At 32.8% G+C, this 60,475-nt stretch overlaps 1 protein-coding gene across 1 annotated transcript; it reads right to left on the bottom strand.

The window, feature by feature from the left end:
• Positions 1–14,076: 14,076 nt before the first annotated feature.
• Positions 14,077–40,125, bottom strand: LOC143045036 (uncharacterized). The gene is made up of 25 exons (XM_076217319.1): positions 40,044–40,125; positions 38,817–39,015; positions 38,086–38,244; positions 37,096–37,228; positions 36,293–36,414; positions 33,636–33,818; positions 33,040–33,222; positions 30,084–30,362; positions 29,117–29,326; positions 28,571–28,747; positions 26,631–27,119; positions 25,852–26,013; positions 25,219–25,380; positions 24,523–24,703; positions 24,064–24,257; positions 23,238–23,393; positions 20,838–21,071; positions 20,420–20,590; positions 19,727–19,918; positions 18,703–18,987; positions 17,978–18,169; positions 16,951–17,106; positions 15,588–16,406; positions 14,999–15,098; positions 14,077–14,526 (listed from the first exon to the last, which is right to left on the bottom strand). The coding sequence occupies exons 1-25, from the start codon at positions 40,119–40,121 to the stop codon at positions 14,409–14,411; spliced, it is 5,334 nt and encodes a 1,777-aa protein (XP_076073434.1). The 5' UTR covers positions 40,122–40,125; the 3' UTR covers positions 14,077–14,408.
• Positions 40,126–60,475: the final 20,350 nt, after the last annotated feature.

Raw genomic sequence — 60,475 nt, forward strand, 5'->3', positions numbered from 1 at the left:
TGGATATCTTCAACGAATTTTTATATATCCCTGGCAGTTTTCGGTATACATCAGACTCTGACATTGAGGAGAACAAATACCATGGATGTGTTGTCTTTTTTTTCTAATACATTTAAATATAAAACGTTTACTTCATATAAAGCCTCATCTATATAACATTATATATAATTTATTGTGTCAAGTAAATATTTGGATCAGAGAAATATTTGGCGAAGGAGAGAGAGAGACATATAGACTTATATCGCGGTGTTTGGTCTCTTGTTGTTCATGTCAAAATGTGATGGGAGGAAACGTTTCCCCTTCGTTTTATATATATTCCATAATGATATTAGTTAGATATTTAATCCAATCCAAACTAATAATAGTTTTTTTTTTATCTCGCATCTTTTTATATTAAATCATTTTAACTCAAAACTATAGTCATTGAAATAACTTTCTGAAATAAAACCCTAACATACTTGTATATCAGACGCTTAACAAAACGATATACCATACGATTGATGAAACGCTAAACGATATAACATACCATACGATAAACGAAACGCTAAACGCTAAACGATACCATAAACCATACGACAAATAAAACGATTAACAATACCATGAAGCATACGTCATAAAAAACCCTCAACGGTGACATTTATCATACGATGAACGAACGATGAACGAACGCTGACCGAACGTTGTACGGACGCTATACGAACGATGTACGGACGATGACCGATCGCTATACGAACGATTACCGAACGCTGTACGTACGATTCCCGAACGAAAAAAGTGTTAACTTTTACGTTATAGGGACTGTAGTATCTAGAAGTAAATTTTGTAAAATGACAAATCCATTTTTTCCATATTTTACTTTAAATGGACTTTTTTTTCTGCCAGGAAACAACACATTCACTCTGTGGTTAAATTTTTTAAAATTTTGATAACTTTCTTATACTATTTTTTATTTGTACCAAACTAAGACAGAAGCTTGTTTATGATCAAAGCTAGTATCTAGAAGGAAATTTTGTTAATATTTTGTACCGGTGTATCTGTATTTTACTTATAAATGGACTTAGTTTTTCTTCCAGTTAACATTACATCCAGTCTGCAGTTAAAGTTTTTAAAACATTTATTAGATTCATAAACTATCCAGGATTTTTTACCAAACTTAGACAGAAGCTTCCTTCAATCCAAACATGGTATCAAGCAGAATATTTTTATTGATTTTTTCGCTCATTTTTGTTGATCCTGCAATTTACAGCAAAAGTAGGCGAGACACTGGGTTCCGCAGAAACCTTACAAAGGACAAGGTACGATAAGCATCAGAGAACGGCCCCCTAATTTCGTTCAAATTAAAAGTGACTTGCTATTAAATATAATACATTATTTTTAAAGTTTAAAACCTATATTTTTGTAAACATTAATAGATTTTTCAACTTCCGTTGATATTATTCATGCCCTGTTGCTGTTGTAGCAGACAGAGTTATTAGTTAATTTTTAGCTCCCTTTGGTAAAACTCTAAATTTCATATTTGATGTATTTCATTGTTAATTAATTTACATGAAGCTTATTAAGGATACAGTTGTTAAATTACATAGCTTTTGCTATTTTAATTCATTGGTTAAAGATATTTATTTAAATTGTAAAGTTTAAGATTTGCATTGTTGCAAAACCTTTGATTACCTTCTTCGAAAGACTTATATATTTTAGACAATTGATTTGAAATTATTATGTTGAATCCTCTGAGGACTGACATTCAGTCCAACCAAGGAAAGCCAGGCTTTCCAACCAAGGATCCATAGTACGTAAGTGCATTTGCTACATGCCTCCTTAGTACGGGTTAATTTGAAGTGATTGAATGCTCCATTTCTATTCACCTTTGACTTTACATAATAAAAGTTGTACTTTGTTGAATAAATTATATATTGTTTTCAGTTTTTGGTTTTCATTTACTTAGATATATTATAGCGCATCACTTTTGGCATCAGTCGTTTTCCGCACACATCAGTTTACAAACTAGAATTAGCTGTGGTCCGCATCCCCGAATCTTAGGCAGAATTGTTCCTGCTACATTTGGTAGTGCGGGTGGGGTGTGGAATTCTAAAGCAGCTTTTCTGGTTTGTAACTGATCAAAATTATATAAGAAATGGAGCAGACATTTGAGTCAATGTTTGGTGCCATGCACTGGATATGACAGTCCTAATCAGAGCAGTTTTGAATAGTTGTTCCTTGGGTATTTTATTTTCATAGTTTGGTTTATTTTGTAAATGTTTATTCAGTTATGATTAGGTTTGAAGAAAAACCTTGTTTGTTTGATGGTATCAGTATTGATATTACAGATTATTTTGTTCATTTTGAGACAGTTTCTCTATGGAATCAGTGGAATGAATTTGAGAAGGCATGTCAGTTGGTAATGAACTTGAGAGGCGATGCTCAAACTATTTTACGTTTCTTAAAGAGGCCACAGTTGTATAATTATGACTGCTTGAAAAATGTTCTCATTCAGAGGTTTAATCCTAAGGAGAGGGTGGCATATTTTAAATTTCAACTGCGAGTTTGTAGTTTGAAGGAAAATGAAACAATTTCAGAATTTGGTCAGCGTTTCAAGATACTTGCTCACAAGGCTTATCCTGATAATTTTTCCGATTTGGATTCATATTTTACTGACTTATTTACATCATGTTTGAATATTGAGATGGCTAAATTTGTCACATTTAAGCACCCTCATAATTTAGATGAGGCTTTATCACTTGCCATTGAATATGAAGCTGTTCATTTTTCTGGTGATTCAGAGACTATTGATGAGTCAGAAAGTTCAGTTTGTTGTAATACTGTTCACACGAGTTTTGAAACTTTAATTAGTATATTGATGAGGCGATTGAGGTCACGAAGAAAGCGTAAACCTAAGAGATGTTTTAAATGTCACCAGTCAGGTCATGTCAGGTCTAAGTGTCCAAATATGTCTATCAAAGTTCATGCTAGAGATGAAAGGTCTGCAGATAGTCAAGTAAAGCTCTCAGAAATAGGTGGGATGTTAAGGAATGATCATTGTAGTTCAGATTGTGTTACCTTTGTTTAATGTTTGTTTTGACATTGTGTTGTAGATATATAGTTTTAATTTATATTTATTTCAATATGGCTGTTTGGATATTCTTTTTCCAAGAGAGGGATGTCCCACATCCCAATTTGTTCTATTTTCATTTTCAATACTGGCTTGAATTATGGCTGATCTTCTGTGTAGTTTGAAGTGTAGACTGTTAGCTAGTTGTAGTTGGAATTGGCTTGTTTTATGAGTTGATGCTCGTTTGTCCGGATTGTAATCTCTAGCTAAATATTTATTATTTAGAGAGTTTACGGGAGACCGACTTCTTGACTTTTGTCATGGCAGAAACCAATAGGGTGAACGTTAAGTTTGAAGTTAGGAACACTTCTAGCCTGTACAGATGGCTCTGATCCATTATTTAGAAACTTGCACAAAATTTGGGCATCGTCCATTTTATTTTGAGAACCTTGCATATAGATGGACCCGATCCATCTCCGGTGGCGCAACGTCTGTGTTACCGTTATCAACAACGTTGGAATGCAGTAAAAGAACCCGGTGGTACACGTCAAATGTGCCACTGTGAGATCAACATTGGTGGACATTGACTGGTACAACTTTTCATGGATTTCAACATTAGCTGTGCCATTACCCTGTATGTGCCGTACCACTGATTCTGAAGCCTACATACCAAGAAGACTTAAAGTCGCGTCCGTTAACAGATGGACCTGCTTCTGATGTGTGTTGGTGTATGCGTTAAACAGTGACATTTATCTAAAAGTGATAGTTTTACATTTGCTTGAAAGACATTTTATCTGATGAACGTTGATAGACTTTTGTTTAATCAAATTTTCAAATGTTATTGCATTTACATTTGTTTTCAAAGGGAGGAGGAGGGTATCAGACTGGTGTAGCGGTCTCTTTGAACATTCTCGTGATTCAACTTTATTAACTGATGTATTTTGGATTTAATGTTTGATCCTGACATTTCGATTTTGCGTGCGTATTGATGCAGATACATGAATTTGATAGACATTTCAGTTTGCAGACTTTAATTGATGAAATTTTTCGTTTGTCTTAGGGGGGAGGAATGTAGCAGACAGAGTTATTAGTTAATTTTTAGCTCCCTTTGGTAAAACTCTAAATTTCATATTTGATGTATTTCATTGTTAATTAATTTACATGAAGCTTATTAAGGATACAGTTGTTAAATTACATAGCTTTTGCTATTTTAATTCATTGGTTAAAGATATTTATTTAAATTGTAAAGTTTAAGATTTGCATTGTTGCAAAACCTTTGATTACCTTCTTCGAAAGACTTATATATTTTAGACAATTGATTTGAAATTATTATGTTGAATCCTCTGAGGACTGACATTCAGTCCAACCAAGGAAAGCCAGGCTTTCCAACCAAGGATCCATAGTACGTAAGTGCATTTGCTACATGCCTCCTTAGTACGGGTTAATTTGAAGTCATTGAATGCTCCATTTCTATTCACCTTTGACTTTACATAATAAAAGTTGTACTTTGTTGAATAAATTATATATTGTTTTCAGTTTTTGGTTTTCATTTACTTAGATATATTATAGCGCATCACTTTTGGCATCAGTCGTTTTCCGCACACATCAGTTTACAAACTAGAATTAGCTGTGGTCCGCATCCCCGAATCTTAGGCAGAATTGTTCCTGCTACACTGTAAAGACCTCAAGATTCTGGAAAAGGGCAGAAAAATGGCATTTTCCAAACCTTTTTCTGCATTTTAAGCTATGAGCGTACCTACGACCCACGATCATATTTATACCAGGCATTCCTTGAACATAAATGTTGATGCAGTTCAAATATTTTAGTGGGTCGTAAGTACGCTTATAGTTAAAAATTCAAAAAAGTGACAAAAAATCGTCGTTGTTTTCATTGAATCATCGAAATTTTTAACCGAACTGCGGACCGGAGATGATTTCCGGTATTTACTAGATCCGACGACGGAAATGTATTCTTGCTACGCTATAATAATGGCTAGTTTCTTTAGGAAGAAAAATAAACATATTTGAGACAGGAAAACAGGATATTCCTTTACTCATTATTCTTGAATTTAAAGTGACATTTTAGCAGACCGTCGAAATATGACCCAAAATTAGACGGAACTGTGATAAACTTCAGAGAAATACTGGGAACGTTATTGTGAATGAATATAATAACTGGTTCATACTCAAAAAGTGCATATATGTATTTTGTTTCATAATTGACAAAATCGTCGCCCTGGAATGGTTTAATCTCCGTTGACACTTTTGTGAAAAGTGCTTTCTTTCACGTCCGCATTTCTACCAAGTATGGCATGCCAAGTTAACATTTTAGACAATCGTTTAATAAAAATACAGATGGCGAAAATAAACTACAGAACTGTGAATAATAACATACATTGTTATTCATATCACATAAGTAGACACCATGTGACAATTTTAATTAGTTAATTGTGTAAGTGTAACAATAATCAAGATTAAACAAAACTATCCAACACTTTTATGATCTAAATTATGTATCTTGAGTTAATATTTTTTTGGTCATGGTGTTGAATTTATTGGACTTATTATTTGTAATTGTCTCTTGCCTTCTCGTTGTTCTATCTTGACGACAACGCGTGCTACTTCGTATTTCTTCTAAAATAACAGCACTACATGTATAATGAATTTAAACATATTCAAAAGAATAAAAGCTTCTTTTATTTTTTAATCAGATATTTACACGTCAAAGAAAATAAAATAAGACTATTGAATATGAAAGGAATAAAACGCATCATAATTAAAGATATCTAACTTGCTTGTAAGACGTGTGTTTCGCATACAAAAGACTCATCAGTGACGGTCGAATAAAAAATGTCAAATGACCATATTAAAAAGGCTCAAAATTCCGATTTTTTTTTTTTTTTAGTGAATAAAGGTTATTTATTCCTGAATATATTATCCGTAGTTTTTGCAAACAATATACAGTTTTGTTAACAGTTAATTCATAAAAGTTACTATTTCAATAATAATTCATGTTTACACATGCTAAGTGCTAACTTTTGGACATCATGTTGCTGCATGGGTTGTTTGTTTCATTAATTGTTATTGTGCTATACCTTAAAAGGTTACAGTCCGTTGGAAGACATATTACCCTAACTTGACACTCCGATCCAACTAGTTTTTGTTCTTACCCCTTAATGCAAATTGATTAACGGAAATCAGCAAATACCAATTTTTAAGTCTTAAGTTTGACCAGGCCGGTGTCAGAACCCACGATATCAGGCGTTTTAATTCATTTATTATATTTATTAAATTGTACAATGAATTAATAAAAGGGTGCATACTGTAAGAATCCATCTTATATGAATCCGCGCTTAAACATACACATCCACCCAAAAGAAATAACTTTTGCAACATAGAGTGGGAGGCCCATATTCGCCGGGGACACAATTTCGCCGTTTTATGATTTTGAGGTATAAACACTTCAAAGGATGTCTGAAATGGAAGAAAATATGCCGATAAATTATAATTTTATAACAAATATGATTATTTTTTAAACTTTAACAAAATTACGGCACTAACTGCAAAAGACCGAAAAACGGACAACAATTTTCGGTCAATTTCCTGAATGAAAAACAGGATTTTCAAAGATTTTTTTCTTAGTAATTTTTTGACTGATTGGCCTAAATTTCTGTTTTTTACACCTTTGAAATGTCTGCTGTTCATCTATAATGAAATTTATTTGATAAATATTATAAAAAGCTGCATTTATTTGGTTTTAAATAGATGTGTAAAAACGACGAATATGTGCCCCCCCCCCCCCCCCCATTGACAAAACTTCAGGAAATTTCAAGCACCCTTTAATCTAACTTTACAGATGATTATTTTCAAACAAACATGTTTTCAAGCTTAGGAATGTTTTGAATTTGAAGTTATCTTCATATAGAAATATCAGTATACTTCAAAAACATAACTATTCTTCTTCTTTTTTGGAATTTTATTCTCATACACACTTGTCCCGGTCTACACTTATTTAGTGTTTATACATTGACTTATGATATTTGGCATATACAGTGTATAGCCATGACTCAAATATCATAACAGTCTAATTTTGTTTATTTTCTTTGGTTACATCTTCTGACATCAGACTCGGACTTCTCTTGAATTGAATTTTAAATGTACGCATTGTTATGCGTTTACTTTTCTAAATTGGCTAGAGGTATAGGGGGAGGGTTGATATCTCATACACATGTTTAACCCCGCCGCATTTTCGCGCCTGTCCCAAGTCAGGAGCCTCTGGTCTTTGTTAGTCTTGTATTATTTTAATTTTAGTTTCTTGTGTACAATTTGGAAATTAGGTATGGCGTTCATCATCACTGAACTAGTATATATTTGTTTAGGGGCCAGCTGAAGGACGACTCCGGGTGCGGGAATTTCTCGTTACATTGAAGACCTGTTGGTGACCTTCTGCTGTTGTTTTTTCTATGGTCGGGTTGTTGTCTCTTTGATACATTCCCCATTTCCATTCTCAATTTTAATATCATTATGACATTTACCGTTGATCTCAAGGTCCAATTAATTGACCTTTAACTTTCATGGTTAAATGATTGTCCAACCCTTAAACCATATATGTTCTTACAGGCTATGCCAGTTTTTTTACTGCACAATAGGCTTAATTTCTTAGGTCAATTAATGCCTCGTTAATAACTCCAAAAATGATTTATACACCCCCCTTTTTTGCCTTGATAAGTCGTTTCTAATTCACCATAGGTTTTGTACCCATGCAGAGGACACATTCCAACCCCTACATCATATTAAATCGTAATTGCCTGGATTAGACATTTTATTCCACACAATGTCTGTAAGTGGTACAAGTCACGTCTCTTTCGTTCCATTAACTGTTAATTATCTTTAAAAGCTGTTCAAACTCATCTCAAATTATTAAATTCTATATATTCTTGTTTTCATGAAAAGACTTTCACATTGAAACAAAGATTTTGTAGTGGTCTACAATTTAAAAAAATGTTTGATGTTGCTTAGCAAGATGTGGGATTCTATACTCGATATAGGATTCGTCCAAAAAATAATGATAATCTAGATGTTTATATTACAGTGTAACACCGTATTAGGAAGTATATTCTTAAAAAATAACTAAGCTCATACTTATAAAAATATAAAGAACCTATTATTGCATGGTTGATATGCACTTTTTATGTAACTTAGTTGTTGATCAGCGTGTAGTGACCTACAATTGAACTAAGTTTTCATTTCTAACTAAACATGTTCACAAACAGACAATCTGCATTGCGGTCAATTTAATTTGTTCAATAAAATGACTAATTGATTTGTAGTTGGCTTTAATTCAAACATGTTTTGCTGTTGCTAAACAACACTTGTGTTGCTATGCTCAATACGGAATTTGTAAAGAATAAAAAAAGATGTATATGAAAAAACATTGGAATGAAACACCAAATGGAAAGAAAAATCTTCAAACAACAGCTTAATTCATACTGAAGAGGGGCAAGAACCAATTTTTTAACCGTTGCTAGGCAACATTTCTGTTGCCAAGGTTGTTTTTAAGCAAATAATAAACAAAATCAAAGGGTATTTTTATTTGTGACTTCAAGTTCTTCTTGTACAAACAATATCATGTGCAAATATTTAAATTTTTACTGATAAAGCAATTAATATGTGATAATTTTCATTCTTAATAAAAACCGTTGCTAGGCAACCTTCCTTTCACCGGAACACAATAAAATCATTATTTTTCAAGTGTCTACACTAAGACCATCATTGATATCAATTTAAACTTATTTGGAGAGGGGGCCAAAAATAGCCCTTATCATACCTTGTCCTTTTTAAGTAGCAACAAACAAAAGAACTATGTCAATTGGACACGCTTTGATACTATATCTACGCTTGAATTTTTACTTGATAAAATTTTTGTTCGCTTTGGAGATTCTGTATATCGTCAATTCCAATGGAGACTAACTGTGCACCACTTATTGTGGAATTGTTTTTGTATTGTTATGAATTACAATTTATGACTAAAATCAGCAAAGACCCATGGAAACAACATTTGATACAAAAATTTAACAATACTTTTAGATATTTGGATGATATATTGGCTCTCAATAACGACGACTTCAGTATGTAAACTAAAGAAATTTATCCTGTTAAACTTACTTTAAATAAAGCTAATACTAACAATGACCACTGCCCTTTCCTCGATCTTGATATCCATATCGTTAACGGGAAGCTTAATACAAAAATTTATGCTAAAAGAGATGATTTTTCATTTCCTATCATTAATTAACCATTTTTAGATAGTGACGTTCCCTTGTCACCATCTATCTTATGGTGTTTATATATCTCAACTTGTATGATTTGCTCGTGTATGTAACAATGTATTAGATTTTAGTGATAGAAATTTATGTATTACTGAAAAATTATTACACCAGGGTATTAGATATCACAAAATAGTCAAAACATTTACTAAATTTTATCATCTGTTTAAGGAAATAATTTGTAAATATAACCCAACATGCTTATACGTTCAGATATTTCACATCCAATCTATTATGGTAATATTCTTTACAAAGCACAAAAATGTCAGTATTTACCTCAAAAGTTAACAAAACCTTTAAACAGACTTATCAAGAAGGGATATATAGTTACAATACTGTTGTCAGGTCATTAAAGATTGTATAATTTGCTTTAATATTAATGCACTTATAGTGTCTTTGCATTGGAATTAAACACATTTATTATAAAACCAGTTGTTGGCATGACAAGGGTTATGTTCTTATATATTTCATGATGGTATGATACTAACAGGAGGGATTGTGCCTGATATTCATATTCATTTTAGTTTCTTGTGTATAATTCGGAGTTCAGTATGACGTCCATTATCACTGAACAAGTATACATATTTGTTTAGGGGCCAGCTGAAGGACGCCTCTGGGTGTGGGAGTTTCTCACTACATTGAAGACCCATTGGTGGGCTTCAGCTATTGTCTGCTCTATGGTTGGGTTGTTGTCTCTTTGACACATTCCCCATTTCCATTCTCAATTTTAAACATTCAGACAACCACTGTGGGACACATAAACATATCTGTTGAAATATGACAGGAAATAGTATATGACAAGGAAAAAACAGAGCTTTGAATTATCAGGCTATATAGGTATTTTCTTGGCTAAATACAGCTTTGCGAAAAATACATTACTGTGTGATATATTTTTATACTGCTAGTACATCAAATTCCTGTTAACTGAATTCTTATAGCTTGAGTATCATAAGTGAGGTGTAGCTCACAGTAACACTTGTTTTTTTTAGCTCACCTGGCCCAAAGAGCCAGGTGAGCTTTTCTCATCACTTGGCGTCTGTTGTCCGTTGTAGTTAACTTTTACAAAAATCTTCTCTGAAACTACTGGGCCAAATTTAACCAAACAATCATCATTTTGGGTATCTAGTTTAAAAAATGTGTCTAATGACCCGGTATACCAACCAAGATGGCCGTCATGGCTAAAAATAGTACACAGGGTAAAATGCAGTTCTTGGCTCATATCTCTGAACCAATGCATTTAGAGCAAATCTGACGGGTAAAATTGTACATAAAGATCTTTCTGCCCTGAAATTTCCAGACCAATCAGGCAACCTGTTGTTGGGTTGCTGTCCCTGAATTGGTAATGTTTAAAACATTTTGCAGCAGCTTTTGGTTATTATCTTGAATATTATGATAGATAGAGATAAACTAAAAGCAGCAATAATTTTCAGCAAAGATCTACAAATTAGTAGAGGCATTGCCCTTTAGAGTCAATTTTTACCAATTTTCAGAAATTTGGTAAATATTTGTAAATTTTTACAAAATATTTTCCACTGTTACTACTGGGCCAAGTTCATTACAAATAGAGATAATTGTAAGCAGCAAGAATGTTCAGTAAGGTAAGATCTACAAACACATCACCAAAACACAATTTTGTCATGAATCCATATGTGTCCTTTGTTTAAAAAGAGGGACGAAAGATACCAGAGGGACAGTCAAACTCATAAATCGAAAATAAACTGACAACGCCATGGCTAAAAATGAAAAGGACAAACAGACAAAAAATAGCACACACGACGCAACACAGAAAACTAAAGAATAAACACGAACTCCACCAAAAAATAGGGGTGATCTCAGGTGCTCCGGAAGGGTAAGCAGATCCTGCTTCACATGTGGCACCCGTCATGTTGATTATGAGATAACAAATCCGGTAAATACTCTAATTCGGTAGGTCACATTTATGAAAGGGAAGGGGATTGTAGTTACGACGTAAGGAACATATCCGATATCATTTGTGAAACGGTTATTCCATAACGGTCAACCAACTCGTGATGGCGTCCGTAAAACTAACGAAGAGATGATTTCAACTTCACCATTTGGAACTCTTGATTTTATAGCTTCCCTGTGAACAACAACCCTCTATCAAGAAAATCATGATAAGAAATGCAAGCACGGGAATATCGTATCAATTGGGAGATGTATACACCGTATGCAGGTGCTGCTGGAATGTTACTACTTAGAAATGGAAAGTTCCCAATTGGAAAGTTGAAATCATCTCTTTTGTCGTAAACTTTTGTTTTAAATCGACCTCCACTGTCAATTTCTAGATGTAAGTGAAGACATGAGGCCGACTTAACTGTATCTGTTGTATCCTTTATCTCTAGTTCAATGGGATAGATGCGTTCGACATAGTCACCAAATTTTGAATTATTTAGTGAAAAAGAATCATCAATATAGCGGAAAGTAGAGTTAAAGGATATTGCTAACTTCTTATCTTTCTTCCTAAGAAGGTCCTGTATGAAGTCAGCCTCATTATAATAAAGAAACAAGTCGGCAAGAAGAGGGGCACACTTCGTTCCCATTGGAATGCCGATAGTCTGTTGAAAAACACGTCCTCCGAACGTAACAAATATATTGTCAATCAAGAAATCAAGCATCTTGATAATGTCAGTTTCAGAGAATTTTTTGTTTGAATCGGAGTGATCCGTTACAAGTAGGATTTATTCCTTCCTAAGACAAGATCGATACTTGTATCTTCGTTGGCCATTCTTTTGTATGAAACTAAACAATACCAACTCTTTCAATTTGTCTTTTACTTTGGAATGTGGAATACTTATATAAAGTGTAGAAAAGTCAAATGTTTTAATACTATTTACAAGATGAAAGAGAGTTAGATTGTATGTACTCTTAAAGATCTTGTTAAGTATCCACATCTGATTCACGCCACCTCTAGAATAGGCAGTTTCACAATAACTTTGAAGCCCGTCATAGATTGCTGATAAAATAGATGTTAATAATTTAGAAAAAGGTTTCGTGGAGCACTTGGAAGACCCAACAATATACCGTTGTTTGTAAGGACACTTATGCAGTTAAGATACCAATAGAGGGATGGAAGATCCAGTTTATCATCTTTGGTTGAAATTCCAAAGGAACATAGAACAGACCTATGATTATCAAGGATTTCCTCTTTGGTAAGTGTCGTGAGGGTATATGTTGGGTTTCGAAGTGAATTGTCAGTACCAAATTCGCTTATCAAGCAGTTAATGTAATGAGTTTTACACACAAAAACGTTGTTGATTGGGTCTTTATCTGCGGGGAAGACAACATATTTGTCATGAAGGTAGGATAGGGAAGTGTTAATATGCACATGTACATAGACCAAGGTGAGCGATACAGGCTCTTTGAAGCCTCCAGGTTTTTTGTCTCTGTGGGTATAGTTAAATGGTAAAATGGCAATATAGAATCTGTCAACTGAGAACAATCTATAGGATAAATTGTTCTATATAACGATCTTTGACGAATTATTGTTGTTTAAAAAACCTATAAAGGACAGATTGAACATAAGATCTACAAACGAGTCCTTATCGTTGAAATTTTCTATCGACTGATGACGGAGTTTATTGCCTCTTAATCAAATTGTAACACATTATTTCATTTTTTTTTTACCTTGACCTTATTTTCTCGTTACATTGCTCAGTATTATTGTTTGGTTTTGGTCTGTTTTTCTTAAACTATAAACAATAGGTCAACTATATATGTTGTATGGAAGGATTGTAAGCTGTACATGTCTGCCTGGCATGATTCAACTGATTAGTTTTCTTGGTTAAGACTTTTTCTTAGAAACTACATGCAATAGGTCAACTATATTTAATGTACTGAATGATTGCAAGGTGTGCATGTATTTCTTGTTTGGTTTATATGACCTTGACGTCATTTTCTAGGATCATATTAGTTGTAGTTCAGCTTTATACTAGTATTTAGGACTATCAACATAATATCAATGATAAGTAGAGAAGGCGCGACATTTCAGCGTGTGCACTCTTGTTTTTTTAAGTTAAAAATAATTTGGCAACTGAAATACGGTTTAACTTCGGGTATATAATTATGATTTTCATGCTAATTTTTTTAAAGTTAACTGTTGATGCAATGTTGAAATAATCGATACTACAAGGGTTCTATTTCCCCCAGATGTTGGTTGCCTTTGCCGTATTTGCATATCATTCTGAATTTTCAGTTATCACATCTTCAACTTTGCAATACTCAATTTGAATTTGCAACAGTTTGATTCGAGCGACTCCGATGAGTTTTATGTAGAGGAAACGATGGACGTTTCCCCAGGTATAGATTTGTATCGTATTTGGCACGTTTTTAAAATTTTCTGTTATGATTATAAAAAGAGATATGGTATGATTACATATGAAACGAACTATCCACTAAGTTTGAAACAAACTTAATACAAGCTATTATAGGCAACCATACGGTCTTCAATAATGAGAAAACCGTAAAATAAGCTTCAAAAAGCCAATACATGAAAATATGAAACAATTCAATTGAAAAAAGATATAGTCTAAGTTATAATACACCAAAACAAAAATGACAGACATGAAGCAACGACAACCACTGCACTATATGCTCCTGACGTAGGACAGGCACATTCATAATGTGGCGGAAACTTATTTTCTGGCATCAACATCCCCATCTCCACCCGCCTGTAAACTTTGACTGGTTTAACTACAATAAAAATCAGTGGGAAAATGTTTAATTCATGATAATTGTATATTATTACACAATACAGCTAGACTGATTTGAGAATTAAATCTACAGCAATTTAAAAAAAAAAAGAAAATCCAAAAGTCTAGATCAAAATTTTGTATTTAATATGTTTTTCATTAATACCGATAAATTCTTCATATTGTTCAACAGGTTCTATATATGTAAAAAGTAAATTAGTCCTCAGGAATTAAACATTCAACTTCCTTTTTCATTTTTTGGTGGTAAACTAAATTACCAATGTCAATATTTTTTATTAAATCTGAATAGTTTCTGTTTGCAGAGAACTAGCTTGTACTGATAGGCGGCAGACCGTAGACATCCGGTTTTACTGACAGGGTTGGGTTAACCATATTCAAACTAGCAATGCTATGGCGTTTAGTAAGCTTTTGTCTATTTGTCCTCCTGAAACATGTGAAAAATATTACATTCAATGCAAGTCATTTCCACTATCTTTTTAATATTTATATTGCTTGCATTTATATTGCCTTATGATTTTCATTATGACAATAACTTTATCATTCATGTAAATATTACTTTTTTATGCATTGACGATTCTTTCTATTTCTGTGTCCCTTTGAAGTTTAAAAAAAAAGATCTGCTTTTTTGTATTTAATAATTCCCTTTTATTTTCAATTTAACCAGCAGTTTGCACTTCAAATTCCTTTAGATTTCTTTTAATTAGACTATAACAAATCTTAAATGACGGCAAAGATGAATTAACCTATTTTTGGTCGCAAGTATATTTAACTTCTACACTGGTACATGTCTTATGTTGAAAAACGGTTCGCTAATTTAAACATTTAGTTAAGAATGTGTTGTCGGAATAATTACAAAGATAATGATGCAGGCGTTAATATGGCAAGTTAACACAAACCTGACATATTTTCTATATTTAAGCAATGCAATTGACGTCAGTAGAGTTGTAACAACTAGTATAGTTACAACTATTACTGGAATGATGATTGTTGTGAAGTCTGAAACAAAACAAAAAATCAATCGTAAAAATTATTCTAACAAAATGTATTGAACTATTTACTTATACACTGCATTTGATTTTGGAATACCAAACTATTTGAATTTTGCAAATATTGAAAATCATCATTATGTTCTCTAAGATATACTTGTTGAACATGGTCTTCATGGTTCTATTTCATAAAGGCAACATTAGTATACCGCTGTTCAAAAGTCATAAATCGATTGAGAGAAAACAAAACCAGATTACAAACTAAAACCGAGGAAAACACCAATTCAAATATTCTTTGTGATTTTTTCCTTCTATCCTGAATAAGTTATCGCTATATAGCCCTCCCTAGCTAACTTGCAGATGTCTAATAGTAATTGTGACAAGACTTATTTAAATAACATGTTGTCATGTTCCAAAAGGGACTTCTTAAACTGTTACTTTTATGCACCAAACTAAACAGACTATTTGATTTTGCTCAAAATAAACTTGTAAAATTTACCAGAATTATCTTCCTCGTCTTTTTCTTTAACATCATGTGAATTCGACACATTTGACGAGCCATTTGCTGTTCCAGTAAACATAGTTGTGATAGAAGTTGTAGTAGAGGCAGAACTTGTAGTAGGGGCAGAACTTGTAGTAGAGGCAGAACTTGTAGTAGAGTCAGAACTTGTAGTAGAGTCAAAACTTGTAGTAGAGGCAGAACTTGTAGTAGAGTCAGAACTTGTAGTAGAGGCAGAACTTGTAGTAGGGGCAGAACTTGTAGTAGAGGCAAAACTTGTAGTAGAGGCAGAACTTGTAGTAGAGTCAGAACTTGTAGTAGAGGCAGAACTTGTAGTAGGGGCAGAACTTGTAGTAGAGGCAAAACTTGTAGTAGAGGCAGAACTTGTAGTAGGGGCAGAACTTGTAGTAGAGGCAGAACTTGTAGTAGAGTCAGAACTTGTAGTAGAGTCAAAACTTGTAGTAGAGGCAGAACTTGTAGTAGAGTCAGAACTTGTAGTAGAGGCAGAACTTGTAGTAGGGGCAGAACTTGTAGTAGAGGCAAAACTTGTAGTAGAGGCAGAACTTGTAGTAGAGTCAGAACTTGTAGTAGAGGCAGAACTTGTAGTAGGGGCAGAACTTGTAGTAGAGGCAAAACTTGTAGTAGAGGCAGAACTTGTAGTAGAGTCAGAACTTGTAGTAGAGGCAGAACTTGTAGTAGAGTCAGAACTTGTAGTAGAGGCATAACTTGTAGTAGAGGCATAACTTGTAGTAGAGGCAGAACTTGTAGTAGATGCACTCGCACTTGATGATGTAGATAAATTAATTGCGGTGCTGTTTTCTAAAATGATAGTTAAATGTAATCTTAAATAAACTTTAGAGAAATTGATAAAACCAAGAGTTCATATCAGAAAAAATTATTGTAAGAAAACACTATGAATGTTTGTCACTTTTTAGAGGTGATCATATACATATAAATCACATCGGGAATGAAACAAAACTTTTATAAACTATTTGTTTATTCGCTTATATATCATTATATAGCATCTTATTTGATCATAAAGTCCAATATTTTTTTTATCCATAATCTATCATAATCATATCATTCGCGTTTACTTTTACAGGTTATGTCAATCCAACATTGATAATCATGGTTTTGCTTGTGAACTCTCTCTTTGCAATGTACTATTTTGATATAACTGACTTTGACTCTAGATTATATTTTTTGCCTTCACAGCTTTAGGACATCTTAGTACTCGGTCAAGTAAGGGCAACTTACACGAGTAAAATTATGCATACAATCGAAACAATATGAGGGATTTATTTTCTAAATATGGAGTTATATGAAAAAAAGGACATTCCGCTAAGCCTTATTTGCAACTTACCGGAACAATCAGTTACATTTCTGGAAGCTGTATACAATGTGGTATACCCATTTGGACAATCTTCACATTTTTGCTGCCCAGTCTCATTCTGGTAGGTTCTGACAGGACACAATATACAAAATCCGTCACTCCAGTATGTGCCAGTTGGACATGCAACTTAATTAAAAATTTACATATTTCTATTCAGAACCGATAATTAGATAACTGCCTCATGAAAGTACCTTTTATTGTTGCCAATCCCGACGACTCATAAAGCGATAATTTTTGTTTTCAAAGAAATAATTTATTACTGTTGTTTACGGTTGTTTTACTTGTTTAACTTGTTTGATATACTTCACTGAGTTCCTTGTTAACAGAAAACCTACTGACCCAGTGGAAAATTAATCATAAACTTGTATTATCGCTATATATGTTTATGATATTCAGATATTGATTATTTATTTTATGGCACTTGGATTCTTATGATGAAGATATGTTTCCCTAAAATGCTACTGAACTTGATATAAAAATGTGTATGACATGTTATAAGCAGGTAGCATTTAGACATTACTATTTTTTGTCTTGTTCGAGAAAAATAAATACAATAGTTATTAACTTTTAGCAACTACTGGACCGATGATATCACGGGTGGAAGTTTTGTCCCCGGAGGTATTGCTATTACAGTAGTCAGCACTCATGTGTTTACATGAAATATAGCTATTATGTTATTTTTGAGTAAATCTATTGCCCAAAAAGTTTATAAACAAATCCAAATTCTAAAGTTTTACTTATTTTTTGTTTGACCATTAGATTTTCTATGCTCTTCTTTGTCTTTGTATTGATTCGGTCTTACATTTTTTTCAATTAAAGTGCCACTGACGTGTTTTCGCCAGACGAAATGCATGAATGACATTTAAGCATGATATCTGTGTATCTTTCAACATTTGAGTCTCACACAACTGCAGTATACGTTATTAAGTTAAATATGTTTTAAAGATTTGTTTTGTCACTTTGTCAGAATCCTGTATATACACGTAAGCGCTCTTACCACAAACTGCTTGATATTCTACTTTTCCTGGAGAACAGCTAACAGTAGACGTAAAGTTGATGTTCGAAAAATTTGTTGTATATATGTCACCATTGACATCTATAGTATAAAAGTCCGTGTTGTTGATCATTTGTTGTGCTGTTGTAACTTGGTTTGTGTATATATTGATTAGCTCAGCTAGCTCTTGTGAAACTGAAAATAGAAATTTAAATTGACGTTTATACCATTTAAGACTAATTAAGTTTCACATTAGATAAAAAAACCTCTTCTTATTGTAGTAAAAAAGTAAGAATTAAAAGTCGATTACAATAAAGGTCAAAGAACCCAAATTGCACTCTACAACGAAAAAAGAAGTTTTTTTTTATGATTTGACATTATATCCGAGGTATACATGTCTTTTGACGTAGGTAAATGTATCAAAATGTGCATAAAACGTTCACAATATGTATCAACAGATGAAGCATTCCCTGAAAAAAAATCTATGGAAACATCGCCATGAGACGTTCTAAAATTCTTATCTTTTGAAAATGATCAAATCAAATATTTTACAAAGATCCATTTCTTAAAACATGAATAGTAAGCTTGGACTAATGTCAAATTGTTGTAAATAATTGAAGAAATTAAACAAAACATATATTCTAAAACTAACTGCAGCAAATTGTATGAATTACTCATAAGAAATATTATCAAATTCTGTTTCCAATCCATCAATGTTGAATCAATACCTATTTTTGATGCATAAAAGGCGTCCATATCCAAATCATTACTATCAGAAAGCGTCGAAGTGAAAGTAACAATAACTTCAAGTTCTGATGTAGATCTTCGTCTTCTGCCAACACCGCTACCACAGCTATTTGTATCTACAGATACTTGACATGTTGCACTTTCAACGCACTCTAGACTTTGTACTCGAGATGTCATCTCATTCTTTATTTCATCTTCATTTGTGCATGCAGAGGAGTCATATTTGATTGCATACTTTGTTTGGAGATGTATTGGAAGACCAATTGCTGATCAGAATGTAATAAGAAATGCATTATCATTTATTTCTGAGAGAGTTCTATAATTTACAAAATAAACTAAAACATTATTCACGCTCAAACGATGAACACAATTGAAATAATTACACAGTAAATTTTGGAATAAGGTTTGTTTGAATAGTTAAACAAATATAAAAAGTATCTGAATGGAGGGGTTTGGTTGCATTTGATAGAGTTTCTGTAACCAAGTTATTTTCGTGGATTGTATTTAAAATAAATTGAAACATGTCGACGCGATTATGTTATACTTGGATCTTCTTTTAAAGAAACCCGAAGCTTATCGGTAAAAGTATCACTGTGAAATTGGCAAGAAACGGATAACTGACACAAATATTAGGTTTACAGTATTTATTTTATATCAAGCATCGTCTAAATAATCAAAATTTGGATATCGATTAAGTCAATATAAAATGTTTTCCAAAAGTATTTCCTGGCTTTATGTTCAACGTATACCTTCTATGTATTAAAAACAATTATATACTATTGAGTAAAATAGTTATACTAATTGTTGAAGGCATTACGGTGACCTATAGCTGTTAATGTCTGTGCCATTTGGTTTTTTGTCGAGAGTTATCTCATTGGCAATCATACCTCATCTTCTCTTTTATATTAAAGGGTTGTTCTACGGCAATTTAATTTTAATACTATATTCATTGATTTAAATCAATGTCATATTGCAAAAAGGTAGCACAACTCTCTCAATACTCACGAGCACAAGATGGTGGCGTATCTGTCCACATGTAGTTAGTATTATTTCCACATTCATATATATCATTTGGTGGTTGTTCAGGTAAAAAAACATATTCATCTTTACACGTCACAGTGCATGATATATTTTCATTAATTATTGTACAATTAAAATCGTTCTTGAACTGTTGTATTTGATAGTATGGTTTACAAACTGCAAAAACGTAAACAAAAAAATCATTGTAAACAACAAACAAAAATGACAAAAGGCGAAAATCGGTATCAGTTATTGAATTACACGAAAAAGGCAAATGAGCGAAACGAGTGTTTAAATGCCAAACACATTAACGATAAGAAACTCGGTTTAGATACCAAGATGATATTTTGCATACGCCAAACACGCGTTCCGTCTGCATAAGACCCAACAGTTGCGCTAAATTAAAAAAATAGTTATAAGAGGCAAAAAAAAGAACGAAGTTAAAGAGGACTGTCAAATACTGTCAACTACTATAGATCCATAATTCAAAGTTCAAATACTGTTGCTTGTGTAACTACAATTTTATTGTAAATAAAGGCAACAGTAGTTTACCGCTGTTCAGAAGTCAAAATATAAAGCCTAACATCAGGTTCTCACAATCATCATGCCCGTTCTATGCTAATTAAAACACAGAATATTTATCAATATATTACCATGTTAAATATTAAAAAGTAATACCTGGACATGGATCAGTATTACAATTTCCAACTTCAGTGTCACTTCCAATGCAAAATTGTCCCTCTGGTTCAGGAGCTGGACTGTCACAAAATCTAACACGTGATCTAGTACCACCTTCACAGGACTTTGAACACTCAGACCATCCTGAATAGGTACTCCATCCACCATTGACTAAATTATGTTAATGTTATTAAATAATGTCAATTTGTATAATTAGGAAACATTGCTGCGTAGAATATATCAAAATCAAGTTCAATAAAAAAAAGGTTTACTGTTTATTTCTAAATTAAAATTCAACTTTATAAATGAAAACAACACATTAATTTTATGCAACAGTCGAAGATCTTTAAAAAAAACTTTTACAATATTCATACTGCTTTACTTTTACCTAGAAATCAATTTTCTTTAAAGCTATTACCTATTTCTTTTTGACAGAAAGGACCTTTATATCCAAATGCACATAAACAAGTATAATTTGTTTGCTGGCTCTCACACGTAGCTCCATTAGAACAGTTATTTCCTAAACAGAAGTCTGGTGGTGTCTGACAGTTACTACCTCTGTATCCACTTAAACAGGTACAATTATAACCATTTTTCTTGTTGTAGCAAATGTTGCCGTCTCCACACGGATTTGAAGTGCACTCGTTTATTTCTGAAATGCGATAATGATCTTGATTAAAATTTGAAAGAATCGTTTGCAGTAAGATGTAACAAAAAGCTTGATAGACGTTTTAGATATCTGCAGTAATTTTTCCCAACAATATTTAGTTTAATTCACTTCACATGATCACTAATTTATACAATAGACTTGTCATATAATTCATTATGTCTATAGTGTTTAATTACATGGGTAACATATGCGTCGAAACTTATCTAAATCAGGACATTTTACTTCCCCCCCCTCATAACAGTTATTTTAATTGTACTTTGTTAAGATTATTTGAAAAAATATAGATTAAAGAAGATGCGTTTTGTACTTCCTCGACAGCTAAATAACAAAATGACAGCAACATGACAATATACCATTGACGTGAACCATGTGTCTTTACAAAATGTTATACTGTAAATTGTAACAAGTCTTCAAAACTAGAGGCTCTAAAGAGCCTGTGTCGCTCACCTTGGTCTATGTGCATTTTAAACCAAGGACACAGGTGGATTCATAATCATTCATGACAAAATTGTGTTTTGGTGATGGTGATGTGTTTGTAGATCTTACTTTAATGAACATTCTTGCTGCCTACAATTACCTCTATCTATAATGAACTGGGCCCAGTAGTGACAGTGGAAAAAGTTAGTAAAAAATTACAAATTTTATTAAAATTGTTACAAATTTACTATAAAGGGCAATAACTCCTTAGGAGGTCAACTGACCATTATGGTCATGTTGACTTATTTGTAAATCTTACTTTGCTGAACATTATTGCTTCTTACAGTTTATCTCTATCTATAATGATATATAAAATAATAACCAAAAACAGCAAAATTTCCTTTAAATTACTAATTTAGGGGCAGCAACCTAACAACGGGTTGTCCGATTCAACTGAAAATTTCAGGGCAGTTAGATCTTGACCTGATAAACAATTGTACGTCAGATTTGCTCTAAATGCTTTGAGATAGAAGCCAAAAACTGCATTTTACCCCTATGTTCTATTTTTATCCATCTTGGTTGGTTGGCCGGGTCACCGGACCCATTTTTTAAACTAGATATTCCAATGGTGATTGTGGTCAATTTTAGGGTTATTTGGTCCAGTAGTTTCAGAGGAGAAGATTTTTGTAAAAGATTACACAGGTTTACAAGAAATGGTTAAAAATTGCCTATAAAAGCAATAACTCCTTAAGGGGTCAACTAACCATTTTGGTCATGTTGACTTATTTGTAAATCCTATTTTGATGAACATTATTGCTGTTAAAGTTTATCTCTATTTATAATAATATTCAAGATAATAACCAAAAACGGCAAAATTTCCTTAAAATTACCAATGCAGGGACAGCAACCCAGCAACGGGATGTCCGATTCATCTGAAAGTTTCAGGGTAGATAGACCTTGACCTGATAAACAATTCTACCCCAAGTCAGATTTGCATAAATGCTTTGGTGTTAGAGATATAAGCCAAAATCTACATTTTACCCCTATGTTCTATTTTAGCCATGGTGGTCATCTTGGTAAGTCGGCTTGGTCACCGGACACAATTTTTAAACAAGATACCCAAATGATGATTGTGGCCAAGTTTGGTTAAATTTGGCCCGGTGGTTTCAGAGGAGAAGATTTTTGTAAAAGTTAACGACGACGGAGGACGACGGACGCCGGACACAAAGTGATGAGAAAAGCTCAATTGGCCCTTTGAGCCAGGTGAGCTAAATAATAAGGAAATGTGGCCAATTTTATTTTCAGTACAACTTACTATCACTGAATGTTTCAATTTTTTTAATTTCGTTTAAAACATCATTTAGATAAACATGATAAATAATCCTACCAAAAATACTTATTAAAACTACCTGTCTGAAAAGTGTGTATGCCGGATGCACATTTTGTCTAAAAAAAAAACACCCATCAGTCAACCTCGAAATAAAAACGAAAGTAGGGCAAATAAAGTAAAAAGCTGATGAGCATGGATGAACCAATATCCAGATGATTCAAAGTTTTGTAAACAGTTAATTTATTATTATGATCTTGGCAATGCTAATTCATTTCAACAAAAAAAGGGCTTACAACTGGGCTGGCGATACCCTCGTCTCGTGGAAGATACCTTAACAAGAAGTGGCAGTTGAAATGTTTTTGCAATATTATTTGCAATATATGTTTTTATAATATTATTACCATCACATTGAGATTCCACTTGTTCAATGTCACTGTTTTCAATGGTCAGAAAATCTGCCATCGTGTATACTGCATCTGTTGTCACTGGTGTGCAAGTTCTAGTATAGATAGCTGATGTGATATGCGTGTGCAGTACTAACCCTGACAAGTAAATTTCTAAAAAAGAAACCAAAATTACGTCGACATTTGAAACTCGTTAAAGTTCGGTTGAATTTTAAATAATTATAAAATCTAAGATTTACATTCAATGCGTATCACAATCTTATTTCTGTATATTTGGCTATTTTCATTTGTAAATTAGTGAGTTCGTTTTTTTTTTATTAGAATTTTATGACTTTCAAAATTATTACTTGAAAGGGATTTAAACTTTGAACATTGTAAACGCACTCTGCAGTAAGGAGAATCGGAAGAATCCAAAGGGGTGGTCTAACTAACTAACAATGCCATTGAAAAAAGACCAAACACGACAAAGGTATACAAAACAACACATCGGAAATTAAAGATATAACACGAAACTCACAGTGGTTGATTCGGATTAAGCAGATCCTGTATTGTTGTTTATGTAAGTACAAACCCGGTGATAAATCTTTTTCATATTTAAGAAGAAGAGGGTTATGTTTACGAAAAAATGGCAAATATTCGTTAATATAATCGGTCAAACGAAATCTGAAGAAAAACAAATTTCAGTCATCACTGAATATATATGCTATGTAATATTGAACATTGCAAATTGTGTTGTCTTACTACTCTCTGAATTGTAATACACTTGAAAAGCTTATTGTTCCAAGTGTGTTCGAAGTGTACGTACTACACTATGGATACTTACTATGCGCTGAGGAAAATATTTCTAATTTATCTCCAATAGCCAAACTACCGTCAATACCACCAGAAAACACTTTGGTCAATACCATTTCGTCATTCACATGCACTTTTAGCTCAGTCTTTGACTGTGTCCAAGCAAAAATAATTTTGATCCAGGTCTTAGATTTGAATTCGTCAAGCGATTTTATGTCATTTTCTCTAAAACAAAGATATATTGAAATATGCATAATACAGTTCTGTTATCATAAACTTGATTCATAAAGAGTATTTTTAGAAACGTTCTAATACTTAAAGGAATTCATTAATCAGGTATTTGTTAAGTACTTCAAATTTAAAGTGTTGGGAAATAACATAGGCAATAGTACCTTCACAAACCATTGTCATATATTTTTTTTTTAATTCTGAGGATATCCTGAGTTTCATTAGTCTATTTTCTCTAAACTTTTTAATGTTCATCACTTACCCAGAATGAGAAACAGTCAAAGTTTTTCCAACATCAAATGCGAATCCTTTTATTTTCATATTGATAAGTGAATCACAATTGTCAGGGCAAAATAACCAGAAGGTGAGGGCAAAATCATCCGAACTTGTTGTAACTGGACTAAAGCTGATTTGTGCATCTCCGGGAATCATGACATCAAAATCTGTAAGAGATGAATAACAAGAAAAAGAGGACAATGGTGAGCTATGTTGTTTTATTGGATAAAGACTTCAACGCGCAATTTTATTTAAACGTTCCTTTTACACCTTTTATAACTTTGCTCCTTTATTCATCAGATTTTGAATTTGATACATATTACTTACACAAATTCAAACTTTGAATATTCGAACATTGTTTCGTGATGTTTATATTGAATTCGAGCATTTCATATTTGGACACACTGTAAAATAATGGTTATATTGGTTAAATACTTGAAATGAATAAGTCATAGTATAAACACAGTAGTGTAATCATTATGCTAACATGTATTAAAGATAAACTATGAAAATTGTCATCCTTTCAAACACGCATACGTTAATAAAAAAACAATGATACAGGTATGAACAAAACACTGAAAGCATCTTAAATAAAAATAATTTAAACTTCTTGCTTCACATTTAATATCTTTTAAAGTTCTCCCTACAGTTTTTTCTTCATTAAAGCATTTAATATCAATACCTTTACAATCTGTAACATTAGTGGCACCTAGAGTTGTTGTAAATTTTCCCTTGGTACACTTCAAACAAGTGGATGATCCTTTTAATGGTTGATATTCCCCAATCCCACAAACTGAACAGGGAACCACACGAGTATTCGAGTACGTTCCTGGTTGACAAATGTCTACAATTAAAAAAAAGATAAGAAAAGTTGATATATTCGGGATTTAAAGAGCATTCTATCCATTCTAAGAAAATTAATAATACCAAAATCATCATTCAATAGCAATCGGTGTCTTTTTGGTGGTGATTGAGGTCAAAATATTTCAATATTTCAAAAGTCATAAAAGTCATTTATACGCATGCATGTCGGCTCTTTTGTATTTTATCATAAAAAGAGCTTTAAATTTATGTATGTATTTTCAGTTACTATATTTGATTTCTATTGAACATTCATTTAGGAACAGTCTGTCGTGTATTATGTTCATTGGTACAGAATTATCAAATCTAGTGGAGAAATAAACATGATAAAAAAAATAAACTTAACTTTAAAATACCAAGCGGTGAATAGAGTACATGTGACAATTCTCGGATTATTTGGAGATTACACCAAAAAGACATTGGCTTATCATTGATATTTATTTGATACACGCACCTCTGCAATCTGAAAGGCTGCTAGACCCAACCTCTTCAGTAGACATATCAGTAGGACATTGTTTACAAGATGCTTGATACTCTTCATCTTGATAGTAACCTATGGCACACTCGTTACACTCTTCGGCTGCCTTCAACAAATGGGTGCCCGGAGCACAACCAGCTGAATAAAAAAGCAAACCAAAGTCTCCTTAAATGTTTAAACAATAATTATCAATTACAAGTATAGTTGCAATGGATAGAAAAAGATATAGTAATATTTGATATGAGATTTAAATATCGGTCGTAATTGTTTTCCGTGGTATATGTTTTCCCTGGATTTGATAGTTATATGTTCCCTCGTCGTCATAAAACTCTAATATTGCAAGCTTGATCAGTATATAATAAACTGTGGTGTACTCATATATCCTGTATTTTTCTTCTTTTTCTATAATCAGAATTTATGTTTTAGTTTGTGTCTGCTTATAGACTGACAAAGTGACATTAACACTCAAACATAAATGTCGAAAATAAGCTGACAACGGCATAGCTGATCCCAAGCAACATAAATAAAAAAACTGGGGGTTATCTGGGGGTTATCTCACTTGCTCTAGAAGGGTAAGCAGATATCCTGCTCTGCATGCGGCACACGTCGTGTCGCTAATGTTATAACAAATCCGGTAATTAGTATAATTCGGTAGGTATCATTTGAAAAAAGGGTATGGAATTGTAGTTTAATCACAACTTAATGGTACCAAATGTTTTTAATAATTATAAAATCAAAACTAAAATTTCACTTACAACATGTTTCTGTGTAATAATCGGGAACAGAACCTTCTTCACATCCCATAGAGCTGAACGAAAACGCTACCGTTGCTGGTGAAAGTCCATTGTAAATAAAATCTCCGTTTGTCGACATTTCTTCGAGTATTTCACTAACAGCAACTATTTCATCATCATTTGCCCAGTAGTCACCTTCATCAACCCACGCCATTGTTAATGAAAATGTCAATGTAATTTCATTTGTTGATCGGATGAACAGTCGCTTTAAGTATCTGTCAACGCTATCGCGTCGTCTTCTTCCAGTTGTTGGGCCACATGTTACTGTTACATCGCTAATGTTGCAAAATGTCGGACAGATATTAGTCCAGTTTCTATTATAAGCAAGATCTTCCATAACATTTATAAAATGTTCTTTGATTCCTTGCTGAACGGTTGTATCACTGCAGTCTCCGGAATAAAAATATATCAGTTCTCCGGGCTTTACCATAATGTTGGGATTTCTTCTTTCTATTTATACAAATAGTCATGATAAAGCAGAGATTGACATTTTTATAATTGAGCTTAGATATATGACGCATGTTAATTATTAACTGGTGATTTTGAATAGAAAAAAAACAAACAAAAAGTCTTCTTAACCCAGAAATTCAATATCATGTTGAAATCTATGAAACTTAAAATTAATTAGAAAAACAGAAAAAACATGTAAAAGCAAACGATAAGCCGCCAAAAAAAACCCCAAACAAAACAAAATTAGGTCTTTCCACTTTTCGTGGAAAGACCTTTTGTTTTTCTTTTGATTAATTTTTTTTCTTCTGCCGTCTGAGATGCTGTTTTGTCTTACAACATATCGAATGGATTTTTTGGCCAATGATGTGGTACAGTAATGAAGATTTCAAAACTCACCCTGTATGACCGAACACTTATTCTTATAGGAGTTATCTCCCCGCGTCCCCTTTTTCTTGTGATCGCTATATCTCTAAAACCGTAAACGATTTTAGCAAACTGTTTTCACCAAATTGTTCGTCTACTCTCGAGAATGAATTGGTTTATTTTGACTTGAGTGATCGGAAGACATCTTATGGGAGTTATTTCCCTTTGAAAATTTAAGACAGGCGATTTGTTGGATAAATTCATACGTTTTAAGTCGTAGAGGCCTACAGTCTTTTGATATGAAGTCCTTGGTCCATTTGGAGGAAATTGAGGTCAAGTTCAAAGGTCAAGGTCATGTTTTAAATTTTGAATTTTGCTTGTTATCGTTATTCCACAGAAACTGTGACAGTAAATGATATGATGTGTTTGCCAAATAACTGTTTACAATAAGGCGCAGCTTCAACCTATTTCAGTCAAAGTGTTTTGGTTAACCCTTATAGCAGTTTTCTCCCCTTATGTATTTCAAATCAGTATTTCTCCACAACCATACAAGTGATTGACCTCCGGTCTTCCATTTTGAGTTCACTGACCTATGACCTTGAAATTGAGATCAAGATTGAAGGTCAAGGTCATGTTTTAAATTTTGCTTGTTATCGTTATTCAAAAGAAACTGTTACAGTTAATGATATGATTTTATTACATTTTTTTTCATTTCAAATAAATCGGTATCAATTATATCTCTCATGCTACTGTCATACAAGTGAGAGGGTCAGCTAGCTATAACACCAGGTTGAATGGATCATTTTCTACATAAGACAATTCATGTACAAAGTCATGAATATGATACTTGTTACTTATTCGTTTGATTTGATTGAGATTTATGATGCTGCATGTTTTCGATAAAGAAAAACAAAAATAGTTAGATTCGTTGATAACTAAATGAAATACATACTAAATAAATTCAACTGAATATGAATTACTTAGTTTAAAGCACTTTAAAGTTCTAACCTAATCTTTTTACATAGATAGACAGAATTGAGTGAAGTGTATCTCAAGATATAATACTTATAGAATTAAGATTGAAATACCTGTGCAGTTTGGAGGCATTCCATTAATCCATTCTTGTTCATCATTACACACGAACTCTGAAGGCGGTTTCAGAGGGGTCTGGAATCTTTCATTACAAGCCATTGTGCAAATTTGATTTCCTAAAACTGTCGAACAGGCAAGGGCACCATTGGACGGAGCAGGTAATTCTGGACACACTAATAAATATAGAACAGTTAATCTTTTTTATACGAATTTTGAAAACATAATTGAAAAGCAAGTTTGTCCAGTTAAATCTTATAAAATATGATTGAAAGAAGATACATGTATCAATATAAATATAAATGAAAATAAAAATAAAAAACATAGAAATGTAGATAAAGAATAATAGACAAGATAATGGTTGAAGCCCACAGTTTATGTGAATATATTTAAAAGAATTGTTTTTTCTTTATATATATCACATATATCATCGTACCCATATAGTCATGGAGTCCCGAGGGTAAATAATAAAAATTCTGATGACTATTAATTGTGATATGAAATAAATAATTGTACATATGTACATGAAAATAGGTTAAACTTACTCAATTTCTCGCAGAATGATTCTGTATCATTAGCCCAAGCCCATACTCCATGTTTACCACTGTTATCTAACTCACAAGAGACACTTTCACTGCCTTTAAGAATATAACTTAGGAAGCAATAAAACGAGCAGGATGATCCGTATGTGTATCCTGTTGGACATCGCGAGATTAAAAATTTGTCAGATGGCATCAATGGGTCGCACGAAATAGCTGTAAAATACAAATTATAGTATCCAATTATTTTTGATACTCCCGTTCTGGCATTTCCTATCATGATTTTCTTGATAGAGGGTTGCTGCTCACAAGGAAGCTATTAAACCAAGAGTTCCAAATGGTAAAGTTGACATCATCCCTTTGTAAATTTTACGGACGCCATCACGAGTTGGTTGACCGTTATGGAATAACCATTTCACAAGTGGTATCGGATATGTTCCTTACGTCGTAACTACAATCCCCTTCCCTTTCATGCATGTGACCTACCGTATTAGACTATTTACCGGATGTATTATCACATAAGCAACACGACGGGTGCTACATGTGGAGCAGGATCTGTTTACCCTTCTGAAGCACCTGAGATCAGCCCTTGTTTTTTGGTGGGGTTCTTGTTGTTTATTCTTTAGTTTTCTATGGTGTGTCATGTGTGCTGTTGTTTGTTTGTCTTTTTCATTTTTAGCCATGGCGTTGTCAGTTTGTTTTAGATTTATGAGTTTTACTGTCCCTTTGGTATCTTTCGTCCCTCTTTTTTAGCAATGTTAAAGGTAAAACAAGCTGCTGAAGAAGATATGTTTATAAAAAGCTCTACAAGAATAGCATCAATCTGTCTAATATTGAACAAAGGCAGTGCGAACATTTACTTTTTGTCAAAACGCATTTATCTTTAGTTAGTTTTCCTACGTTTTGACTGCGACAATGCATTATACCTCTTTTACGATATAAAGAAAATAAAGTATAATTATCTATAACATACTTTCAATTATAACATTAAAACTGCAAAAAGCTGTAAGTCCATTCCCATCCGTTGCTTCATATTTAATCAAATGAAATCCTTCAGAAAAAGCCGAGCCAGGTGTCAATCCCTCGACCTGTTTTAATACAGGTTTTGTTTTATCCCCACATGCTTGGCCTAGTTCAGAATTGTCGATTATGATTGGTTCATTCCAGGTCACATTAGTTGCCGCGTCACTTCCCCTATCAGCAAAACGAATTATGGAGGTAGGACAGTTAACAAACTCAGGTGGTTCCGCATCTAATTCAGAAAAAAAAATCATATTATAATTGTTAAAACAATCTGAACTAGTCTGCAGAGCGTAGTAAATGTCACTTTGGTACTTCTCATTTATTAATTTCTTTAATTATTGCTAAAAAAAGTGTGATTATACATACGCACAGAAACGGGAATTATATGGAGAAACTTTCTGCGAATGAGTTCAAATTTCATCCTGATCTTGTCGAAACTGTTCCGCGGAAGAGAGTCCTTATTTATATGAAACTGTTACCCATGTCAGAGTCCCAACAATTACAAAATATAATACGTCTGAGTCGTTTGTTTTGCAATACAGCGGATCGTGATAGGATAACTTCGCGACAGCACCTGGTCATCCCGAATATTCCGACAGGTTTCTAAAGCTGGGGTCACACATTCACGATTTTTTCTGCCGTCCTTGACAGGACCATTCCCGATTAAAAATTGTCAAAAGTCTGATCAAGATCCTGTGAATCGTGAATGGAAATTCAAACTTTAATTTAAATTTGTAAAACAAATAATTTAATCATGACAACAATCAGATATTTTTCAGGTAGCGTCGATATTCAACCGTTTCCAAGCAAATTTATCCCGATAATCCTGTTCTCAATCCGCTTCTAATCCAATTTGTATCTTTCGCCTGGTAAAATTCGACCGAGTCTGTCACGGCTGCGTCCCGATTCAACCGAATGTAATCCAACAGAGACCAGACAGTGACCAGACAGTGAACCAAAGCTGACGGAAGTTATCCGTTCGAAAACAGTCGGCATACTCGGGATGATCAGGTACTGTCAGAACGTAATCCTATCACGGTCCGCTCCGCTCTATCGCATTGCAAACGGCTTTGTCTGGTCTCAGTCGTATTGTATTCTGTAATTGTCGGGACTCTGACTTGGATATCATTGACAATTTCGTATTAATAACGGGACTGTTCCGGAACAGTTTCTGCAAAAACGGTTCGCAATCGACAAGATCTAGATGGAATCTGGACTCCATCGGAAGAAAATTTTTCTCCAAATCATTCCCGTTCCACAGGACACCGTTCAGAATACATAGAACATTGTTAGGATTTTGATCCGATACAGCAGAATCTGTCACGACATCATGGACATAGGCACGATTGTAATCCGACTAGACTAGAGAGTTTCCCCGAATGTTACGGGACGCACCTAACTATCGGTGTGCTACGTCGAACTATTCGGACCTTTCCCGACCCGAAGGAAACTGTTACGAACTTAAACGACTGTGTTCAGACAATGATAGGGCATTCCAGATAATTGAGGATAGTAATCCGACTTTTTCATTTATCGTGTCGTATCGTTGTCTGATCTCAAACGGGAGCAATAATCAGCAATGTGTGAACCCAGCATTACGGATATCACTGTCTGGTCACTGTCTGTTGGACTGCATTTGGTAGAATCGGGACGCTGTCAAGACAGAAAGGGCGTTTTTTACCATGCAGAAGATACAAATAGGATACGAATCGCATTGGGAACGGGATTATCGGGACAAATTCGGTTGGAACCTATTGAATTACGACGCTTCATAAACAATAGCTGGTTGTTGTCGTGATTAACTTTTTTTTTAACAAATTTTAATTGAAGTATGAATTTCCATCTACGATTCACGGGATCGTGATCTGATTTTGGAGAAATTAAATTGGTAGTGGTCCTTTCAAGGACGGCAGTAAAAATTGTGGATAAGTTCGGATGGAAACGGCTGAATTTTGACGCTTCCTGGACAAAAGCTGATTGTTGTCGAGATTTTACAATTTTAATTTCAAATCACGATTTACAACATCTTGATCAGACTTTTAACAAATTATTATAGGGAATTTCAAAATGCCTGTACCAAGTCAGGAATATGACATTTGTTTGATGTGTTTTGTCATTTGATTTTGCCATGTGATTAGGGAATTTTCGATTGAATTTCCCCCCGAGTTCAGTATTTGTGTAATTTTACTTTTTCCTAGAAAGGAAGGTATTAAAAATCGTGAATGTGTGACCCCAGCTTAACACAGTGAAGATTTTGGCTCCCGTTTGAGTCAGACTGGGCGAAGACACGACAATTTAAAAAGTTGGATTACTATCCTTAATTAGTGATCTGGAATGTCCTTATATTGTCTTAAGAAAGTAGAATACGTTCGTAACAGATACCTACGGATTGGACATGGTCGGGAGAGGACAGACAAGCATCTCCGACATTTAGATTTGTCTGGTAACATTCGTGGAAACTCAGACGATTTTGTCTAGTCGGATAACATTCGTGACTATGTCGTGCTTTTTTTTGGCTGATGGGTCTAGGCTTCATCCATATCTTGCGAATGCTAAAGCGAGTCTTTTCCGAAACCGTTCAGGAATAGTCCCGTTATCTAAACAAATTTTAATTACTTTTTTTAATATTCAGCCACGATTCACATGATCTTTTAGAATTTTGAAAAATTTCAATGGGGAATGGTCCTGTCACGGACGGTAGTAAAAATCGTGTATGTGTGACCACGGCTTAAACCAGGAAATAATACTTTCAAAAATCAATAAGAAAAATTAAGTCTTAATGATCTACTAAATACGAATAAGTTGCATTTCAAAAATATCATAACGGGATGAAATCAAACTACTCGAAAGGATTTACTTTCTAGGACAACTTTAAAAATTAAAGATATGATATCAAGTATTTTAACCTTCACAGGCAAGTATGGTATTTATTCCGTCCCAGCTTTCTCCATTGCATTTCAAGTATCGGCTCATCTCTGTCTCGTACCCACCATTACACTTCGGATAGCAGACAGAATCATATTCATATAAATCATTTGTACAGGTATAGTTGCCGTTGCAAGGTGGAACTGGAAGTGCGCATTTCTTTCCTAAAAAACAATTTATACAGTTCAGTTGACAACCGTAAACAGTGATAATATCATATCAATATAATTTATTGCAGACTATTTAGACGAAAAATACTGTAATTCTTGTTTGAATTGTTTAACATTTTGGGAGCTTTGATATCGGCTTTGCTCTTGTTGGAGGTCGTACGGTGATCGATAGGCGTTTAGTTCTGTTTCATTTGTTCCCTTGCTTGTGGTGAGTGGTCTCATTGACAATCATACCACCTCTTCTAATTTTTCATATTTGTATTTGTGTTGTAGATAGTAAGGCTGTAGGTTTTTTTTCTCTGACTGAGTTTGTTTTTATTTTATACCAACTACATGTAACGTTGTATAGTATATGTTTGAATCATATGCATATTTTACGAATAAAGATAAAATCTAATACTATTTACTTTCACATTCAATCTTCCCGCTAGAGAAGGATGTGCCTTCACATGTTTTTGTTGATACACTGTCAGATGTCAGTTGATATCCATCATTGCAGTGAATTTGACATATACTTCCATAAATCTTATCTCCAGGATCACATACAGCAAATCCATTTTTTACGTAAAGACTCTCACGACAGTAATTCACTAAAAATAACATTATGAGAATCATTACATGACAATAAATTAGATTAGAAATATGGCATAAGTTTAACAGTTTATTAGTTCTGTTAAATCAGATAAGCAAAACCATTGGTACCAGAAACTGTACTTAACACCCGTTGGAAAAGGGAAAATTGTGTGATTGGGAATGTCAATTCAAGTCGATCGGACCTCAATTGTAGAAACTAACGAATTTATAGAGGATATTCGAAGTTGAAAATGCAGATGTCCGATAAAAAAACTGCATCAGGAATAAGAACCTATCTGTTCCATAACTGAACATCAGCACGCAAACTAGTGAAAATACTTCCAATCGGGAATTGACGACTATCATTTACGTAACTTGATTTTATAATGAGTACTACAAAAGATATCTTGATACAATGTCAATGAATGGTTGTCTGTTGCGTAACAATTTGGTTCAATTTCTGCGATTTGATTGGTAGGGGTCTGCGTTGAACTCATTTCCGGTACATTGATGTATATTAGTTGATGTCACTTTCTGGATGATGACTTCACATCCGTCAATGAACGACCACAACGCACAACCAACACAAATACGACATAAAAACCACTCATTTCCTTCTCACAAATAATATTTATCATTATATATTTAGTTCCAATTTTTTAAATGTTTACAGTAATCAAGACAAGTAGATCTAGAAGTCACTCTTTCAATGAGGACATCAGAGAAGATGTCAGATTATATCCGCGTAATTATACGTAATACATTCGTGGATAACAAACAAACGGCAATAAAACACCGCTTCGAAATCTCAAGGTCACATCTGATGTAAAAATTGTAATAACACCAGTTTTCCATTCGAAATCTATAATTCTTAATATCTATACTATTAAACGAGAAGACCTCATTTTTGGTGTCGCTTCTCTTCTTTCCACAACAAATTAATCAACACGCCTCTGTGTACAGTGCGTAGTTGCATTTGTCATCCATTCATATGATTATTCAGATTGAGTTATTATGGGAGAAAAACGAGAAAAAAGGCATCCGGATATTGTCCCGTCATTGGACGAAATTTTAAGTCAGATTAGACTTCCGGTTTGCATTTTTCTGTATACTGTGAACATACATGTATACTTCGAATAAAGTGTATTTTCAAGTTTACAATCCACGGCGGTCACAGTGTTTATTAAACCGAGAGGGTCTGTATACTGTATCAATGACCACCATGGATCGAATAGCAAACTAAGAACTGAAAGTACATACACTTTATTTATATAGTAATGAATGTTCATAATATACAGATATTAAAGCGCTAAAATTATTCATGTGAACTTTTGATATCTTTTCTGAAATTCTCCAGTCATTAAATCTTTTACAAAACAGTGGCGGATCCAGAACTCTTTGTAAAAGGGGGGGGGAGATAACTGACCTTAGGGGGCCTGCTCCAGTCACGCTTCAGTGATTCCCTATATAATCAATACACTTTATTTATGTAGTAATGAATGTTCATAATATACAGATATTAAAGCGCTAAAATTATTCATGTGAACTTTTGATACCTTTTCTGAAATTCTCCAGTCATTAAATCTTTTACAAAACAGTGGCGGATCCAAAACTCTTTGTAAAGGGGGGGATGACTGACCTTAGGGGGACTGCTCAAGTCACGCTTCAGTGATTCCCTATATATTCAATCATTTTTTTCACACGAAAGGGGGCGGGTTTTTACAAAACAGTCGCGGATCCAGAACTTTTTGTAACGGGGGGCTGACTGACCTAAAGGGGGGGGGGGGCTACTCCTGTCACGCTTCAGTGATTCCCTATATAATCAATCAATTTTGGCCCCCAGCCCCCCCCCCCCCCCCTGATTCCGCCTATGCAAAATTCATTGATTGCTTTAAAAAAGAAAATGTGGTATGATTGCCATGTTGAGACAACTCTTCACAAGAGACCAAAATGACACAGAAATTAACAACTATATGTCACCGTACGGCCTTCAACAACAAGCAAAAACAATACCGCATACTCGGTTTAAAAAGGCCCCGAAATGACAATGTAAAACAATTCAATCGAGAAAACTACCAGCCTTATTTATGTACAAAATATTAACGAAACACAATATCTGTAACACATAAACAAACGACAACCACTGAATTACAGGCTCCTTTCTTAAATGTTCATAACATACTAAATGTATGTTCATATTGAAATTGATAGAAAACCAAAAATTGGGAATTTTAATTGGAAATAAAGGAGTAGGGATAAAAAAAAAACATTTTCCTGTCCCCAATAACCTATGATACTTTTGCTGAAATTCTCCAGTCATTCAATATTTTACAATATTCTTCCAACAACACTTTACATACTTTAAACTACGCTATGAATGCCCGCGATTTCGCGGGTGTGTTCTAGTAATATTTAACATAAGACTAATTTCTTAATGAAGAATAAGATTTTAACAATTACATTTTTCGATGTGACAGGATTTGTTGCTTACCCGTTACTCGAAACCCGAAACTACACACCGCCATGTTCCCATTAACGTCAGTGGCAGTATATGATATTATATGGTAACCATGTTCAAATGAAGACCCAGATGGAGGTTCTCCACCATTTATGCTGAAGAATAAAAATGTTATCATCTGTTATAAAGTGTTTCTTGAATATTTAAACTACGACGATTGGAACATTTCGGTTATCATCTGTGAAACGGATATTCAATACCGCTCATCAAACTCGTGATAGTGTCTGTAAAATTTATGAATGGTTGATTTCAACATCAGCACTTGGAACTCTTGGTTTAATAGCTTCCATTTTAGCAGCAACCCTCTAAAAAATGCAAACCCTGGAATATCTTTTCATCTGGAAGATATATACGTCGTATGCTATATAGAATTTTTAAATTCTGTAACATATATTTTGAAAACTATATGTCTATAATTATGATTCAAGGGAAGCTGATATATCACCAATATATAGCTGGTTAACACATATACATGTAGTCGATCTTATTTAGATATTTAGAAAATCAAAGCGCACATTTAGTGTCTTTATTCAAACATGTAAATCAAATATATAAATAAATGGAACATTTATTGACCCGTATACATCTGCTTAAACTTTTGAAAGTTCAATGAAAAGAAAAAATGCTAGAAGCTATATGATATCACGATTTGACGTTGTATACGTATCTACAGCTCCATTTCCATATAGGTAATGTGATGTATGTACCCGTTAACAAATGGTGATACTTTTTATTTGTTACTTTAAGACATGGTCCTTCTTAAAATTACAATTTACCTGACAGAGTCTCCTTCCGGATCAGTATATGAAGGATCATCCCACGTGACAGCAGCGCTCGTAGTCAATGGTTCGGCGAAAATACTATCTGATGGTTGAGGGGATCCACATGTTATAGACGGTGGTTTGTTTACTTAAATGGAATGAAATCACTTTTTAATATGTGCTTTATATGTTTTAAAACATTTCAATTCTCTACATTAAATTATTTTGATATGTATGATACGCTCATTGTTTTGATACATGATTGACGTCAATGGTAGTAACTTACTTGAAAACGTGGATGCAGTCTCAAATGACGATATATATGGTTTACAAATTTGATTATGTTATACTTTGTACCGCTTTCGGATTGATCTCAAAGACTCACATACATGTACTTTAGAATTTGATATAGTATGATTCAAATCAGACAACTATCCAGCAGAGACAAAGCAGTAGATGTACATGTAATTGTTAAACGGTGACGTAATCTAAAAATCATTTTAAAGGAAATAAAAAAAAAGAAGAGAGACCGAGACAAGTTTCTTAAATTTCCTCCCTCTACTTTTACCAAATACTGACCTTTGAAGATTATATCGCATGAGGTTAACTTACAACAACACAAATTAATATATTTTAATCAAATTAAAAATAGATGGAAAATGAAATTAATGTGTTAAACATGCCTGTATATTTTTATAGCACGTATGAAAGTGAGTTACAATACTAATAAGATTCTGTGGATTTTCCGGGTATTTCAAATGCGGTTACATTTTCTCAGACAAAATATGTTATATTTATATCGTTATAAAAATATATACGTTATTTCATGTAAATCTAGAAAACTCTAATACAGTACAAATGTTTGAAAAAATATTCAATAAATTGTAAAATAAAAAAACAAACAAATACCAAACTGAAAACGGGTATTGCTTGCCATTGAATATTTGTGTGAACACGTAAACCATAGCCTTATGCTGGAATATAACATGATAAATTAGCTCTTACTTATTTTTTCAGGTTCGGAATCTTTGCAGAAAAATATACAGGCTAAGAATCCGATTGCGCCACCAATCACACCACCAAGAGGACTGAATGCGGCTCCAACACCAGAGCCCGCTTTTGTCATTGCTGTCATTTGCTCCACCGTAGCCCTTTTAACTCTGCCTAAAAACACAAGAACGGAATACACAAATAAGAATAAAAGAAAAGAACAAATATAGGCAAGAATTAATGTATGTTTTTGTCATACAAGATGGTCTGTTTTGGATTGACAGAATAGAGTAAAATTACCAAAATATAGTTACCTCCCTTCTTTATCAAAAATAATTTTAAGAAGTGGTTAATCCTCCCTCTCAATAAACCCTCACTTTTTATTCCATCACAACGAGATTTTATGCTGAAATATCTGGTTTGCCTTTATGTTGTATGTTCCAGTACAATATGATTTTGATTGTTTTAGGTAAAATAATAATATCTATCATTTTGTAACTTTTTTTTGTATCTTATATCGAGGATGATTCACCGCAGACGTTTGTCATCGAATCAGAAATTTATCTTCATAAATGTGTTAATCTGTCATTATATTTCAAACTGATATTTATATATATATATATGTTTACAAAAATATTACTCATACTGTATTTTATTATAACACGGCGCAGTGGATTGAGCTAAACTATTTGTTTATTAACCTTTACTCATTCATACTAATTTGGAACTAAGATTGTTCTAAATACCTTGCTGTTTCGTGTATGATATATACAAATAACCATGGTAACAGTACATAGTTTTTATGATTTCCTCACTACGTAGCAATTCACAAATTCCTTTATTTTGGATAACTCCATTCTCCACAGGTACATTGCAGACTAAATTACTCTCCTCAAAAGATTCAACTGAACATGTTTGGCTTTCAACATTTTGCATCTCCGATATCTAAAAAAAAAACAATTTGTAAATATTTTATCAGCATTAGCAGCATTATTTCATTATAATATAATCATTTATTACTCATCTTATTTTTGTTCATTTGTAAACCTTAATGCTGGCATTGCGATAAAAAAAACTTTTGTCGAAATCGCCTTAAAAACTGACATTTTTCGTGGCAAAATATTTAAAAAATATAAAAAAGAAGATGTGGTATAATTGCCAATGAAACAACTATCCAAACAAATCAAATGACACAGAAATTAGCAACTATATATCAACGAATAGCCTTCAACAAGGAGCAAAGCCCTTGCCGCATACTCAGCTCTAGTGCCAATTTCAAACAATTTGCCGTTTTAAAGAAAATTTTGACAAATGCTTCAGTCTTTCAAAATTCAAAATGCAACTCTTCCTTTTAAACCCACTATCAATTTTCTTCAGATTAACATAGCACTTTCAGGAATTTTTGGTCTTCAATGCTTTTTAACCTCGTACTTTATTTGGCCTTTTTAACATTTTTTTATTCGAGCGTCACTGATGAGTCTTTTGTAGACGAAACGCGCGTCTGGCGTTAAAATACAATTTTAATCCTGGTATCTATGATGAGTTTATTTATTCAAGAACATAACATTTAGATTATTATTTGAAATACTAATAATGCAAAGTATGATACGTAATTGAGCGATATATTTGATATTGGTGAAATTTTGGACGCATTGAGAGGTGAAGATATACATCTGAATATCGAAAATATTATAACTTTTGGTTCATAAAAAATGTGAAAAAGAATAATTTTTACAAAGAGTGAAACCATATATGATTGTTTGTACTTTAGATAAGATTTCTTGACATTCGCCCAAACTGGGAGCCCCTGAGTATATTGTAGTCATTTGTATGTTTCTTATGTGCATGCTTCGTTCATATTTATTTTTGAAAACTTTTTTTTTTTTTTTTTTTTTTTTTTTTTTTTTTGTGAAAATAGTTAGTTGACCTTATAGTTTATACTTTTTGTTAACTATGAATTTTAAATAACTTACCACGTTATTTAGCACATTATGACCAGCTGTCATGGAGATTAACACAAATATAGTTGTTTTATATTGAAGACCTTTCATTTTGTTTTGCTGAAAAAGTAAGAAAAAATATTTATTTAAAAGCTGAAAACATTTAAAACAATTAGGAAAGTGAAATACAGTATGAAAATTGAAGGATACCTAATCTCGCACCGATGCTAGTTTTACCATTTATATGAGAGATTTTACAGTATTAAATTAAACACCGAAAGAATGAATGGGAAAAATAAGTATGATCACTTGTGGTCTTCTAACGACCGGGCGGAAACAATTTCGGATGAGACCTACTACCTTTGGTATTTTTTTTCACTTGTTTTTGTCCAAAAACATGCATGAAATATTGTCAATCTGACGTAAATCACACAACAATCTTTACACAATAAAATTCAAATTTCAGAATCAACCGCAATCTTTTTTATTTCTGTCAAAAGCAGTCCTTTTTTCTATTAAATAACTGTTACGGTTATACTACTTAAAAAAGAATAAAAGTCAAAATCCTGCCAATATCTACTTCAAATCATTATGTATCTAGGCATTTACTCTTATCTCTATCCTCTTGCAAATAATCTTATATTAATCGAGAAAGGTAAGACCCAAAATCAAAATGGGAAACCCGTGTTCTGATAAAATACTGCAGATTAGAGATTGACAGAAATCTCCAGAAAAGCTGATGAAAAAAAATATTATCTGCATATATTTTATTTTACCGTGATTAAAAAAATATTTTAATAAAAAAGGTTCTTAATCAAATTATTCTTTCTCACCCTTTACAGCATGTACCTTTAAAATTTAAAAATAACATACCGTTCATTGAACGTCTTGTCAAAACAGTAATAGCTGGTAAAATAATGTTTAGTGAATATCAGGAAGTTGTTAAGGTTCAGTGGCCAGCTTTTACAATAAACTGCATATAGGAAATGGTAATGAATATTTATTATAACATAATGGAATTTTTGAATAAAACAATTACACCTGTAATTAAAAAAAAAATAATAATCCTACTTAAAACAAACAAAAAAAAGAAGATCACATTTGATAAATGAATTTAGCCCGTTTGTTTCCTCTCTGGTTACAACATTGCATGCTCTCTTTCGAAAGTCGAATTTTGACTTATAGTTGCAACTTCTAGGTCAATTGGACTTTGTCGGAAGGATGTCTCATATTTTGGCAATCATAACAAACTTCCTTATTTTCATATTTAATTGATATACGCTTATTTTTGAATGACTATCAAATAAAGGAAGTTAATTTTACCAGCTGATTATCTTAATTTCCCCATATTTTGTTATTTATTTATATCTGAATATCATGACTTTTACAATAAGAATGATGTAGTAATAAAACATTGTAGTGCTGTAAAAGCAGATCAGTGATCAGTAAGATGATATGGATGGGAGAGATGGAAATCCATCATTTCTGTTTTCATGCCATTTTTCTTTTCTCTTTATTCTTTTTGGCTATTATGTTCTATTTTGATGTTATATCATGTCATTATTCTCTATTCTTCGTCTTTGTTTCGTGTTTATTTATTTTATTCTTTATATTTTTGGCCTATTATTGTCTATTCTGGATATCCCAAATTCCCAGCCTTCTATAAGGCAAGTTAGACCCTGAAATACCACACAATTTGTATCCTTCGAAACAAAAACCTAGACAAACAAAAAACCACGAACAGCACATGGTACAGACAGTCTGAATTTAAATGCAACGCATTTTATCCTTGCTACAAGTCAGGTTTCATGGAACTTATGTTATTTGTTCGTGGTGTATATTTCTGATGAGGTGGGTTTTGATGGTTGATTTAATATGATGTGTATCTTGTATCTGACATTATTCTTTTTGAGCACAAAACATATTTTAACATTCTTATGTGCAATAAGTGTGTCCGATTTAGAAAAATATATTGAAAGTTATTGTTATTTAGAGATGGCATCTTGTTATTGTTATTTTAATATCGCAATGCATTCACTAATAATTTATTCACTTTACGATGTACATTTTATTTAAAGAAACGGATTTGATCACATTTAATATCACAATTATGAAAGAATCTCAATGATGACTATTGTGTTTGTACTATTTTCCTGTAAAAGATGCACAACAATATTATAATGCATGGTATTCTATTTAGTTGTACATTTTTCGTTTATATTGTTTTACAAAACCAGGTTCAATCCACCATTTTCTATATTTTAAAACGCCGGTACCAAGTCAGGAATATGACAGGTGTCCATTCGTTTAAAATGTGTTGGCATTTGATTTTGCCATTTGAATTGACTTTTAGATTCAATTTTCCTCGGAGTTCAGTATTTTTGTGATTTTACTTTTTTTTGTATACATTTAAGGTTTTTGAAATGAACTTATCTAATTATATATTTATTTGACCTTTAAACAAACTATAGGTAATTTGTTATGAATAATTCAAATTACCAGGTCTGTAACAAGGAAGTGTAAATACATGGAAAGATCTTTTGATACCAAGAACTTTATTGATGAACTGTCTTTTAATTTAGATTTTCAATACTTTTATTGTCTGCACGTCTATTATTTACGAACCGAACACTGGCACATTATAAAAGGCTTTTGAAAAACAAAAGTTAACTTTAACGATTCTCTGGTTTAACATTTTTAAAAATTGCAGTTAATTGTCTTTTTACTCTCCCTTGTGTCGAAAAAACCCAAAGACCTATAACAAGGCCGCATGCCTGCGTACATTTTGTATTGACACATGTTGATCCTGAAGATAATTTGAAAAAAACTTTTGAAAAAAATAAAACTGAAAGGTTCAAAACGAATAATCAAAGAGCACACTCATAATGCATGTACCAAAATTAAGACAACACAAAACACCACAAAATGTCTGTCATAGTTAGAGGTAAAATTTTGAATCATTGAACTATCACTGAACAAACAACAAGGAATTTATCTCTTCTTATTTTTATGAAATATTACTGATTTAATTTATAGTTATGAATATATCCCATCATCATTATAATTAGAATTATGTGCCAACAATATAATGCTTTATATATAGACTTTAAACTGGAGAATTTATTTAAGACAAATTTAAGGTTTTTTTTCTATTCAGTAATATTTCAACAAGCAAAGCCTGGGTGCACAACTTTTACCAAAAAAAAAAAATAATCTGTGACAGAGCCCATTTACATGAAGCGTTACGTGGAGTTTAATCAAAATATCAAATTGACAATTTTGAATATTCATCGCTTCTAAGTGGCTATAATTATTTTTTTTTAATACCGAAATAAAAGTGGAAGGGCCTTTTAAAACATTGGAGAAACGCTTGTGAACCTTACTTTATCAAACACGAGTTGACGGTTGAAAAAAATACGTTTGTGTTTGAGAATTTCTCGTTTGTACAACAAAGGTAGAATTTTTGTGTAAAATATTGGTGGCCCTGAAATGGACCGTTTATTAGAGATATCATCGACACTAAATGTATGTTTAAAGCCTTATTGTTCCGTCTCTCGATGGGCTTCATGTAACGTGAACGATGCCATTTTGTTTATTTACGCATGTGATGTCATTTTCTTGGTAGATAAACTCTTGAACAAATCAAGTAACACAAAAGGTTATTTGCCGGAGAATAAAAGGGTTATTCACAGCTGGTGTAATTTTTTTAGGGTTATACATGTTATATGTCCTTCCTTGAAATTAACTGAAAACGTATTGAATTATTCCATGTCACGTGATAACGTGTAACCCAATATAAATGTTGGATTAATAAATGTGGGGACGATATCATATAATATAACTCTGATAAAATACACAACATCTTTGTAGTTTGACGTTTACTAGTTACTAAGAAAAAGATAAGGTGACGTCGCCGTTGTGACGTCGACCTTGGTTACAATGTTTCTTCCGAGACGTTGCCGGTCCCGCGATCTTCTCGACATTCTCGGGGCCTCGAAAAAATTACTTTACGTAGAAAAGAAAATTGAAATACAATATATAAATAACATTAAATTAAGATTAAAGTCTCTCAAAATAAAAAAAATCACAGTAGTTCACAGTTGAACTAACGTAGTTCATAAAACAAATTCGCATTACTGTCCATATTCATCGCTTAACACATTTTTAAATAAATATGCTTGATCACTTTATTTCAAAAGTCCATAATACAAGTTTAATGTTCTCTTTTATCGTTGCCGTGTTTCAATGGTAACTTTGCATAATCTTAGTTGTCGCGAAACTCAATTGAAGTTTTTATATAGTTCTCTTTGTCGTCGTGTACTTGTTGAAATTCTACTTCTCGAGCTTCAATTTTCATAAACGCTTCTAAGTTGTGTTCCTCTGTTTGATGTGAAATAAGTACATTGGAAATACTTGACACTGTTGATAGCTGTGATATTTCTGAATTTAACGGTCCAGAAAGTAAGTACCCTAATTTCGATTTGACTGCGGTGGGTCCGTTTCCGCGTACAACTTTATCTTCAACTATTTTCCAATAAAAATCGACTCCAATTAATAACGAAATTTCAAAGGTATCCTGTTGCGTAACTGGATGTGCGAGCTTAAGATCTTGTAAATAGTTACTGTTCCTGTCAATGAAATGAATGTGGTTCTGTAACGGCGTAGCTATCATAGGAACGATTAATGCATGTATTGGGATTTTATGTCCAGTTTCAGTTTCAACATAAACTGTAGCTTTATCGAGTCGCCTAGCATTAGTGTTGGTTTCTCCAAATGATGAGAGTTGAATCTTTTCGGATCCTCCTCGCTGCAGGTTTAATTCTCGCGCAAGACTCTCCGTTACAAAAGACCTTTGAGCGCCTTCATCAAACAAAATATTCGAATCTGTGCAATTATGAACTGACCAAACGGGGGCCACGGCAGTTTTCAACGATACATTTGAGTGAAATTGTGTTGACGAGTGTAATATTGTTGAGTCTTCTTGTATCTCGGTATCCTTCACGAGATTTACTACAGTCGGTGTAGATGTCGTACTTTCGTTCGTACAACTGTGAGCGGAATCTTTCGTGTCAGTGAAACGGTTTTCACTTCTCTGGTCGGGGTTTGCGGTGTGTTCAACTTCATAACATAAACTAGTGTGGTGTCGTTTACCACAGTTACGACATGAGCTTTTCGATTTGCATTCTTTTATGTGATGTGTACTGAGGCAGTTGAAGCATAAATTGTTACGTTTAACAATAGCGATGCATTCATCTAAATCGCGTACTTTCTGGCAGTTGACAGGCGAATGAATATCTTTGCAGAAAATGCACGGCTTTTCTGTTAAATGCTGATTATCATTTCTAGTACTTGCGTTGTGTTTTCTTTGTGAGTTAGCACCGGCAAAAAGGGTAGAATACGAAATATCACTTTCTGTCTGTGTAACTTGTCCGGCTTCCATGATTTGTATTTCTTTGTGTATACTTCTTCTAAGATCTCGTAATAGCCAACTTGTCGTACCATGCTCCCGCGCGAGATGCTTTCTGATTTCTCCGGGCATTTTGTTTTCTCCATTTTGTCATAAAACATTCTCAGGCTTATGAGGTCATTCCCGGGTGGCGTAATATCAAGCAGTGCTTGTAGGTGTGCTTGTGTTATTTTATGAGTTTGTCCAAATCTCTCTATCAGAACATTTACGGCTTCGGCATAGTTAGCGTTAGTTAGAAAAAATCCGGCAATTGTCTGAGCGGCTTCGTTTTCAAATTGGGCCTTCAAATAATTAAACTTTTGAACATCTGTCAATGTTGGGTTGTAATGAACTGCCGATTCGTAAGAATCCCAAAAGCTCGGCCATTCTTATATATTGCCATTAAATGTAGGTAAAGTTAATTTTGGCAAACGGTGATTGCTGGATATAGCGGACGGGACAGTATAGCTTGACGTGGGAATTGATGTGGCAATTTGGCTTGTCTCTGTTAAAATTCGAGCGGCATCATTTGACTGTGGCAATGACGGGGCGGCATAACTTGTCTGTGCAATTTCGGGTGAACTAGTAGGGATGAACAGTGGACTGTCTATATTTGAAACTTGATGAGACGAATGTGATGGTTGATTGGAAATAGGTTGTGATGTTTTATCTATGAATATCTTAAAATGTCTCAGTTTAGTAACAAAATTTGTAGTCTACTCATCTGGGTCTACGATTTCCGTCTCTATATCCTCTGTTTCCGATGCATTCTCAATTTGTTCATTCAGCGTGTCGAGTAACTTTTTATTCTGTTGTAGATTTTCGTATGTGGCTAACAGCTCCTCTCTGTCGAATTCAGAACTTTCTTTTGCGTCGGCAAATTTTCGTAAAAGTCTGGTAACGGCACTACGATTGCCCGTTCTTCTTGATTTAAGCTTTTGTAGTTCCATTAGTCACGGCACTATAAATGTGGGGACGATATCATATAATATAACTCTGATAAAATACACAACAGCTTTGTAGATTGACGTTTACTAGTTACTAAGAAAAAGATAAGGTGACGTCGCCGTTGTGACGTCGACCTTGGTTACAATGTTTCTGCCGACGGTTGCCGGTCACGCGGTCTTCTCGACAAATATAAGGTATAATAATATCATTACTTCCCTGGAATTTCATAATTGGTTCCATGCAATCTTATTATTTGTTCATTGGAATTCGATCGTTCATTCCTTCGAATCTGATTATTGATTTCTTTGAATTTTATCATCGTTTCTTCCTACAATTGCTTTCATTGGATCTTTTCACAGCTTAAATTGATATTTTGATATCTTATCATTGTTCCCTCCTTGTATTGAATCCTTGAAACCTGATTTTTGCTTCCTTCAATCTAATCATTGATTTCTTGGAATCTGATCATTGATTACTTGGTATCTGATAATTTCTTCTTTGGTATCTTATTATTCATTCCTTGGAATGTTGTTATTGCTTCCTTGAAATCTTATCATTGCTTCTTTTCTTTGGAATCTAATCATTATTTTCCTAAAATGCTATTATTGATTACTTGGAATGTTATTATTGGTTCCTCGGAATGTTATTATTGGTTCGTTAGAATGTTATTATTGGTTCCTCAGGATGTTATTAATGGTTCCTCGGAATGTTATTATTGGCTCCTCGGAATGTTATTATTGGCTCCTCGGAATGTTATTGTTCCTCGGAATGTTATTATTGGTTCCTTGGAATGTTATAATTGGCTCCTCGGAATGTTATTATTGGCTCCTCGGAATGTTATTGTTCCTCGGAATGTTATTATTGGTTCCTCAGAATGTTAATATTGGTTTCTTTTAATGTTATTATTGGATCCTCGGAATGTTATTATTGTTCCTCAGAATGTTATTATTGGTTCCTTAGAATCATTATTGGTTCCTGGGAATACTATCACTACTTCCTTGGAATGTTATTATTGATTAGTTGGAATGTTATTTTGGTTCCTTGGAATGTTATTTTGGATCCTTGGAATGCAATTAATTCTTCATTGGAATGTCATAATTGGTTTACAGGAATGTCATTATTGGTTCATTTAAGTATTATTATTGCTTCCTTGGAATGTTATCCTTGCTTCCTTGGAATGTTATCAATGCTTCCATTGAATGTTATCCTTGCTTCCTTGTAATTTTATAGTTGCTTCCTTGGAATATTATTATATTAATATTAATATTGCTACCTTAGTACATTGTAACTACTTCCGTGGTACATTATATCTGATCGTAGCTTCTTTGATACATTATGTTTTACCATTGCTTTCTTGGTATTTTATTTTTGCTTTCTCAGTATCTTATCGTTGTTTCCTTGACTTCGTATCATGGCCTCCGAGGAATTTTACCATAGCTTTCTTAGTATCTCATCATTTTTGCCTTACTTCAATATAATTTCGTCCTTGGAATCTATCCATTGCTTCCAACGTATTTTATAATAGTTTTATTTATATCAAACACTGCTTGCCTGAAATCTTATCATTGCTTCCGTTTCTTCTTGGCATTTCCTCTTTGATATCTTATTATTTCTTCTTTGTAGCGTATCATTGCTTTCTTTGCATCTTCTCCTTACTTTTTGTATCTTATCTTATCTTTTTTATATCTATCATTGCTGCTTTAGTTTCTTACCATTGCTTCTTAAGCATTTCATCAATACTTCATTTGTATCTAAATATATCTAAGGTTCCTTCTCATTGCCATCGTTATTTCTGATCATTGTTTCATTGGTATATTAGCACTGCTTAATTAGTTTTATAACATTGATTTTTGGTCTCTATAAATTGGTTCTTTAGTATATTATCATTGCATTTTTGATATCTTGTAGTCATTGCTTATTTGGTATACAAATATAGCTTGATATCATGACAACCTTCGTTTGTATAATATAATCGATTCATCTGTATCTTGTCATTGCTTTATTCGTTTGTCATCATTGCTTAATTGGTTTATAATTAATTATTATAAACATATCGGTACGGTGAAAGAGTTGAGATGACCATTGGTAATCTGTTTTTCGCTTTATTACCTATGTCGACCTTGTTAATTTCATTGACAATGGCACGTGCATCCTTACTTTATAGAGATGATTTTTCGTAAATCATTCTACTGCTGAGAATGGAAAATATCAGTCGGTAAGATCGAAGGAAAATTTCGTAAAATAGCGATACCATTGATTATTTAGTCTCTTTTTTTTTTGCTTTTGATATCTCATAATTGCTTCTTATATATCTTGTCATCTCTACATTCAAAATATTGCTGCTTTCTTTGTTGTATAAAATGGTTTTCTTTGTATCTTATCATGACTTTTTTGTTATCTTATCTTTGCTTTCTTTGTATCTTATTATTGCTTTCTTTGTATCTTATTATTGCATTCTTTGTATCTTATCATGGATTTTTTTTAAATCTTCTTATTTTCTTTGTATCTTATCCCATCATTGCTTGGTGTATTTTATTACTGCTTCTGCTTTTATCTCTATCATTTCTAAGACATGTCTTTGCATAACTATTCTTTGTATTGCCTTCTTATTTGTATATTTCAAACTTTATTTAACACATAATAATTGGCTCTCTTTACTTAAGTATCTAGACGTACCATATGAACTTTATGAACACAATTTCGATTTATTTCTTATTAGTATGCAAGTCTTGTTAGATGAAGAAAGAGATATTAATATTAGGAGTTCAAAATAGTCTTTTCTATGTACGTTTATGTTAATAACAATTTGAAGAAAACAAATACATCGAACCTTAATTTTAACTTGGACAAACATTTTACAAATCTTGACATGTTAAAATATCTTCACTTGTTTATTAAAAATTCGGTACTAGGATTGCCAAAGAAGTAGATTTGTTTGCCAAAAAATCACAAAAATCAATTTAGAATGGTGAAATCAATGAATAATTTTGAATTGAAAGTAAAGATTTTGTATTAGAATAACGTCCAAAATTACATGCACTATAATAAAACGTTGGTAAAACAAGTTCACTGTTGTATGAGTTCAACGTGGAGACCCATTATATTTGTTGAATTTAAGTTAGAAGAATAAATATACGGCGCCTTTCATTAATACTGCAATATAATTATTATACATGGTTATTTTCATATGACCGAATCACACAAAAAACCCCACTAAATAACAAACAATAAAGTCACAATGTTATAGTACGACAGAATATATGAAAGGTTATTACTGCTTCTGCTTTTATCTCTATCATTTCTAAGACATGTCTTTGCATAACTATTCTTTGTATTGCCTTCTTATTTGTATATTTCAAACTTTATTTAACACATAATAATTGGCTCTCTTTACTTAAGTATCTAGACGTACCATATGAACTTTATGAACACAATTTCGATTTATTTCTTATTAGTATGCAAGTCTTGTTAGATGAAGAAAGAGATATTAATATTAGGAGTTCAAAATAGTCTTTTCTATGTACGTTTATGTTAATAACAATTTGAAGAAAACAAATACATCGAACCTTAATTTTAACTTGGACAAACATTTTACAAATCTTGACATGTTAAAATATCTTCACTTGTTTATTAAAAATTCGGTACTAGGATTGCCAAAGAAGTAGATTTGTTTGCCAAAAAATCACAAAAATCAATTTAGAATGGCGAAATCAATGAATAATTTTGAATTGAAAGTAAAGATTTTGTATTAGAATAACGTCCAAAATTACATGCACTATAATAAAACGTTGGTAAAACAAGTTCACTGTTGTATGAGTTCAATGTGGAGACCCATTATATTTGTTGAATTTAAGTTAGAAGAATAAATATACGGCGCCTTTCATTAATACTGCAATATAATTATTATACATGGTTATTTTCATATGACCGAATCACACAAAAAACCCCACTAAATAACAAACAATAAAGTCACAATGTTATAGTACGACAGAATATATGAAAGGTCCATTCAAAGCTAAGATGACACTGCAATCATCATTAAACATTGATAAAACGGCAGATAATTTTGAAATATGTTTGAATTCGTTTTAATTGATTTTGGGAACAAAAAAACACCTGTTGTTTTGAAGTCTATTTTTTTCTTACAAGTACAAACATTTTATCATTGATGTTCCTCAACATTTACGCTCAACAATACTTCTTCAACTTGTTTAACAGACATTTAAAAATTCTTATTGAATTTCATTTGGTCCCGTCATGATCAATAAAGATATGTATATCATTTAAAAATATGAAATTACATACATTGATTTAATCAAAGCACAAACACAGTTTAAGTGCATAAAATTGCAATGAATTCCTTTGAAAACAAACCAAATATAATCAGTTGGTCTTATTCGTTGAACAATACTGAAAACAAATTTTTGGCAGAGTATTTGGAATGTTTCACTTTGTAATTATAAGATAAGTACTAGTAAATAAAGGAATGTGTTATCACATACATCAGTCTTACAACATATTGTCAATAACTTCTTCGGTATGAAATTTGGACAAAACATGGGAAAAAACTACTAAAGAATATAATTAGAGGTGTACAATTATTTTTGTAGTTTGTTTTAACGCGGTCAATTAGTGTTTTCTAAAGACCCTTGTAATTCGACAGTGAAAGAAAATGGGCAACAAGTCAATATGCTTGTACTTTATTACGAATTAGTCGAGAATTCACAGAATTAATAAAGGAAGTTTGTATTCTTAAATCCTAATATTGTAAAATCAATCTTCGGACTTGATAACTTTAAAATATATATATACTAATTTCCAAATCTCTATCTATCTAAAATGTTGTCTTAGTGATTTCAAAGTTTCTTATCAGCCATTGCATTTATATTCGCAATTTTTAACTATGCATCTTTCATTTTCTTTTTACAAGTTGTCTTACATTCTTATCGCTAATCCCGACTGACCCGGCCGCTTGAACTTTTGATGCATACAACAATCACTTTTTCATTGTGGCGTCAGATATTTTGTTTCGTGACGTCAAAAATTTACGGGAACCTGTGTGATATCTAGTAATGGCGGACAAATAGCGATAAGGTGTATAAAGTTCTTCCTGTGACAAAATAGACTGATACAAATGTCTTCAAATATAAAAATGCACATTCACGGATGCGGATGTTAAACCAAATTATCAAAGATATTAGACTTATAGGTCTGTACGCCGGACGATCGTTTCGTCTATAAAAGACTCAACAGCTAGAATAAAAAAGATAAAAAGGCAAAATCATGTTTGAAATTGAAGAGCACTGAGGACCCCAAAAAGCAATTCTATAATTTTTCAAGAAAACTTCATTTCGTCAGTTGAGTAAGGTTTCCGGATGGTAGATGGTGAAACTTTATGAGTCATGGATATATGGTTACAGTTAATGAGAAAAATATTTCTATTGATTTAAAATAAGAAGTTTACAACTATAGATCCCCTTACTAGCTTCAACAATGATCAAAACTAAGTCTGCAGCTCTAGAAGGCACCGGAAGTAAAAATCAAAAACAATTCAAACGGGAAAACTAACGGCATAAGATAGAACCGAATGAACCCCACAAAAATTTGGTATTTGTATACATCAACAAACCACAACCACTGAATAACAGGCTTCTACCTTACGACAAACACATACATATAGCGGGATTAAGGTCATTTGTTTAAGGGTTAAAATAACTGATACTGTACCAGAATAGTACTAAACTTCAATTTAGGGTTGCAAACATTTATATATCATTATTATATAGGAACGCGTTTTCTATTGCTAATGAAGTCAAAACATTTACTAGGACAAGGTCTCAGATACACATACCAAAACTGTGTGTAACCTTTTATTACTTCCGTGGTACATTATATCTGATCGTTGCTTCTTTGATACATTATGTTTTACCATTGCTTTCTTAGTATTTTGTTTCCTTGACTTCGTATCATGGCCTCCGAGGAATTTTATCATAGCTTTCTTAGTATCTCATCATTTCTGCCTTACTTCAATATAATTTCGTCCTTGGAATCTATCCATTGCTTCCAACGTATTTTATAATAGTTTTATTTATATCAAACACTGCTTGCCTGAAATCTTATCATTGCTGCCGTTTCATCTTGGCATTTCCTCTTTGATATCTTATTATTTCTTCTTTGTAGCGTATCATTGCTTTCTTAGCATCTTCTCCTTACTTTTTGTATCTGATCTTTCCTAAAATAATGTTGAATATCAGGAAGTTGTTAAGGTTCAGTGGCCAGCTTTTACAATAAACTGCATATAGGAAATGGTAATGAATATTCATTATAATATAATGGAATTTTCGAATAAAACAATTACACCTGTGATACAAAAAAAATAATAATTCTACTTAAGGTAGTTCGGGGGTTTAAATTTTCGCGCCGTCTGCGCATAAAGTTGCGCATTGATATCGTAAGTGATGTACATTGTCGTAATTTTCTATAACAGTAAAATATGATCTTTTTAATAATCTTTTTTATTCAAATGCATTGAAAAAGAGGTGAATAACTTTTAAAATGCAATTTTAAAACTTAATAAAATTTATTCTTACAATTTTCATTGTTGAAATAGTACTTCCGTTCTAAAAATAAATATGAAGCATGTTTTTGACGAAGTAGAAGAATGAAAAGAGAATAACTAACATTTATTGAACACGTGGACTGCTTTTCATGAATACTGTAATGCAGATCGAAATTATAGATAACGATCTTCATTTTGGTAGCTTATGAAGCAGTTTCACCCTTGTCTTACACTAGAAAGGGTCCGACAAACATGCGAAAGATGATGTAAACAAATCATGAAAAGGGGGAATTTAAACTGACAAGTAAGTACTAATGAATTGAATATACAAGTTAAAAGAGCGATTCAAGACCACTGAAAAATAACCTTTAAGCGTAAATAAATTTCAAAACAATATCCGTGTCGAACAACAAAACAATGACACCCCCCCCTTTTCAGGCTGAAAATTAATTATGAATGTAACTAAAGGCATAGCTCATGGTACTTTTATCATGTAATAGATTTGAAAATTTGTGGACCAGAGAAATATGTCATCTGCATAGGGTTCAGACCATTTAGGTTTCTGGGAGAAAAGGTCATGATTCATGAAAGTAGGGGGTTTATTAGTCCAAATAATTATGACGTCTGGCAAGGCTATTTTATTTTTTTCTGGGCTAGGAAGGCGTCCCAGAAAGAAAAAAAAATAGCCTTGCCAGACGTCCTAATTATTTGGACTAGGGGTTTATATAATTACATGTATATGCAAACAGAATTTTCTTGTTGTAAACCTGGACAGGCGTGGATCCAGAGGGGGGGGGGGTTCCGGGGGTTGGAACCCCCCCTTTTTTTGGACGATCAATGCATTTGAATGGGGACGTGTAATTGGAACACCCCCCCCCCCCCTTTGTCCTGGGTTAGGAACCCCCCTTTTTAAAATGGCTGGATCCGCTCCTGCTGGAGTATTCGAATGTGAATGCAGTTGATTTTGCTAGGATTCCAGTTATAACATTTTTGGTTAAGCATGCACACTTAAAATTTAGACATGTTAGAACAAAACCCATCTATATAAAAAAGATGTGGTATGATTGCCAATGAGACAACTTCAATGTATCCAAAAGAGACCAAAATGGCACAGACATAAACAGCTATAGGTCACCGTTCGGCCTTCAACAATGAGCAAAGCCCATACCGCATATATAGTCAGCAATGAAAGGCCCAGATATGACAATGTACATGATGTACAACAATTTAAACAAGAAAACAAACGGCCTTGTTTGTTTAAAAAAAATGAATGAAAAACAAATATGTAACACATAAACAAATGACAACCACTGAATTACAGGCTCCTGACTTGGGACAGACACATACATAAATAATGTGGTGGGGTTAAACAAGTTAGCGGGATCTAGACTGTATAAATTATTTTTAAATATGAATCATTTCACAAAACTACCTTTCTTACCGATGGTCTGGATTGAGGGTCCTTCATTTCATTCCTATCTAATTCTTTATACCATTTATCTCTATTTATTTTTTTTTCCATTTTTCTGTACTTCTTATAATTTAACAACCCGTTTTTCTTCATTGTTACATGTATGTCTATTTTCTTTTATATTTACAAATGTATTTTGAACATTTCATGCATTATTCTCTATTCTTTAAATCTTTTCCTTACCCTCCTATAATATATTTGATCCTACAGAATCTTCATGAGAGAAAACAAAACTTTTACTACCTAAACAGGAAAAGCGGTCTTGTCATAAAATGATATTTTTCTAAATTTAAAAGCCTGTTAGGTCTCTACACAGTTATTTCGAAGTGCATTTCTTTAATATGTTAAAGACATTAAATGCAAACTTTTAAAAATTACACCTGCACTAAGTGGGTGTCATATTCTCTTGATGGCTTCAGACATTGTAATGTTCACACAAGATATAAAAAAGAAGATGTGGTATGATTGCCAATGAGACAACTATCCACAAAAGACCAAAATGACACAAACATTAACAACTATAGGTCACCGTATGGCCTTCAACAATGAGCAAAGCCCATACCGCATAGTCAGCTATAAAAGGCCCCGGTAAGACACTGAAAACAATTCAAACGAGAAAACTAAAGTCTTTATTTTGTAAATAAAGATAAAATCAAAGGATAATAAATTAACTATGTTCCTATCTAATAGGATATAGTAGGAACTAACTGATCTTAACCAACTTTGTGTGACCAGAGCTTACTAAATTAAAAGCCTACAGACCAAGTTTCATGGCAATTATAAGATATATGTTATAGACAAATGTTTTTAAAGACTTATTTTATGTACATGTATCAGACATGTAGAATGTATAATAGTTATTCAAAAGTCAAAATTATAAAAATGTATGAGTATGTGCCTTTCAGCATGTTTAGTAGGTTTTTGAATGAAAAGGGGGGAGGGCTTGTATGAAGAGGTGATATTTTCCTGCAATTTAAAACCTCGTGAATGTTTTTGTTGTATAAATAATCCCAGTGGCGGATCCAGAATTTTTCATAAGTGGGGGCTCACTGACTGCCTAAAAGGGGACCCGCTCAGGTCATGCTCCAGTGATTCCCTATATTATTAACCAAATTTTTCCCAGGGCTGGGCACCTCTGAATCCTCCGATATGTTTAAAATGTACTTTAAATAGAAAGGAAATTACAAATGGCATAGTATATTACATGTAATAATTTAATAGTACGTTATGTATTAAAAAGTCTAAGGCCAAAAACACTTGAAATAATTCAGGGTCAATTTAGGCCCCTAGCACATACATTGTATTTACATTAAAAAATGCATACTACAGCTGTAGTTATTAAAATTTGCTTTTTTGGGGGCTGATTTTTCTTGCATGTAATTTTAGTCTCAAGAGGCATACATGTTGTACATGTATATTTGAACCACTTACTTTTCTTTTCTATCCTACAGTAGAAAAGAAAAATAACATGTTAAATACAGCAGTTACAAAAAATATTGTAAAATGCGAATATACTGAAATCTTTAATTTTATGACAGACTTTATGTACATACAAATCTCATCACATTTTTCTTGCTCCATAAAGTTTGTAAGACAAGAGTCCCGACTATTCATACAACTCATTCTGCAAACTTATCTGTGATAATCTACTTTTCGCTAGATTTAGAGTTCAAAAATGAATAATACAAATTGATAAAACCCCCGTTGTACCAATTTACACCACTGTCCAAGGTTAAGGGGAAGGGTTGTCACCTTCAAACATTAACCCCACAACATTATGTATGTGCCTGTCCCAAGTCATGAACCTGTAATTCAGATAGTGGTTGTCTTTTGTTGTGTCACATATTTTTTTTTGTTCATCATTTTGTACATTAATATGCCTTCAGTTTTCTCATTTGAATTGTTTTTCATTAGTAATTGAAGGGCCTTTTACAGCTCACTATGCAATAAAAGCTTTTGATCTGTAGCTGTTAACTTCTGTGTCTTATGGTCTATTGCGGAGAGTTGCCTCATTAACAATCAATTATCATACCACATCTTCCTTTTATATTGAAACACAAATATTGACACATAAAAACCTTTCAGATAGAAAGTCAGAATGAGACTTATGGATAAAAACTTAGCAGACTGTCAGCTCACACTTTTCATATGTTGTCACAAATATGGTTTATTAAGCACAAAAATAACCAGATGCTCCGCAGGACGCAGCTTTATACAACCGCAGAGGTAAACCCCCTCGTTGCACAATGAACAACTTCTGTCATTTATTTTGCTAAAAAAATCTCTTGGATGGCGGATGACCCGCAAATTTTATTTCAATTTAATAAAATAAAGACATCAAGCTTTACAGTATGAAATAATGAACAACTTCTGTCTTTTATTTTGCTCTGAAAATTCAATCAAAGATATTTTATGCCTGTTTTTTTCTATTTTTAGCCTATTTGCACTCATTTTCAGAGGTCAAAAAATCTCTTGGATGGCCGGTGACCCCCAAATTTTATTTCAATTTTATAAAATAGAGACATCAAGCTTTACAGTATGAAAAAATAGGCAACTTCTGTCATTTATTTTGCTCTGAAAATTCAATCAAAGATATTTTATGCCTGTTTTCCCTAAATTTAGCCTATTTGCACCCATTTTCATAGGTCAAAAAATCCCTTTGATGGCCGGTGACCCCTAAATTTTATTTCAATTTTATAAAATAGAGACATCAAGCTTTACAGTATGAAAAATGAGCAACTTCTGTCATTTATTTTGCTCTGAAAATTCAATCAAATATATTTTATGCCTGTTTTTTATATATTTAGCCTATTTGCACTCATTTTCATAGGTCAAACAATCTCTTGGATGGCCGGTGACCCCTAAATTTTATTTCAATTTAATAAAATAGAGACATCAAGCTTTACTTTATGAAAAAATGAGCAATTTCTGTCATTTATTTTGCTCTGAAAATTCAATCAAATATATTTTATGCCTGTTTTCCATATATTTAGCCTATTTGCACTCATTTTCATAGGTCAAAAAATCTCTTGGATGGCCGGTGACCCCTAAATTTTATTTCAATTTTATAGAATAGAGACATCAAGCTTTACAGTATGAAAAAATGAGCAACTTCTGTCATTTATTTTGCTCTGAAAATTCAATCAAATATATTTTATGCCTGTTTTCCATATATTTAGCCTATGTGCACTCATTTTCAGAGGTCAAAAAATCTCTTGGGTGGCCGGTGACCCCCAAATTTTATTTCAATTTTACAAAATAGAGACATCAAGCTTTACTTTATGAAAAAATGAGCAACTTCTGTCATTTATTTTGCATTGAAAATTCAATCAAATTGTTTTTTTGTCCATTTTCCCTATATTTCCATATAACCTATTTGCACTCATTTTCAGAGGTCAAAATATCTCTTAGATGGCCGGTGACCCCCAATTTTTTTTGCATTTTTTCATTTACAATACTTCGAAGTTAAATTTCACAAAGTATAAGAAAATTCTGTCATTTTTTTTCTATACCCCTGAACTACCTTAAAACAAAAAAATAGAAGATCACTTTTGATAAATGAATTTAGCCCGTTTGTTTCCTCTCTGGTCACAAAATTGCATGCTCTCTTTCGAAAGGCGAATTTTGACTTTTAGTTGCAACTTCTAGGTCAATTGGACTTTGGTGGAAGGATGTCTCATTTTGGCAATCATAACAAACTTCCTTGTTTTCATATTTAATTGATATACGCCTATTTTTGAATGACTATCAAATAATGGAAGTTAATTTTACCAGCTGATTATCTATCTTAATTTCCCCATATTTTGTTATTTATTCATATCTGAATATTATGATTTTTATAATAAGAATGATGTAGTAATAAAACATTGTAGTGCTGTAAAAGCAGACCAGTGATCAAAAAGATGATATGGATGGGAGAGATGGAAATCCATCATTTCTGTTTTCATGCCATTTTTCTCTTCTCTTTATTCTTTTTGACTATTATGTTCTATTTTGATGTTATATCATGTCATTAGTCTCTATTCTTCGTCTTTTTTTGTGTTTATTTATTCTATTCTTTATATTTTGGGCCTATTATTATGTATTCTGTATATTCCAAATTCACATCCTTCTATAAGGCAAGCTATACCCTGAAATACCACACAATTTGTATCCTTCGAAACAAAAACCTAGACAAACAAAAAACCACGAACAGCACATGGTACAGACAGTCTGAATTTAAATGCAACGAATTTGATCCTTGCTACAAGTCAGGTTTCATGGAACTTATGTTATTTGTTCGTGGTGTATATTTCTGATGAGGTGGGTTTTGATGGTTGATTTAATTTGATGTGTATCTTGTATCTGACATTATTCGTTTTGAAGACAAAACATATTCTAACATTCTCTTGTGGAATAAGTGTGTCCGATTAGGAAAAATATATTGAAAGTTATAGTTATTACATTGTTTTGTAAAATGAAAGTTTATTTGCTTTGCTTCCAGTGGCAAATTTTAAATGCAGTTCAGGACGAAAATAAAGGTAAATCAATACAAAGGGTAGGTCCTGATTTGATTTGATTTTTTCGTTTTTTAACGCAACTTTTAAGCACCGTTTTTGTACTATTTTGTTGCGGTCAGTTTTTATTGGTGGAAGAAGACGGAGTGCCCGGAGAAAACCACTGACCTTCGATAGGAAGTTGAAAATCCTAGTCAATTAAGATTGGAGTCGAGTGCACACGCACGAGCGGGGTTCTAACTTACAACTTCGGTGTTGACTTGCTAGTGATTACAGTAGTAACTACTTAGAACACTCGGCCACCGAGGCCACTGGTAGGTACTGTAATAGTGATCTAGCAGGATGAAGGGCAGTAAATTTGAATTGTCACTGAGGAATATGAAATTGAATAACATATTATCAAAGTAGGTTTGTGAATTCAGATTTGTTTTAGATCAATCCGGTTTTTTTTTTACATGTTATGGTTGGCGTTCTTCGTGTGTCTTTAGTTTAACATGTAGTTTATTACTTTTGTCAGGATTTGCATGATTATAAAAACGATGAATATCACATGCATCTTGTTATTGTTATTTTAATATCGCAATGCATTCACTAATAATTTATTCACTTTACAATGTACATTTTATTTAAAGAAACGGATTCAAATTTAAATTTGATCACATTTAATATCACAATTATGTAAGAATCTCAATGATGACTATTCTGTTTGTACTTTTTTCCTTTAAAAGATGCACAACAATATTATAATTCATGGTATTCTATTAAGTTTCAAATTTTTCGTTTAAATTGTTTTACAAAACCAGGTTCAATCCACCATTTTCAACATTTTAAAACGCCGGTGCCAAGTCAGGAATATGAGAGTTGTCCATTCGTTTAAAATATGTTGTCATTTGATTTTGCCATTTAAATTGACTATACGATTCAATTTTCCTTGGAGGTCAGTATTTTTGTGATTTTACTTTTTAAGTATACAACTAAGGTTTTTGAAATGAACTTATCTAATTATATATTTATTTGACCTTTAACAAACTATAGGTAATTTGTTATAAATAATTCAAATTACCAGGTCTGTAACAAGGAAGTGTAAATACATGGAAAGATCTTTTGATACCAAGAAATTTATTGATGAACTGTCTTTTAATTTAGATTTTCAATACTTTTATTGTCTTCACGTCTATTATTTACGAACTGAACACTGGCACATTATCAAAGGCTTTTGAAAAACAAAAGTTAACTTTTACGATTCGACGGTTTGAAATTTTTAAAATTGCAGTTAATTGTCTTTTTACACTCCTTTGTGTCGAAAAAACCCAAAGACCTATAACAAGACCGAATGCCTGCGTACATTTTGTATTGTAACATGTTGATCCTAAAGATAATTTGAAAAAGAATATTGAAAAAAATAAAACTGAAAGGTTTAAAACGAATAATCAAAGAGCACAATCATAATGCATGTACCAGAATTAAGACAACACAAAACACCACAAAATATCTGTCATAGTTAGAGGTAAAATTTTGAATCATTGAACTATAACTGAACAAACA

Source organism: Mytilus galloprovincialis, chromosome 9 (genome assembly GCF_965363235.1).
Source record: "Mytilus galloprovincialis chromosome 9, xbMytGall1.hap1.1, whole genome shotgun sequence".
NCBI lineage: Eukaryota > Metazoa > Mollusca > Bivalvia > Mytilida > Mytilidae > Mytilus > Mytilus galloprovincialis.

Coding starts and splice junctions, on each gene's coding strand:
- LOC143045036 (XM_076217319.1), bottom strand. CDS start 40,121: ATGAAAGGTCTTCAATATAAAACAACTATATTTGTGTTAATCTCCATG. Junction 38,245..38,816: donor ATCATACACGAAACAGCAAG/GTATTTAGAACA, acceptor TTGTGTTTTTAG/GCAGAGTTAAAAGGGCTACG. Junction 18,170..18,702: donor CTTTTATGCATCAAAAATAG/GTATTGATTCAA, acceptor TTCTATTTTCAG/TTTCACAAGAGCTAGCTGAG.